The sequence below is a fragment of the Nicotiana tabacum genome, chromosome 23, assembly GCF_000715075.1.
Source record: "Nicotiana tabacum cultivar K326 chromosome 23, ASM71507v2, whole genome shotgun sequence".
In the NCBI taxonomy this organism is placed as follows: Eukaryota; Viridiplantae; Streptophyta; class Magnoliopsida; order Solanales; family Solanaceae; genus Nicotiana; species Nicotiana tabacum.
The window spans coordinates 757036-829124 of record NC_134102.1 but is presented as its reverse complement, the minus strand read 5'-3'; the positions used below and the strand labels follow the sequence as shown (position 1 = coordinate 829124).

General features: G+C 36.5%; 3 protein-coding genes across 10 annotated transcripts; all 3 read left to right on the top strand.

The window, feature by feature from the left end:
- Positions 1-21918: 21918 nt before the first annotated feature.
- LOC107831959 (uncharacterized) lies at positions 21919-30872 on the top strand. Of its 4 annotated transcripts, none has more exons than XM_016659753.2 (10): positions 21919-22157; positions 22269-22348; positions 24293-24685; positions 24783-24923; positions 25005-25108; positions 25199-25420; positions 25633-26127; positions 27490-27905; positions 29682-29775; positions 30412-30872. In XM_016659753.2, exons 1-10 carry the CDS (start codon positions 22148-22150, stop codon positions 30545-30547), a joined length of 2091 nt encoding a protein of 696 aa, XP_016515239.1. In that variant the 5' UTR covers positions 21919-22147; the 3' UTR covers positions 30548-30872. The 4 variants fall into 4 exon arrangements, with proteins under 4 accessions (XP_016515239.1, XP_075102416.1, XP_016515237.1 ...); XM_075246315.1 differs by having other exon boundaries at positions 24293-24689; positions 24787-24923; XM_016659751.2 differs by having other exon boundaries at positions 21927-22348.
- Positions 30873-34923: 4051 nt separating this feature from the next.
- Positions 34924-37941, top strand: LOC107831960 (protein EARLY RESPONSIVE TO DEHYDRATION 15). Its single transcript, XM_016659754.2, has 3 exons — positions 34924-35057; positions 36782-37153; positions 37505-37941. The coding sequence occupies exons 2-3, from the start codon at positions 36814-36816 to the stop codon at positions 37651-37653; spliced, it is 489 nt and encodes a 162-aa protein (XP_016515240.1). The 5' UTR covers positions 34924-35057; positions 36782-36813; the 3' UTR covers positions 37654-37941.
- A 4524-nt stretch (positions 37942-42465) lies between these two features.
- Positions 42466-48105, top strand: LOC107831961 (dihydroneopterin aldolase 1). 5 transcript variants are annotated; one of them, XM_016659755.2, is made up of 3 exons: positions 42466-42659; positions 45619-45825; positions 47731-48105. In XM_016659755.2, exons 1-3 carry the CDS (start codon positions 42580-42582, stop codon positions 47927-47929), a joined length of 486 nt encoding a protein of 161 aa, XP_016515241.1. In that variant the 5' UTR covers positions 42466-42579; the 3' UTR covers positions 47930-48105. The 5 variants fall into 5 exon arrangements, with proteins under 5 accessions (XP_016515241.1, XP_016515243.1, XP_016515244.1 ...); XM_016659757.2 differs by having other exon boundaries at positions 42501-42659; positions 45627-45825; XM_016659758.2 differs by having other exon boundaries at positions 42502-42659; positions 45633-45825.
- Positions 48106-72089: the final 23984 nt, after the last annotated feature.

Below are 72089 nucleotides of genomic sequence, written 5' to 3'. Positions count from 1 at the left end.
GCAGACTACGGAAAAAACCTATTCACTGCAATGTAGAGCTCTCGGCCTCATCATCATCGGTAGTATCAATATCAGCATCAACAACTTTCGACAAGAAGGAATACTCTTTACTATCATCTTTGTCCTCGACTGGTATCTTCCTGTTCGGCTGCTCCCATTTGAAGATGGCCTTGATGCCTCTCCACATCTTTATCATAAACTTGCTCTTCTTCTTATTTCTCTCTTTCTCCTTGTGGAAGTTTGCCTGAAGATCTATATGTGCCGTGGCCATGTTGCCATAGGCTGCCTCGAGCCTGCTAACAGAAGCCGCCAACTTCTCATGCGACTATGCTTGCTTCTTTTGGTTCTCCAGGTAGGTCTTCATTTCTTCCTTGGTAAAATACTCGGGTGTAGGCTGGAAGTGTGAGGGCCCACTAGGGAGCTGTGACACTAAGTCACGGACGGAGACAAGTTGTGAGTTCAACATCCCAAATGGTCCCTAAGGCAGGGCTGCCTGTGAGGAGGACTCTGGTCCGGCAACAGTGGTGACTTTCCTCTTCTTACTCTTCACTACTCTAACCTCACCCGTTACTCTCAACAGATGAAAGGGTTTGTCGGCCGGTAACCAATGATCGGTGCTACGTACCTCAAAATATGCCCGCGAGCACAACTCTGTAATCAGTGAAGAGAACATCAAGCCTGAACTGTCGTCTAGCAAATACTCTTTCAGCTCTTGCAGGATATAATGGCTGACATTCACATGAATGTCGTCAAGTATGCATGCGATCATCTGGGACCTGCCATATGAAATATCCAAAATATTTCCACACCGTGATACTATATTACATATGATATAGAGCCACATCTTGGCCTCAGCTGTGAAGTCGATGAACTTCAAACCCTTTTTCTTGTTTGCCCACTTTGCTCTCTTGTCTGCTGGATAAAGTTTAGAAACTAGCCAATCTCCGTTTGAGCAATGATATTTTTCTCGTTCCGGCTCAAGTGGATGGTCAGGAAGCCCTAGAATATCATTGATTTGTTCAGTTCCAATCCTCACTGTTTTGCCTCTTATCGTGAGTTATGGGTCGTTGAAGTTTGTACGCTTAAGGTTTGCATAAAACTCACGAACCCATTCCTCATTAGCCTTACACAGAGTAGGCATGAAACAAGACCAGCCGATGGTTTGTAGACGGCCATAAAAATTTGTAAGTAACTCGGCAAATTGATCCTTAGAGATTACCTTTTCAAGTATGACCTTCTTTGTAAGAAGGTTGTCATAATATCGGCGATGACAATCAGCAGATGAATCGTTCAGTGTTGAATTGTTCCTCCACGAATTCTTCCTCAATTTCATGATGAAGTGCCGCATTTTCATTTGTGTTTTGTTCCATTTTTGAAGCTTAAAATACCTAAAAAAAATAAAAACCAAGTTAGTCGGGAATTGTAATCATGTTAAGCAATTCAAAACAATGCAATTAGGTCAAAGAATTAAGCCAAACGGGCCTAGCAAGTCAAAATTGCATAGCCACTATTTTTTTGTAAAGCTGCCCAGTTCCGCACCCGTAGAAGCAATCAATGCAGGTGCGGTTTCGCTTCTGCAGAATTTCATTCACTTCTGCGAACATTCGTAGCTGGCCCGAAATAGCACCTGCAGAATCGGCATCGCAGGTACGAGGCCGCATCTGCGGTGTTCATCATGGGTTTCAAAAACCCAAAAACTACCGAATTTATTTTACTTCCAAACACGATTTTGGCACATAATTTATACTCAAAAAATTCTAAATTAGTGCACTACATGAACATATGACTTGATTAAATATGACTTTAAGGTACTTAGCAACAAAATTTCTTTCGGATAATTTGTCGAACACATGACAAGCACTGAGTGATTTTTGATTCTTTGAAGCAATTGGGTACTCAGACTTCCCTAATTCTTTTCAACAATAACAGCACACACAACCACACTCAACCAATTTCTCTCAACCCTAAAGCTTATAATAATCGAGAAAGAAAAACAAGGGTCGTGAAAAAATGGCCATGGAAGCCCAGAAAAGAAGAAGAAGAAGAAGAAGAAGAAGAAGAAGAAGAAAAAGAAAAAGAAAATAAAAGTAGAAGAGAGAACTAAAGATGGTACATGTGTATCTTGTGTGAGAGCTATAAAGTGTGAGACCAGCAGATTGTGTGAGAGATGAGAGGGAGTTTTGAGTTTGAGGGAAAAAAGGTTGTGAATTTTACATGATGAAAGACAGTGGGTCTTTAAAATTTACCCGACGGACCGCATCTGCGGAAATTAAACCGCTTCTACGACCACGCTTTTGCGGCTTACGAACCGCTTTTGTGAATTTACTGCATCTGCGGTGTAAAACACGCTTCTGCGGGGTTGCATCTGCGTTAAAAGTTTCGCAGATGAGGGTTCACCAGATTTCTCAATGCCAGAACTGGGCAGCTACTGTTTTTGTTCACTCCAACACTTCAAACTCCTCAATTCAGCTCTAAAAAATCTTAAACTTGGCATATTAGTCAAAAATAACATAATAAAATATTCTAAAAAAGAAAATAAAAAAATAACTAAAAGTTTGAAAACGATGGGTTGCCTCCCACCAAGCGTCGCATTTACCGTCGTGGCACGACACGAATTAACTTTACCACTTTTCTCGCCACTTGGATGACATGAATTGGGCACGTAACTTGGAATCAAGCTTGTGACCATGAGAAGCAAGGGGAGGGGGTAAGTAGATGATCAAGCCAAATATCAATTTCTTCATTTTACATTTATTGGCTTTCTTTTAAGGAATGTCATTTTGTGTTCTTGAATTTTCAAATTGCAAGATGTCTTTCTTCCTCGAAGTTGGACTCTTCTTGACCTCTTTCCACACTCTCAAATTGATAGGCATAATGAGCCTCAATCAATGACTTCATTTGATCTTTCAAAGTGCGGATAGTATCATCATTTCGATATAGTTCTTGTTTTAAGTCCTCGAGTGCCAAGTTTTGCTTCTCCTCATTTTTAATAATGGCCTCCAACATGAGCATCATCCTCTCATTTGAGCATGTGAGAGTTCTTCTTGATTTTGATCAAGTGCCGAAGAAGGATTTTTGGCTTCAACATCTAAGGAAGGTTCTTGGCTATCATTCACTTCCCAGGCTTTTTGGACCTCTAAAGCTTCAAGCATTTCTCCCATTTCTAAGTTCAACCTTTCAAGTGCCAAATCATTTTGGATACTAGTTTCCAAAAGTCCCTCCAAGGCATGTTGCTCTTTGTTTCGTCCTTCAAGTAGGCATTCCATCATGAGCTTGAACTCTCCATTTTGACCATGCTCAACTTCTTTCACTTCCTTATCCCTATAATTATCATCACAAAAAGTATAATCATCATAGCGAGGGTTCGAGGAAGGGAAGGACAAATAAGCACAATTATTCCAATGACTATTTTGACCACCACATTTATCATAAATACTCCACTTATGGGTTTGAGATTGTACGCACAATACGCCCCCGGGAGAATTTAAACAATTTTTCCATGAGTGTGGTCCTCCACAATAAGGGCAAGGGTCATCAAAGTATGACCAACTACCATCCGACCAATTTTCATTATGCGATGCCATTTTTCAAAACTAAGAAAATAAACAAGAAAACAACAAGAAAAATAGACAAAGATGAGAAAAATAATTACACAAATATTCACAAGTTTGGATCGAAATACGTACGCTTATTTCTCAAACAACCTAAATACACCAAATTCGTTACCCGGCAACGGCGTCAATTTTGTTGACGTCCAAATCCACTACTAAAAAGTAAATGGACACGGTCACATGCAATATAATTTACCCAACTATGAATCAGGGTCGAATCCCACAGAGAACAATATGTAGGCGATTAGGCGTATAAGAGAATTATCACTTATTATGCTAAGCCAAACACTTAGAAAGGTTTTGAGAAAATACTTAATAACTAATTACGAAAATATAAACTAACCTAGAAAGCAAGTAAAATGATCAATGACTACAAGCATGGATGCATTGGGAATTACACTCAAGTAATGTATTTCACAATTTTACAAATATGAGCAGTTTTATGTTAATTAGCCTTGGTTAATAATTTTATATTAGCTTTTTCCGAAGACTAACAAGACTTCCTAATTGCATTATCCCTAAAAGAATTAAGAGATTAAGCACATCCGAATATGGCTACAAGTAGTTCAATCCTATCCCTAGGTAAAATCTATAACATGAGGGTTAACGCCTCAAGTTCTTATTAATTAATCTTTCCCAACCCCAAATTAACTTTCCCAAAATTAATTCAAAGTGAATGGGCGAGTCCTAGGGTTAGCTAATCCCTTTGGAAACATTAAAGAGCAAGAATAAATAAAGAATCAATAACTCACCTCATAATAAATGAAAATCATTCAATACATAAGCACAACAAGATATTTAATCCACACTTTTAAATATGAATATTTCCATAAACAAGATTCAAATATTGGAAAAAATACTACACTTAAATATTCAATACAAAGCAAGGAAATAAAGAAATGAACATAAACGGGTAAGAAATTCTCAAACAAAAGCTTCAAATCTTCAAGACACAAGTGTGTGTGCAAGAAGCCTAGCTCCAAAACTTGTCTTCTCTAGTCAAGAGACTCAAACATAATCCAAAGATATGCCAAAGATATGTTTTCAGTAAGCTAGGTCGTGTATTTGTGGGTTTGAAATGGAAAAAATGTGAATTGTCAAGACTGCCCAGGTCTGAAACCTGTTGACCGCACCTGCGGAAGAATCCTCGCAGGTGCGGTTCCGCAGATGCAGATAACTATTCGCAGAAGCGATTTTTGGTGGAAAATACTACTCTGTATAAGCAGCCAAAAGAATGCAAAAGCGCACACGCAGAAGCGGCCTTCGAGCGTAGAAGCGCGACCACATAAGCCGTTCTTCAATCGCAGATGCGATGTTTGCCTTGCATGTCTTATTCCGCAGATGCGGACCATTTCTCGCAGATGCGGATGGTTTTGCGCAGATGCGATTCTACTGGAGATTTTCACACTTCTTTCACTATTTTTGTACGAATCCACTTCATTTAATTTCACTTCTCTTCGAGACTTCATTACCTGAAAATCTAGCAATGCACACCATAAATCACCTCATTTTATAATTAAAGGTCACAAAAACTAAAGAAAAGAGACTAAGATAAATGGTAAAATCACCACTCATCATCTGTTCCAGGGCTCAAGATCTCTATTGTCTTATCTCGATTTTAACGCTAAGTCTTACTTTTTGCCTACTTTATTTATCATTTTAGGATCAAATCGGTCCACTTGTCTATAAACCACGTACAAATTCAACGGTACCATTTTACGGGTATACAGTTTGGTGCCCACCGTGGGGCTTAGACAGTTGTGTAATTGAATTGATCCCTATATCGATTACTAACTTTTTTATTCTTTGTTCTTAGCAAAAATCATTAAAAACGGAAGATAACGATGTCAACATCGCACACAACGTTGAGGCCCAAGGAAATCATCCTCAGCACGAATATTCCATCAGCGATACCCGCAACGAGGGGGATGAGGCCATGCCGGTTTATGGTGGGCAGTATCCACGATATGTTTGAGAGGCAACTCCTGATGATGCTGAAGACGAGCACGTCATTGAAACAGTAAGGATCCTGAGGGCATAACAAAAGGCCATTATGGGCCATTTCACACGTCAGGATCAGGTCATGACAGAATTAAGGCAGGCATTGTCGGGTGCTTCCAACAACGTGACTGGACGGGGTCCAGTTCCTCCCAGTGCTTCGGTGAATCAAACAACGCAAAGGGTCGATAACAACACCCAGATGGGCAAAGTCGATTTTGACAGGGCCGGGGGAACGATAGCGATTCCGGCAACAATAATGAAAATGATCTCTTTAAAACCAAACTCATGCAGTTTATGAGAAAAATAAATGCCCGAATAGATCAAATTCCCAGTGCACAACTAGTATTGAAAGGACTAGACTCAAAGAAGTACACCCAACTATTGTTCAAACCGATCGTGGTACCAGAGTTGATCCCGAAGCGATTCAAAATGCTGGACGTGCCGAAGTATGATGGGACTTCAAATTATCGGGAACATATCACCACCTATACAATGACGGTGAAGGGAAACGATTTGGCTCCGTACGAGATTGAGTCGGTCTTGTTGAAGAAATTTGGGGAGACCCTCACGAATGGGGGCCTAACATGGTATTCGCCCTTGCCCGAGCATTCCATAGATTCCTTCAAGATGCTCGCGGATTCTTTTATTAAGGCCCATGCCGGGGCTAGAAAGGTACATGCTCAAAAGGTCGACATATTCAGGATTGCATAAGGAGGGTCCGAATTGTTGTAGGAGTTCGTGACCCGATTCCAGAAAGAAAGGATGTTGCTCCCAACCGTACCAGACGAACATGCAGTAGAAGTATTTACTAAAGGGTTGAATTTGAGAAGTTTCAATGCTTCCCAAAAATTGAAAGAAAGTCTGCTCGAGTTTCAGGAAATAAGAAGGGCAGACGTTCACAATCGGTACGAGTCAAATATAAGAATTAAAGATGATCAACTTGGCTTTCCGGGGTCAACCAAAGTACGGGACCGTGAAAAGAATAAAGAGAAATTGAAGGATGATTTTGACACATATCGATGGTCTTGAAGGGGTTGGTTTTTGCCCTATGATCAGGATGAAGGATGCGACAGAGGTTTCCAGTTGGCAGATAGATTCACTACCAATAGGAGAACTGATCGTGGCCGGAATAATATGTCATTGCAGGATAAGGAGACATCGGGTTCTTGAGATTCCTCCTATCCCATGATTTCCGAATACAACTTTAACATCAGCATATTGGAGATGGTGTCGGCTATGAGGAACATCACAGAGGCACGGTTCCCGAAGCTAAAGGGATCCTATGGTGTGAATATCATGGGACCAACGGTCACCGGACAGGGGATTGTCGGCATCTGCGCGAGGATATGCGACATTACTAAAAAACGGTCATCTCAGCGAATTTTCAAGTGACCGAGCTAAACACAACTACGGCTGCAATCGTGATAATGTAGAACCTTCAAAAGCAGGAGAAGACCCTCCACGCTTGACGATCAACATGATGTTCGAGGGGAAGAAGATTAATGGTGTGACATTTTTTGCGACAAAAAAGAATGAAGGTGTCGGTGACCCTGAACAAGAGACTCCAGGAATTTGCCGAGGACGACACTACTTTCACGGAGGAAGACGCATATGGACTGCTGCTACCGCACAATGATGTGTTGGTAATCTCTTTAAATGTCTTAGATTTTAAAATTAAACGTGTTCTGGTGGACTCAGTAAGTTCGGCCAACATGATCTAATGAAGAGTGTTGGAGCAAGCCAAGCTCACCAGAAGTATCATTCCGGCCACAAAACTCCTCAGCGGATTCAACATAGTGAGCGTGACAACTAGGGTTGTTCAAAATCGAACCGACACCGTTAACCGAACCGATGGCTTATTGGCTTATTGGTATCGAATTATCGGAGTAATGGATGGTGAACGGTTTGGGGACGGATTACTCAATTTTCTTATCGTATAAACCGTTAACCCGTTAAGAATTTTTATATTTATACTTTTACTCATATGTATATAAAGTACTATTGAAAGCAATTTGTTGAATTGCCCGCTAGTTTTATTCGTAATAGCTGGATTGTTTGGTTTTATGTCCTTTTTTGCATGCATCTAACAAATTAAAGTCTGATTTTCTGGATTTTTGATTTTACAATCTGGATTTCTTGTGAAGAACAAATATTACGGAAAGTTTGATTGATTCATACGTGTATGAGTAGTCTTGAATATAAACTAGATTGAAACTTGGAAGAAGACTCTTCAATTCAAAAATATTGTTAGATCTTATATGGTATTAAAAAATTGGTATTGATTTGAAATTGGATGGTATTGATTGAATGATTCTTCAAAAAATTTCAATTTGGTTTAGCCGATAAACCGCCCAATAACCGCCCGATAATCGTTAATCTGATACCAATCCACCTGTAGTCTTATTGGTTGGATAGTAGATTATTACATTTATAATCCTATAATCGATAAGTTGAATCGTTAAGCGTAATTATCCGCCCGATAAGCACCCCTAGTGACAACACGAAGAGAGATCATGCTGCCCACAAATGCCGGGAGGGTCATGAAGACAACCCTTTTTTGAGGTGGTGGACGGCGATATGGGCTACAATATTATCCTGGGGAGACCGTGGTTGCATGAGATGAAGGTCGTTTCATCAACATATCATTAGTTACTGAAATTCCCAACTCCCGAATGAATTAAACAAATAAGAGGCGACCAACCAACAACAAGGGAGATGAATGCAATCTCAGTTTCTGATAGTAAAGGTAAGGAGCATGCGGCATAGCAATTATAGGAGTTGGCGCATGCTCCCGAGCCGAGCGAAATCAACCAGAGGGAGGAGTCATCGGAATCCTATCAGGTACCAAGATATTTTCAGGTACATGAAGAAACGAACGTAACAAAATCCACAGCGGAAGAACTTGAACAAGTCGCATTGTTCGAAACATTCTTGGAGAGAAAGTTCCACTTGGGGACAGGACTACACGTCGAGCTCAAGTCTAGATTTATCGAATTTCTTAAATTTAATGTCGATTGTTTTGTGTGGTCACAGGCAGATATGACAGGTATCCCGCCAGAAGTGCTCGTGCACAAACTAAGCCTGGATCCCAACATCCCATCGGTAAGATAGAATAAGCATCCTATTGCGAGGTTAGAAACAAATTTGTCAAAGAAAAAGGTAACTCACTTGCAGTTCAATCCGAGAGGTAAAGTATCCTAACTGGCTAGCTAACATAGTAGTAGTTCCAAAGAAGAAAAATAAATTTCGCATGTGCGTAGACTATAAGGACTTAAATAAGACGTGTCCAAAAGACTCATTCACATTGCCAAACATTGATCAAATAATTGATGCGATGGCCGGGAACGAGTTAATGAATTTCCTCGATGCTTACTCCGGGTACAATCAAATCAAGATGAACCCGGAGGATCAGAAGAAAACTTCGTTCATAATGAATTTCAGCACATATTGTTATAATGTGATGCATTTTAGGCTAAAGAACGCCAGAGCCACTTATCAACGACTAGTAAACAAAATGTTTGAGAAACAAATAGGGAAAACTATGGAGGTTTACATAGATGATATGTTGGTTAAGTCATTGAACGCAAGTGACCACCTAAAACACCTGCAAGAGACCTTTGGCATCTTAAGGAAACACAACATGAAGCTTAACCCCGAGAAGTGTGCATTGGGGGTCAGCTCTGGTATGTTTCTGGGATTTCTTATGTCGCAAAGAGGGATCGAGGTTAACCCTGACAAAATTAAATCCATCAAAGACATCTCGGACCAGCTATCAAGCGTAAAAGAGGTTCAAAGGCTGACAGGGAGATTGGCCGCTTTGAGCAGATTCATTTCCTGTTCTTCGAAAAAATGCCATCATTTCTTTGCACTCTTCAAAAAGAAGAATAACTTTGAATGGACCACGGAATGTCAGCAGTGTTTGAATGATTTGAAAAGGTATTTGTCAAGTCTTCCATTACTGTCAAAAACTGGAAGAAGGCGAATAACTACTGATCTACTTAGCAGTCTCGGAGGTAGCGGTAAATATTGTTTTAGTCCACGAGGACGAAGGTACGCAATCTCCTATTTATTATGTAAGTAAAATTTTGACGGGAGTAGAAACTCGCTACCTACATCTGGAAAAATCTGCCTTAGCCCTCGTAGTCGCCGCTTGAAAACTAAGGCCTTATTTCCAATGTCACCCGATAACTATGGTGACCACTTTCCCCTTGCGGAATATTCTTCTTAAACCTGAACTCTCAGGTATGTTGGTCAGGTGGTCCATCGAAATGAGCGAATTTGACATAGAATATAAACCCAGTACATCGATTAAGTCACAAGTTTTGGCCGACTTTGTGGGTGATTTCAGTACAGGACTTTTACCTTTGGCTACCAAAGAAGCAGTAATGCTGTTGGAATCGACATCAGGACTTTGGACCTTGTTCACGGATGGAGCTTCCAATGTGAAGGGGTCCGGGCTCGGAATAGTGTAAACCACGCCCTCGGGAGAAACCCTAAGGCATGCCATAAGAACTGTTTCTCTGACTAACAATGAAGCAGAGTATGAAGCTTTGATTGCAGGGCTTGAATTGGCCCGGGGACTAGACTCTGAAGTCATAGAAATCAAATGCGACTCCTAATTAGTAGTGAATCAGGTCTACGGGATCTTCGAAGCCAAAGAGGAACTCATGCAACAATACGTAATGAAAGTCCAGGCTCTGCTCGCTCGGTTCCGGGAATGGTCAATTACGCACATCCCAAGGGAAGAGAATACGGAAGCAGATGCAATAGCCAATCTTGGATTGTCCACAGAAATAAAGGGATCAGACTCCGGTTCGATCGTATAGCTTATGCATTCGGTATTGGATGCGAATAGCTATTACGAGGTAAACACGACTAATTTGGTCTGGGACTGGAGGAACGAGATCATTGACTATCTCGAGCACGGAAAATTGCCTGAAGCTCCTAAGGCATCTCGGGCACTGCGCACTAAAGCAGCTCGATACAGCTTTAAGGGAGGTCAATTATATAGAAGATCTTTCCAAGGCCCGATGTTTGGGAGCCTCCGAAGCTAACTAGGTTATGCGAGAAGTTCACGAAGGGATATGCAAAAATCATTCAGGCACAGATTCCTTAGTGTTAAAATTAATTAGGGCAGAATACTACTGGCCCGGGATGGAACAAGACGCCAAGGCTTATGTTCAAAAATGTGATAAATTTCAATGCTACGCACCGTTAGTACATCAACCGGCAGAGCCACTTCACTCAGTTTTGTCACCATGGCCGTTCATGAAGTGAGGGATGAATATCGTCGAATCTCTGCCACCTTCTCCCGGTAAGGTAAGTTTTTTTTAAAAATATTTTAACTAACTATTTTTTAAGTGGGTTGAAGCAGGTCCTTACCAGAAGATCGACGAATGTGAAGTGGTAGATTTCTTGTGGGAGAATATAATCTGCAGATTTGGGATACCAAAAGAGATAGCCTGCGACAACGGGCTGCAGTTTATAGGCGCAAAGGTCACAAAGTTCCTCAAAGACTTGAAAATCTAGAGGATCACATCATCACCCTATCATCCGAGCGCAAACAGCCAAGCAGAATCAACTAACAAGGTGATTCTACAAAATCTCAAAAAGATATTGGAAGCAGCTAAAGGTAAATGTCCCAAAGAGTTGTCAGGAGAACTATGGTCATACCCAACAACGGTCAAATCGAGCACTGAGGAGACTCCTTTCTCTCTTGTGTACGGAGTAGAAGCCCTGATCCCGGTAGAAATAATTGATCCTACCATGAGATATTTCCGAGCAAATGAAGAAACAAACAATGAAGCAATGTTGGTCAATTTGAAGCTGCTCGATGAACGTAGGGACTTGGCGCATATAAGGATGGCAACCATAAAACAGATAATAGAAAGATATTACAATTGAATATCCAACCTCCGTTATTTCAAAGTAGGAGACTTGGTTTTAAGGAAAGTAACTCAGAACACTTGGGAGCTCAATGCGGGAAAGTTAGGTCCAACATAGGAAGGCCCCTACCGGGTTTCAGTTGTCACCGAGAAAGGGTCATATGAGTTACAAAATCAAGACGGAGAAAAGATTCCAAGCAACTGGAATGTGGCACACCTCAAGCGATACTATTGCTGATGAGACTCGCCTATACTAAAAGTGTGTGCTACACCCTTTTTCCCTTCATCCGATTTTTATCCTGATTGGTTTTTTCTGGCAAGGTTTCAACGAGGCAGCAACGGAAAGCATATTATGAAGGAAGCTTCAACAGCAGAAATAAGACCTTTAAATGATAAGGCACACAAGCAAAGAACCACTACGTAGCAGTTAGATAGTCTTTTGCTCGGTAGCAAAGTTCCTATCGGGAAGTAAAGTTTGCTATCGAATAAAGATTACCCGACCGTTCACAAGTGCAAGCCACTGGGGGATTGTTAGATAATATTTGGCTCCATAGAATAAATTCCTAAGGGAAAGTGAAGTTTGCTATCAAACTGAAGATTATCTAGCAATTCACTAGTGGAATCCTCAAAAGGTGCAAAACTTCCAGTGTTCAAATTCGCATTCTTCGCATTCAAACACTAGGGGGAATGATATGAGGATATGGCAACAATGACTGCCACATCGATCGGAATATGAAACTAGGAAACATAGTTATACCATTGGGACCGGGGATTGTGCAGCCAGCCCTGTAGAAACAAGTTGTACAAGTTAACCACAAGAAATGACAATTTCTTTTTAGAACAACGAATGCTTATGTTCTTTTAAAAATGGAAGGAATAAAGTAAAGTCCTTTTATTTCTATCTTGTTTATTGTCTGAACGATGAATTAATTTTATCATTTGAAAGTTAAACAAGTACTACAAATATTAGTGCTGTAATGAACAAAATACGTCCTCTTCAAGAGCACCGTAAACATAAGAGGGCCATATCTTATGAAACCCTCACGTTAAAGGTTTGATTTCTGAAGAACCTATGACCGGAATCCAAATACTACCGGGGGAAAATACACCCGAAGCCTCACATATTTCGGCGCGGGAAACTTCTAAGAATACTTAAATGAAAAGGACGCAAAGAGTAAAACTTGTGCAAATACTTAAACAGAAAATACGCAAAGAGAAAAACTTGCACGATACTTGAACGAAAAGATGCTTCTATTCACAATGAACATGCCAAACAACACAAGTACAAAAGTATGATAAAGAAAAGAGATTAAAAAAACTAAGCTACTGCATCTCCAGAACCCGGAGGAAGAGAAGTATTTGCGCCCCTAAGAGAAGTGAGTGGATCCGCCGTCGGCTTAGTATCTTGGCCTTCACTATTTTGGCATTCGACATCATCACCTTCCACTTATTCTTTAATTACCGAGAACTCAAAATTGGAACTAAAAGAGTCGGTAGGATCGGGACGGGCCGAAAGACCCTTTTTGGCAGTTGACTCCACCTCACGGGCCTTAGCGATTTCGGCATCAAAGTCAATGACACCCCCTTTGGCCTTTTTCTAAGGTTTTTCTCCTTATGCTATACATATGATATGTTTTTTTGACAACGAGGGAAGCCGCTCGGCGCTGGAGTTCTTCTTTACGTTGGTCAACCTCGGTAGAAAGGTTATCTCGCGCGGATCTGGTGGTCCGGAGGCTGACATCAAGGTCGCAGACATTGGAGCTAAAAGCTCTATTGTGCTCGATGGTACTCTTATGCTTCTCCTCCAACCGGGCATACTTCGTCTCGACAACAATAACTTCTTCAATTTTAGAGTTTAAGGTTGCCTCCAAATTTCTCAACCTTTCAGCGAAGGCAACCTCGCGATCGGATGCAGCAAGAACGACATTATGGACTTCAACCCATTTGGCCATAGTTTCTTCAAATTGTGCCCTTAACGACGCAACCTCCTGGCTAAGGGTCACTACTTCTTGCTTGATTTATGGCAACCGAACCTCCAACTCAACGACCTCATCAACTCGTTCTTCCAGTTCTAAGATGCGAGCATCAATCTGATCTCGCTCGGAGGTGAGTTCCTCCTTATTACGATCAGCCTTTGAAGGTCCTCAGAAGCAATGAAGTTGGCCTGCAAAACCAAAATGCTAACTCAAAACCCTGCCATAACAAAGATAGAAGAAACAATAGAGGAACAAAGGATATACCGTCGTTGCATTGTGCATGGCATTGTTCAGTAAACATTCTCCCGAGAGAGTTTGTATCTTATCGCTATCTTTTTCTGAAGCCAAAGGCTTCAGATAATTATCAAGCACTACCGGCCGAGATAACATATGGCATCTGGTAGAGACCGAAAGGGTGAGGTTTCTCCTCCTTTGGGGATCTTCGGAGGGGGAGCATAATTTTGCCCCAAACTCCTATGAATTGGGGACTGGGGAAGAGGGGCATCCTCCTCTCTGGCAACTGTGGCCGGTAGAGATGATGTAGCAGTTGCTGGTGGCGAAGATAGAGTTGGTGAAAAAGGAGATGAAGCTGGTGGCATTGTAGGCTGAGAAACATTTACAGCGAACATAGTGCTGGTTGTTGGTTGCTCATCAACCGAAGACGAAAGGGACCCGATACTCAGCCTCACAATACCGGGCATGGCGACAGGGACTCGAAAGTGGAGTTAGTATCTTCCACTACATTATACTACCCGAGAGTGCCGAGACATCGTCCTCGGTTGATGTAACTAGCTTAACAAATTGAGCATTATATTGAGCTGATGAAAGTCGTCGTCTTCTATGTAGAGAAGCCACCTCATCACTGGCTCCTCCATCATCGTCAATCACCATGATGTCTATGGCCCGCTCGAGCGCGACACTCATCACCACAACATCCAAAGATGGCTCAGGCACGACACTCTTTGCCTTTTTATTTTTTCCCTTAGCCGCGGAGGAACGCCTCCTTTTTTGTTGCTTGTTCTCCAGTTGGGGACTCCGAAAAGAAGCACTTGCACCAGAAGCAGGCCCGGAGACACCTGTTCGGGTAAAAGCCTCATGCAACAGCCTCACTGCATCAGCAAGATTAACCAAAACGTCCTCCTCGGGGACGACAACTGAGCCATGGGGTAGACCTGAATTCAACAAGAGAAAAAGATTAATCAGCTTTCTTATACGAAAGGAAAAATAAGATGAGTTCAACAACCTACCATAATATTTGGCCTTCCACCCATATTTAAGGGCTATTACTTTCCACGTACGGGTCTCGGGCGTAGTGACATCCAAAATCTTTTGGACCCACTGGTCCAAGCCTTCAACCCTCAATGGAGTCCGCCAAGTTGCTGAAATAAATGAAAGAAGAGGAATCAGTAATAGCTTGGGGTGATCTTTAACTAGAAGAAGAGACAAACAATGAACTTACGAGTACGGTTCCAAAATTCCAGAAAGAATGGAGCCGTGACTGGAATGATGTCTCTGGTGGCAACAACAACAGACCGCTCCATCCACTCACAGTCGTTGTCATCATCCATGTTGGTTAACAAAGCATGGTGGCCACGTTTACTAAAATTTATCATTCCCCCACAGAAAATCTTGGGGGAATAAAGGTTCATTAGTCGAGCCAGGGTTAGCTCCTCTCCCGTCTCCTGGCATAGACACCGAAGACAAGTAACAGTCCTCCACACATAAGGACTTACTTGTGCCAAGCATACATGGTAACAGATGCATAACTCCACGATAACGGAGTCAAGCTCCCCTCTCAAAGAAAATGGCCCCAAAGTGAAGGGATACATATAAAAATACGTAAAACCCTTCTTGGGTAAAGTTATCCGCTCCTCAGGTCAGGAGCGATGATGTCTAAATCATGGCAATGGCAGTCTTCCTTCACAACAGGAATGCTGGAAGGACGTACAGAAGAAGGATACATGCCAACAGCCCACGTGTGGGGATTAGCGGAAGGGTTCTTCTCTTCAAAGTGCTTAGTTGTGACAAGGCTCCTTGGAATGATGGTGCTCACCGTATGAGGAGCAGAATCATCAGCTTTACGTTTGTTCTTTGAGGAACTAGGGTTTTTGGAAGAAGAAGCCATTTTTATCATAAGGGAGGAAGGTTTTCTCTGAAGAAGAAGGCTGGAGAAAGTTGAAGACAAATACGAGTTGAGTAAATAAAGTTTGAGAAATTATGAAGTGTAAATGAAGAAGTTTGATGCGTATAAGTAAAGGAATAGGTGGCTAAAATCGTGGCCATAATTACCTCGATAACCGATAAAAGTGGTTCCAAATCATGGGATGACGCGTGTTTGGGGCATTAAATACAGAGAGACGTGCGTTCAATCAACCGTCAGGAACTTTTCAGAGGGGGTCAGAGAATTTCCAGTCGAAAAGGGTGTCTCTACCAACTTCCCAGTGACATAAAGTTATGCCACCAGAAAGCAGGGGGACTATATGTATAGGGTAAAATATGTTCATATTAAATGATCATGTGAGAATGCGACACGTGGAGCCGAAGACATAAGACAGTCAGGACCGAAGGCAACAATATCGTTTGTTATCAAAGAGAATGATATTCATAAAGGCAAAATAAATGTCTGACACCCGGTAGCATTCAATGAAGAATATTCTATAACATTAAGTGCACGGTCTGTTACAGAAAATATGGCATTCACTGTCTATCATTACACATTTTTCAACGGCCCTCATAATTGTCATTTAAGAGGGGCTTGATCCTAGGACCTTGTTCCCTAGGTGCTGCTATAAATGGTGAGCTCTACCATCATTGTAGAGGAATATGAATTTTTTGACAAGCATACACTATACTTTGTTCAAAGCTCAATAACATTCTGCTTCCTTGCTTATTTATATTGTTCTTACTGTCTCCAGAAGCTCTATTCCCGGGTTCAAGATCTCTATTGTCTTATCTTGATTTTAATGCTAAGTCTTACTTTTTGGTCTAATTTATTTATCGTTTAGGATCAAATCGATTCACTTGTCTATAAATCACGTATAAATTCAACTGTACCATTTTACATGTAAACATATTTCAGATATTTTCCTTCCATTAACCTATTTAGGAAGAGTTGAGTGATCCATAATCCACTTCTTTCAAAGAAGATGAAGAAAGAGAAGACAAGTAGGATTTATAGATATATGATCTCCTCTACATGTTATCTTGGACGTTGTACTCTCTTTCGATGAGATGACTATTCAAACCTTAGAATTTCAAAAAAGGTGAAGAAAGAGAAGACAAGCAGGAGTTGTAGATATATGATCTCCTCTACACGTTATCTTGGACGTTGTCCTCTTTTTAGATGAGATGACTATTCATACCTTAGAATATTCACATGCAAGTGTTTTGTTAGAAAACAAAAACTAATACTAATGATTTACTTGGTTCATTGAATTAAATAAAATATAGTGTGTATAATCTAAACATGTGGTTGGTTTAAAACTTGATAAATTGTTAACCTTGGATATTTTAGTAATGATAATAAAAGGGACTTACAAGGATGTAATATTATGCTTGGACAATATACTTGGACAAATAACCAAGTCCATAGCAGAATAGATAGAGCTTTGGTAAATGCAGAATGGATGGACTCTTATCCCCAACTGGAAGTTGTTACTATGGATCCATTTTTTTCTGATCACACACCTTTATGTGTTAAAATGCAAGATAGTTCTGGAAAAAGGAAAAGGCCATTTAAGTTCTTTAACTTCATTGCCGAGCATGAAGACTTTCTGGATGTGATAAAGGATGGGTGGATGAAACAAGTAAATGGTATGGGCATGGAAAACATATGGACAAAATTGAAGGTGATTAAGAAAGGGCTAAAGAAACTGAATACTATCCATTACCAAGGTATTGATTTCAAAGTTAAAGAGATTAGGAGTCAACTGCAAAGCATACATGAACAAATGAGAGATCATAGGCAATCAAATGACTTGTATGAACTGGATAGGGAGCTTAGGCCGGACCTGGAACAATGGGGGGCTTATAGAAGAAGGTATAGCTAAACAGAAATCCAGAAACCAGTGGCTAAGACCAAGGGGATTCAAATACCTCCTACTTTTATGCTTCAATGAAGACAAGAGTAGTATAGAATAGAATAAATAGTTTGGTAAAGGAAAATGGCCAACTAATTCAAAATGAAAAGGCAATCACTTAAGAAAATCTTGGTTTCTACAAGCAACTGCTAGGGATAAATGCTACAAGGATCCCTGTTATAAATCCAAAGGTGATAAAGGATGGAAAAATTTTAAACAGGGAGAAATAATTGCAGCTTATTGAAACTATAACTAGGCAGGAGATCTAGAAAGCTTTAGCAGACATTGACGATCAGAAGGCACCAGGGTGTGATGGCTATAATGCTTTGTTCTTTAAAAAATCATGGAGCATAATAAGAAGTGAGGTAACATAAGATGTTCTTCAGTTTTTTGATTCAACTAAACTGTATAAGGCCATCAACTGCACCTCAGTAACCTTGATCCCAAAGGTTAAGAATCCATTCACAATAAAACAGTTCAGGCTTATCTCTTGCTGCACAATGCTTTATAAAATCATCTCTAAAGTGCTGACTAGAAGATTACATAGAGTAATGGATATATTGGTAGATAATAGTCAATCTGCATTTGTACCTGGGAGAGTGATCACAGATAATATTATTCTAAGCCATGAGCTTGTAAAAGGATACAATAGGAAAGGAGTGTCTCCTAGGTGTATGATGAAGGTAGATATGCAAAAGGCTTATGATTCCCTAGAATGGCTTTTCTTGGAGCAAATTCTTTGTAGCCTGAACTTTCCTGATATTTTTGTTCAATGGGTAATATCTTGTTTTAGCAGTGTGTCATACTCTATCATAATCAATGGGAAGCCTAGTGTGCCATTTCCAGCTAGGAAGAGGCTACGACAAGGAGATCCCTTGTCTCCTTTTTTGTTTGTCTTGGCCATGGAGTACCTCAATAGGTTGCTGAAGACATTGAGGAGTAATCCAGACTTTAATTTCCATCCCAGATGTGATAAATCGCAGATTATACAGCTTGGGTTTGTTGATGACCTTCTCAGGTTCTATAGAGGGGATGTTATTTCAGCTCAACTTCTTTTCAACTGCTTCAACTGTTTCTCCGAGGCTTCAGGACTGAGAGCAAATCTTGATAAGAGCTTAGTGTATTTTGGGGTGTTGGAAGAGATACACAACTGCAAATTTTAAATATTCTTGGATTTACAAAAGAGGAGCTGCCTATTAGATACCTTGGTATCCCGTTGAGCACTAAACGATTATCTGTGATGCAATGTTACCCTTTGGTTAACAAGATGTTGGGTAGAATAACCTCATGGAATGCTAGACACTTATCCTATGCTGGGAGAGTTCAACTAATAAAGAATGTATTATTTTTCATACAAACCTTATGGTCCCAAATCTTTATTCTGCCGAAAAAAATTATTCACATGATTGAAGCAACTTGCAGAACATTCTTATGGACTGGGGGTGCTGCATTATAAAAAAAAAGCATTGCTAGCATGGGATAAAGTTTGTTTGCCAAAATCAGCAGGAGGCTACAATATTCTAAATGTTAAGATGTAGAATAGAGCAGTTATATGCAAGTTATTGTGGAACTTATGCCGGAAAAAAGATAAGTTGCGGGTTCAATGGGTCCACATTTATTATGCCAAGAAGAGAGAAATTTGGGAGATAGAACCTAAACAAGCCTCTTGGATGCTGTTGAAGATACTGAAAGCTAAACATTACCTCACAGATGCTGGTATTGATATTGATGAACTGAGGCGAATGCAAAACTTCTCTATAAAAAAAAATATACCAGCTGCTATGTGGTACCTTTGTAAAGGTTCCATGGAGGAAATTGACTTGTAACAACTATGTTTCTCCAAAGTGGATATTCATTCTAAACCTGGTTGCTTGGGGTAGATTGAATAAAAAGGACAAGCTGGCCAAATGGGGTATTATAATTGAACAGAAGTGTATCTTGTGTAAAGAGCAGCATGAGACCATTACACGTCTCTTTTTTAAGTGCAAATTTTCTACTGAATTATGGGAAAAGATGCTTCTATGGCAAGGGATGAGAAGACCTGTGATGACATGACAAAAAGAACTACATTGGGTTGTTACCAAGGTGAAAGGCAAGAGTGTCAATGCTGAGATCTATAGAATGGCCTTTGCAAGTTGTGTTTACTACATTTGGCAAGAGAGGAATCTAAGGATATTTCTGAGTAACCAAAGAAGTGTTGGGATGATTACAAGACAAGTGATTCAAGATATATTCTGTAGAGGGAGCATGAAGCATACGATGGCCACGAGGCTTGAAAGCTCAAACTTTTACCCATAGCGTAATTACACTGATAGGTTGTTACAGTAGATTGTAATAGGCAGATATTTTTGTAACTGCTTAGAAGTTCTGTAGTTGCTGAGAGTTTTGAGGCTTCATGCCTAACTCTAGAGCTTTTTTGTTGCTTAGATACCTGTACATAATTCCTTTGGTGAAATAAAAATTGTATTTACCAAAAAAAATATATTATCATTTTGATAATGTTATCCAGATATAGCTAATCCTGGTATTATTATCCCATGTACCATGTGTGACAAATAATATCAAGATTTTAGTAAAAAAAACTACACCCATATTAACTAATCCTGATAATCAATTACTAAATAAAAATAATACCAAATTTTATAGAGCGATTGGAATCCTGATCCTAATAACAAAACGGCTACTTAAGTCCAAACAATAGCTATATGTAGAAGCAGTCAAAAGAGAATAATCAGTCATAGTTTTAAGGATTTAGGTTACATGTAAAGATTCTTTCTAAGTTATCAGTGTATTTAACCTAATTTAATTTCTTGTTTTCTTAAATTACTAATTATACTACATATTGTAAAAAGTTTATATAAGTAACTTAATTGTATAAATATTTTGCTTACACCTTTGAACTTAAACTCTTCCGTTCCGAGATTAATCAAAGGGTATCTTTATTAATTAAATATGATCTTTCTAAATTGTTTAACTGTAGGTTACTTGAATTTTTTTTAAGCTAGCAATTAGTTAATATTACATGAACTTTAGCAGTCTCTTAGTTACTTTTCCAACATTTGCAAAAAATAATTGTTGAGCTCACTGCATAGCAACACCATCATCTATGAATTTTGGTGATAATGAGTTATTTTCATAAACTCAAGTTTGTTTTTCGTAGCAGATATTCCTTTTTGTCTTTTTAGATAATTACATAAATCATCATTGACAATCCGCATGAATCAATAGAAAATGCATATACCTTATAATACACTAATTAATCCAACTTTCTTTCAATGATAATTAAATTAAGATTTGAAGTTTATGTGAACTCGTCAAACATTTTTCGTGTAACATAATTATCTTACGTTTTGTTCTTTTAAACATCAAATTGTAAAAGATTTAAAGTTTACGTAACATTCGATAGTCCTAATTTTTAAATAGCAAAATTTCGGCTTCATTCAATAAGTATTACGAGGTCGAGCATGTAGTTTATAGGATAGGATAACTATGTATGCATATACACTTCATTTCTTTCCTTTACAAACACAAAACATTTGCATTAGTTGTTTTATATTTTATCTTTTATTGCTTGACTATCATTTAAAGCTAGTAGCATTTACTCTCTCAAAGTTTATTTATAACGATTTTTATTTCCATTTGAATAAATTTACTTGCCTCCATAAGTACTAGATTTTGATATGGAAATAAGAGTAGGAGATATTTAACACTAAAATCATAATCGTAAAAAGAATTCAAAATTGAAAACCTTCATAATTCCAAAACAAATCAGGAATTGTATGCCTTTAGCTCTCGTCACTCTTAATTATGAATATTCTATCTAACAAGCTAACTCAATCCTCATATTAAAGTCTCATTATCGGAGTGGGTCGGAGCCCAAATTATAAGTTTGTTTGGAGGTTTGTTACCTATTGTATTGTATCGTATTATTACTTAAATTTTATTATATCGTATATTATATTAAATTCATCGGTACATAATGACGAAAAATAATACTTTATATAATGACCGATTTGATATGATCGTTACCTTATTTTTTTTTCCTCTCATCTTGCCATTACTCATTATTAAATAATTATCTTTTATATTTTATCTATTTTTTTATATAATAATTTTACCAGTGTTCCTATTTTTTCTTTGTAATATTACAAATTTGATATTATTGACACGAAATATCATGAAACAACGACAAACAATACAATCTATCCAAATATCATATTCATCAATATAATATAATATAATATGATTTTAATACAATATAATATATTATAAAATCCAATCAAATTTGTAAAAGTCCCATTAACAAGGCAAACCATAACCCAAAAAATAATAATAAAAACAATAAAAGAATAAAGAAGAAAGAAACATTCTTCCACTGTAGTTCCCCACTACTCGCAACTTCCAAAGCGAATCTCTTGCCCAGTGAACCCCTCTCCAATGTTTCGCTCATTTTGTTCCCGATCTACTCCTTTGCCATCTCCTCCTTGAGCTCCAAAATCCCAAAAAGATCCACAAATGGAAGATTAAGATACCAATTTAGTCAAATTTTACCATTCGAACGTCGAAAAATGAATATACAACAAGTTGGGTGAAAAATGAGAAGAGGTAATAATAGAAAGTGCAGGCTTTGGTGGCCAACGCATCTATCTTCCTTAAATCAATTGAATTTGCATTCATATGCTTTCTTATTCGGTTGGTTCATCTCTTCCTCTGAAGCTTCTTTCGACATTGTTGTCGCTTTTGCTTGCGATGAGTCTGCCCTTCTTTCCATGACCACCACACATACGAATCTTGAGGTAAATTTCCCTAAATTACCCTTCTTAAATATTCAATTTTTACAATCTGGGTTTATATGAATGAGTATCTTAGTATTTTTTGGGTTTGTTGTGGAAAAGGTGAAAATGGTGAACTGGTTAATGTCTAAACGTGAAAAGGGTGAAATGGGTTAATCTCAAAATTTGGAAAAGGATGAAACATGGTGACCTGGGTTAATATTTAAATGTGGAAAGGTGAAGTGTGTAAAGCTTGAGCTTCATTCACTATCTTCTTTCAGTATTTAACACTGTTTTATGGAGATGGACTTGGTAATTTGTGATTGCTTTTTATGGTTATGAGTTGTGACAATTGCTAAAGTGAAAGGGATTGCTCTGTCAGTGACAATAGAAAAAATAGAATCTCTTCTCCATTCATATCTCTATTATTGGTTTATCCAATGTTGAGCCCTCATGCTATGTTGTCCTGCTCCAGATGTCCAGGCTTGGGTGTACCGGGAAGGGGACGGGTTGTTAAAGTATCTACATTGGTCTTATCAAAAAAATAAAAGTGTCCCACTGGCTGAGGCAACTTGTTGCTATCTCCTTGTATAGCCTTGGTCCATTATGAGTTTATGACCTCATGAGCTAACCTTTGAGGTTAAATTAGGCCCAAGTCCATTTTCTTTACATGGTATCATGAGTCTTATACCAACAAGTTGAGGCAAGTTGTTGCTATCTCCTCGTATAGCCTTGGTACATTATGAGTTTATGACCTCATGAGCTAACCTTTGAGGTTAAATTAGGCCCAAGTCAATTTTCTTTACATGGTATCAGAGTCTGACTCATCTGTATTCTTGGTTTATACAATGTTGGGTTTCTACATTATGTTATCTATGGTCCAGATGTCTAGCCCTAGGAGTCCAGGAAGGAGGGTGTTAGAGGATTCCGTATCGGTCGAGTGCATGGACTGTTGTTTCCTTATATAGTCTTGGACAATCTTCACCTCATGAGAGTTCCTTAGTTCAAGTCTCTCCACCACCCATTATCCGAAGGAACTTTTATGTGCTTAGCCATGAAAAAGAATTAGGTCTGCATGTCGGAAGCGTGTTGAAGATATAATTAAGTAAATAAAAGTGTACCCTCTCTAACAACTTAAGTTCTTAGATGAGATGGTCACACACTCTTAGATGAGATGATCACACATTCAACAGGTAGAAAAGCTATATTAGAAAAAAATTTCATATCAAATTTGAAATAATATGATATACATAGTATTATTTGATACTTGTTTGTATATAAATCAACAAACTGTATCTTGATTTTAAATCATTGAAATGGGAAATAAGTTTCCGATTTCACTAAGGAGATTATATATTTCCGGACAAACTAAAACAAAGAGGTCATAGGTCATTTATAGTGGGATGGAGATAGAGGCCGATCCATGATTTGAAATTTATGGGTTCTGGAGTTTAGGACAATAACCTCAAGTGCTAGTAACGGGGTCTGAATTTATTTTTTTGTACATATTTAGCGTATCTCTTAACACATATACATGTTTGGGCCAAAACTACTGGGTTCTGCCAAACTCATATATTAAAACCTACATTCACCCCTGGATGGAGAGAGTATTAAAGTAAGCAAATAAAAGAAGTGAGAAGAACTTGGTACAAAAAGAATTATCTATGGTAGTTGTAGTGTGGGGTGCGACTCTAAGTGGCTTTTGTTGACGGTGAAGATAAACCCTCTGTCAATTATAGTTCTGTTAGAATTATAGGATATTGTATTGATATCACTTATACTGTGTATCTATCCCATGCTACTGCACAGATTTGATTCATTTGTACAGATAACTATGTTCTATTTTTCATCACATGTGCTATATATTATGTGAAAGTTGATTTTATTCCTTTTACAAGTTTGTTGTGAGTACTTATCGGCTAATGCTTTTGTCTAAATTTTTTATATGATTTCTGTCTCGTTTGTTAGAGGGTTCTTCAAGGCATAAACAGAAAGATGCCTGTACTTCTACAAGGTAAAAGCAAGTTCTCTCTGCTTGGTTCTTATGCAGCAGATTGTAACAGCAAGGGGCAGTTGCTAATGGTCAGAGGCAAAGGGAAGAAGCATATCAACTCTACTGGCAAGAGGACATGCTTATGTGTGGACGAACTTGCACCTGAAGGGAAGTGGGGAAGACGGAGATGTGGATGTCACAAATTGGATGTGATACTAGAGCAGTGTAGGGCATTAGCTTTAGAGGATAACATTTGGGCACAGATTGTATGTGATGATTCTCAAGCTGTTGGCAGAAAAGTAGAGCTAATACCAAAAGTGCATCATATACATAGGAAGGGAGAAGCCATATTCCAATTAGATGTCCACGTATGTAAGTCATAATCACCCATACAACATCCTCAGATTTCCTTGACTTATCTGGTCGTTCCTTATTGTTCTATTTTTTTTTTCAAAATAAACTCAGGTAGTGTTTTATGGAATTCCTGTCTTTGGTGGCCACCATTACTCATTGGGCTTCAAGAGTTCATCTGAGGGGGTGACAAACCATTGCAAGAAGCCTGAATGGGTTAAGGATCTTAACAGGAAGCAACCATATCTTGACTTGGTACATCGATTATGAAGTTTAGTCTTACCTTCACTGTAAACTGATTCTAAACCGTATTTCTTTCAATTTTCCAATAAACAGGATGCTGTAATTCTATCTATCAACACTGCTAATGCTGCTAAAGTATTTACCGAAGCATATTGTTCTGCCAAAAGATCCAGGGTTTCCTTCCATTTCTTTTGCATGTAATATCTTTTAAACTTTGACATACCTCTATTTTCTGCTGCTCCATTTGTTTCTCCACTATTTCTAATAGCTATCAAATGGCTTGTCAGGTTTTCTATTTTGACATGGCAACTGCTTGCTGTATTGGTTGCATCATTGTCAACTATCTTCTACGTCATCCTTCAGTCTTTCCATGTCTGTTTGAGCCATGTGTCCCAATCATATATCTACGTCGCATTGGAGAAGGTATTCTGCAATACATGTAAAAATCTAGAAATCCGATGCTGCCAACTCCTGTATTGGCCAGTTTTTCTCAAAGATTATGGTCTCAGGTAAACTTTCCCTGATAACCTTGTTCTCTGAACTTATCCTGCCATGTGTCTTCTGTGTTTTCTGGATAGTGCGAATTGGATAAGGAGGATTCATATAGTGAACCCAAGTGATTTGGGATTGAGGCGCAATTTATTGAGACATGTGTATTCTGTGTTTTCCTGATCTGCTATCTTATTATATTATTCCTTCACTATGCTGACTTGTGTTTTAGGTCTCAATCTTGTGTGGAGTATGCTGAGAAAGCAGCATTTCACAAACATTCCATGTGGACAAGCCTTGTAGTTGATCTACTTCTGGGGAACTTTCTTGGCATCATATTGTGGTGTCGAGCAAGAGAAACTTGTGCATGGGTTTCGAGTTTTTCTGAAAATGCCACTAACTATCTTCTGCGTACTGGTTGTGTGTGGCTTATGGGAAACCCAGCGGGATTCAAGCTGAACACTGAGCTAGCTGGAGTTCTTGGGACAATATCCCTGATTGCTATTCAAATTTGGTCTACCATTTGGTGGTTATTGGGTTTATTCTTGATTCATCTCATAAAAGTAGTTGCTGTATTTGGTTCATTATTTGGGCTTACTGCAGCAGCTGCTCTTATCATTGACACAATTTCACTAGCAACAACACATGTTTCTACTCTTCAGTGGTTGCTTACACTGCTCTATTCATGGCAAATACAGGCTGTAGATGCTTTATGGCGTCTTTTCAGGTATATTACACTATAATGCTATATGCCCTCTAAAGTATCTTGTGCACTGGTATTGTTCAGTTGATCTAGGGATATCAAATTTTACCCTGTAGAGGCCTCCAAACTCTTTAGTCCTTTTCGTCCTTTTCTTTGTAACATACAACAGAAATTGACTCATTCTCAATAACATCGGAAATAGGAGGCAAGCATGGTTTGAAGCTTCACCACTCAACACTAGTGTTCCCTATCATCTTTCAGTCCAAGCACCTCTAGAAGCTAAAAAGATCTTTCATCATTTTTTAGTGAAGTAAAGTGGGCAAACCAATTAGCCCCTTTTTAACTTAGAAGCAATGGTCCTTTCTTTGATCTGAAATTTTTTATTCAACAATTATTGCAGTGACTGGGAAAAAAAGTAAGGGATATTAAACTATGGAGTAAGGACTATTTTCTGCCGGACAACCGATCAGATAAGTCCACCATTTGCTGAAGCAGGAAAGGAAGGAACAGGAAAAAGGGGGGGGGGGGGGGGAAGATCAGGATAGGGAAAATAAGGTTTGATCTATGCATTAGGGTCATTTTGTGAGGAGGAGAATGAGGAATGGGAGAGAATTTTTGCAAGGTTAATATTGTCTATCAACATAAAAGAGGAGTGTGGTTGTCAAAAGGGGAGTGTAATAGCTTCGCACCCTTCTTTTGTTAGTCATTTGGTCTGGTGGGTCTTTTAGTAGCTTAAAAGAAAGATCCTTAAACAAAACAAAAAAAACCTAACCTCGCTATCTATGTTCTGGTTAATAAACGTTCTTTAACTTCTGTGAACCAAAATGTTCATTTTGGACTACCTATTTATTCTATGCTTGGTTTTGCTTTACAAACTTTGGTCTTCATTCCTTCCCTGTTTCTACTTTGCTACATTCAGTCACCCTCTCGGCTGGATTGCATGGTTTTCTAGAGTAAATGGTGATGGTTGCTTCTGTTCAATTTCTTCCCGTGATTTCTTTCCCCAAACTTCTAGTTCACGAAACAACTGCTTTAAAGGAATATTGAGGTTTCCATCAAATAAATTGCCAGATTCAAGTATAGGTGAATAAATTGGTCATGGACAGCTACCATAATTTAGCTGGTTTTTTCCACTGGAGAGGATTTGACTGAATTATATTCACAAAATTACTACTATATCATTTGACCAGACCAGCATCAAGCATGTTACAGCTATGAGTACTGATAAAGAAAAGCATGTTGTTGCTAGGAAACTCACTGACTTTAAGATAGAAATAGGAAAGAACACTTTATATGGATCCCTTTTGTCTTTGTTTAGTTACCAGTATGCTTTGCTGTTGTGGTGGTTGCTTAAAATCAATAACAGTTTGCCTCCTATAATTACAGGGGTAGGAAGTGGAATCCTCTTCGTCAGAGACTAGACAGCTATGCATACAGTGTGGAGCAGCATGTAGTTGGGTCTCTCCTATTTACTCCACTTCTACTTCTGCTGCCGACGACTTCATTGTTCTATATTTTCTTCACCATTATGAAGACAACCATTAGCTTTGTCTGCATAGCCATTCAGTTTGGCATATCTATAATTCACGCCACACCGTACATTAAGATTTTCTTTTGGTTCATGAGGAGGAAACGGTTTCCTTGTGGATTATGGTTTGATATTGTTTTGTGTCGGAGAAATGCCACTAATTCATTAGAGGTCGAATCTGCTGATAAGACTGCATCTGAGAATTCTCGCCACAGAAGCTGCTCTAAATCGACAATTCTGGTTTCATTTCTTCACAGCAATTTTTTGAGCTTAAGTAAGTCCCCCAGCATTATTGCTTAATTCTTAAGATTTTGTGGCACCGTTGGGAAGCGATTCAGTAATTAAAGCTTCATGACTCCTTTTTGGTTCTTAAAGTCCCCTTGAGGTATCAACTAATAAGAAAGATATTAGACAACCCCCTTTTTTCTTTTTCACAAATAGGAAGTTTCGAATCCAATTTGGATATTAAAAGGATTACCAGATATAACACAAAATCTCTCCACCTATTCCTTCTAGTCGAGACTCTCGGTCTGTCATTATACCTCGAGAAGTAGAAAGAATTACAATCCCCATTCCACCAATTTCGAGTGAATGGATACTCCGAAATAGAATGAGAAAAATTGAATTTGATTAATTCAACTTATAAGACTTTGGAACAATTAGAAAATTACAAAAACAAAACGATTCAGTTTGAACAGCAAAGGGCGATTAATCAAGTTCGACAATGGGTTTTCCAACAAGCCTTACGAGGAGCTCTAGGAACTCTGAATAGTTGTTTGAACAACGAGTTACATTTACGTACCATTAGTGCCAATATTGGCATGTGAAGGATAATATTTTTCTTGCTTCTTGAGTTTTTTTTGTATTGGATAGGACTCACCTTTATGGCATTTTGTCCTTTTTACTGCAAATTCACCTTTCTAGAATTCAATGCCAGAACATCCTTATCTTCTTGTCGTAGCATGTCATTCATGTAGTGGTATCTGTGGTTGAGCAGGAGCTTTTTTAGCGGATCCTTTGAAGTGTAAGTTTGACAGGATGTTTATTCTTGCTAGACTTACTGCATTATTTATCTACTATATGAAAAGGATCTAGTTGAATTTCACATTACCCGCTCTCTTTCCAGATTATCCTAGAGATGGCTTTTCAATAAGCTATAATAGGATACTACTAGGAAGATTGAAAATTAATCTATTTCACTTGTTCGTTATGGACTTCCTTTTCATGATAACCTAAACTGTATGGACTATTGTAGTATTGTATGTAACCCTGTTTAAGATCTACTGAGGAGAATCAGAAGTTTTTGCTTTGATGGTGCTGTAATTTGTTATCTCAATTTGCTTGATCATTTTTTATCCTTATTGTATTGATCCTTTTTACTGAAGTACCTTAAAATGATCTTTTTTGTTGGAAACTAAATGGTGATTTTGCAATGCTGCATTTTTATGGTGTAATCCCTCCTAAACATGAGAAAAAACTTGCTCCTGGTAGTGTCAGCATCTCCCCTTTCCAAATAATAAAACCTTTCTACTACCACTGTAGTGACACTACTGATGAAACAGAATAATATACCTGACAAGCTTTCACATGATGGTTGTCGTTTTACCAAAACATGTTGAGCGTTTTGCCTCGCTTAGCGGACACTTCAGTGTCGTCATCAAGGCTTTAAGGCATACTTTTCCTAGGCAATGAGCATAATCCTGAAGAGACGACATGAAACAATTGATATTTCACTTTATCGTAATTGTTTTTCAATTTCTTTTCCACATGTTATTCATGCTTATAATTATTCGTCTTGGACTACACATACATATTTGTATTTTTTTCTCCCTTGCGCCTTTTTTCATTAAAGCCCACGCTTTATTTGCGCTTTGGGCTTAAAGCCCCAGTGGACCTTAGAGCTTTTTCGCGCTTTTCGCCTTTGATAACATTGGTTATCAGCATATCATGCTTTACCTTCCTTGCTCGTGGTTCTAAAACATGTTTGTATGTTATTTGTTCTTTTGAAGTGCGTTTATTGTGTTTGCTAACTCTGTAAAACATGATACAGGACAAGTAGTTTGGCCCCACTATCGAAATGTTTTTTCAGATGTATCTAGATCTTCTATTGCGTTCTCAGCTTATGGAGTTCTTACCGGGAAAAGGTATTTCAACTTGCCTTTAGTAGATCTTTGTTTACACCTTTTAAGGAATTCTTAGGATGTGTTTGGTATGGCAAAAGTCGTTTTTTCATAGAAATGTTTTCCACGAAGAATTCATTTTCTAGTGTTTAGCTACCAGAAAACCTTTTCCATCAAAAGGGGAAAATGACTTTCCTCACTTATGCGCGGAAGGCATTTGCTTTACGACTATCTCAATTTTTTACTTCATATTACATGCTCCAACTAACCGTTAGAAATTATTATTTATCTTTATGACTCTAAAAACGTAAACAACCTCTCTACCTCGCCAGGTAGGGGTAAGGTCTGCGTACACACTACCCTCCTCAGACCCCACTTGTGGGATTATACTGGGTATGTTGTTGTTTATGACTCTAAAAACAGTCCTTTAATCACTCTAATTTGCTAATATTATTATTAATGTTTAATGTATATGTTTTCAAGAAAATTATTTTTCACTCACTAATCAAACACCGGACCCTGGGGTGCGGCTCTTCATAGGACCCTGTGTGAATGCGAGAGGCTTTGTACACCGGGCTGCCCTTTTTTTTCAACCAATCAAACGCTCTTACTCTTGCTGGCTTTTTCACTTCTCTAGTTTACTTTCCCATTATATTGCAGAACTCCATCAGCTCCAAAGATTGGTCTTCCCCCGATGTTGCCATGGGTGTCTATTCCATACAAAGAATACTGGCGCCTTTGCCATGAAGCAGTCCTCGCTTGCAGGCAAGATTGCAACTGCCAATTGCACCAATAGTTGTCAAAAGAGAGAGGACGACAAAAGGAAAACTAAGAAAAAAAATCATTAGCTTGCAGTTTCCACACTGCTATTTCCATACGCGAATTCTTTTCATTATTCTCAGTGTTAGGAATTGTTTCATAAATTTTTGTATACGGGAGAGGTAGGGTGGAAAAGTAAGCTATTTGTGTATAGTTAGAAACATTTTTGGCCATCTATTATCCATGGTGCAGCAATTTTGTTTGGTTACAGGACTGAATATTGATGAATGGTGTAATGTTTTTTTCTTACTCAAGTTCATCCTTATATTTGGTATTGCAATGGAATCTTTTGGAAGTGTTAACAAGGTTGTGCTAACTAGGAGGACATAGACACATAGTTACCTGGTACCTGCTACTACTCAGCGTTGGTGAACATAGTTACCAGGTGTGCGCAAGCGCGGACATCATATAAAAAACACAAGGTTTATCTTTTTCTTTGGAAAATCTTTTGGAAGTTTACTATATTTGAAGTTGTAGATATATCCATATAGTATTCTCTTTGTCCCAAATGAAAGAAGATGGCGTGGTTCCGAGTACAAAAGTTAACATATATAATTTTGACTTCTTATCTTCTTCCATCTCCAACAAGAAAAAAAGTCATTGAACAAACTAGAATCAAGTATTAAAACAACAACAAACCTAGTGTAATATTTACAAGTGGGGTTAGAGAAGGGTAGATTGCACTTAGATCTTACTCCTACCTTGTGATGATAGATAAGTTGTTTTTGATAGACCATCGGCTCAAGAAAAGATAAAAAAGAAGCAATAGCAATAGCACCAACGACAATAAACCCAGACTGATTCCAAAAGTGGGGTTGGAGAGAATAGTGTATACGCAAACCTTACCCGTACCTTGAGGATAGAGGAGTTGTTTACGATAGAACCCTGACTCAAGGAAAGATGAAAAGAAAATGGTAGTAGCAATCAGTTAATGATATTCCAAACGAGATGACTTTTAGACAAATTCGTAACAAAGTAAATAGTCGAGGTGTACACGATAGTGGCTCTTGTTATAAGAATGAGATAATAATGAAAAAAAAGGATACATGGAATTAATAAAGTGATATTTGTCCATAAAAGACTCCAGTAAAATCAAATCAAAACATTTTAATGAGATGAAATGAAAACTAGCTTTAACAGCCACTGAGACAGAAGTTAGTTTATTTATTGTGTTTTCTCTTTAAGGTGCACAGAATTTATATTATCAGGTCTTTAAATAAAGTATTATAATTAATGCCTAGAGAAAGTAGCATTATAATCTTTAATTAATCATTGCATGCCTAAAGAAAATCAATAAATGTGGATTTGGACCGTTTACCCACCAACTCGACACGTGATCAAATGCTAATTATAAGGATCCAGTTGTTAACTGAGACCCACATTGGCACTATTTTTGAAACACATCATCATAACTACTCAAACAATTATAAACCGTAGGATGAAACGATCTTCTTTTTAATCCGTCAGATCATTTACATCTGGCCCACGATTACAACCCCCGCAACATGCGTAGTGGGGCCCAATGATTTTCTTTCTCTACTTGATGATGGACACGTGTACATGACTTTATCACTTTACCGGCTACTTTGTCTCCCCTATGACTCCACCGCTAGATATCTTAAAAACAGGGTCAAGTTATTTTTCTTTAGTTTTTCAAAATAGACTAATTCGAATTCATGCTGAAAAATATGAATAAAACGTTTTTTATTGCAAATATTCCATAATTTAAATTCAAGTCTTTTGATTAAGAATAAAAAAATATTTAATACTTCATCACAACTTTTTAACTGTTTTATTGCTTTTCAGGCTAGACTAGTTAGATTAAACGTGCTTTTACTCCTTTTATATTTCGTTTAGTTTATATGACAATATTAATAATACTTGTTTGAATAATATTTGAGCACATCACAAAAGTATTTGAAATTAAAATTGCGAATAAAAATTAACAAAAGTTAAAGTTTTGGACATGAATTTTATGTGACAATGTGAAAGTGTGAAGGTTTTACGAGTACAATATTAATATTTTATCTTATTTTTAATTATCTGATTAATCCAGATTCATCACTTTGTAGGGTCCATTTTAAGGAGGAAACAGTTTTTATCAAAATTAATTTTATTTTCAACTCTCGAATCTGAAATCTGTAATTAAGACTACGGAAATATTCCATCCATTTTACCATATTTCTTGACGGCGGTGTTTTATTTGAAATAAATATACATTAAAACAATATCTCAATATTTTACTTGAAATTTAAATAAGCAAACGCATGGCCAATACTCTACCTAATCCAAATCAATGACAGAGATCTAAACAATACCTCTTCTGTGAAAAATTAATGAATAAGGAAAAAAAAAAGTGATGGTTTTTATAGTACTATTTTTTTAATAGCTCGGGAAATGGACAGTGAACTTTCCTTTGGTTCTTCCTGGAAACTAGCCAAACATAATTTTTTACTGTGATTTCCTAAATATCTTTTACTATAATAATCAGACTTTGTAGTCCATTTTTTAGCTATGATTTCCTTAAGTCATGTTTTCAGGATAGTTTTTTTTGTTTTGTTTTGTTTTGCACTTATAATACATTATTTATACACTGTATTTTGCGTAATGATATATCAGTAGTCACTGATAAGGATAATCTTTAAATTAAATAAAGCATCATTTGGCTTGAAATATGATACACAAGCCTTACCTAGTATATTTAATTATTTATTACTCCCTCCGATCCATAATAAATGACCATTTTATATTTGCACACCCATTAAGTAAATACGAACTGCTACACAAAAACATATGTATTTATTAAATTAATCTTAATTAATTGTTACATTGACACATTGAAATATGTAAATAAGGGTAAATTTTGTAAAAATAAAATTAATTCTTTCTTGATTATGTAAATGGATACTTATTTTGAACCAAACTAAAAAAATAGATTGGTCACTTATCGTGGACCGGAGGAAGTACTGTTTCTTCACAGACAAGAACTATCACCTACCTATCTTGTTTGTCTTCATCCCTTAATATCAAATAATGTAATTATTAAATGAAGATACATCCTCTATCAATGATGCTTTGAATAAAAGAATACACATGTGTGATGATCAACTCATCTTTAATCAGAAGTCTTGAATTTAAATTAATCACGGAAATAAAGAATTTCTCAGTAAGGAGTGTCCCTTAGTAGGTCACTTGACGAAAATTCATATTATTATTCGAGTTACTGAATTTCGGATATCGAATATTAAATAAAAAAAGTTAACTCAAATAACACTATCGGTTTTTTTTCTCCGGAACTTTCTATAGTTTAGATGTGTGATTCCCAATTTTGTAATTTTGTGTTTGTAGTAATTCTTTTGCATGATTAATAATGTTAAAATCACAAGAAGCCTAATGCCCATTCTTTTTAGAACGTATTGTGTTTTTCATTTCATCTAAGCAAAACTATATAAAGAACATATAATAAAGTAAAATACTCCTTAAAGTAAAAAGAAAAGAATTAATAGTGAAGCATGTAAAACTAAATCTAGATTCTTTCTATGTCTACTCAAAAATAATTGCCTAATATTTACAGGTTTAAGTAGTCAAGCAGTACTATCCTATTTCGAATTTTTTTTCACTCATCTAAAAAAATTATTGACATACTGATATCCTCTTACATAGCAAAAAATTATTTTTCCCAATTGAATATTTGACAAATAGATTGCAAGACTTTTAGTGCATTCAACAACGTGAAGACCATTACACACGCACTATCAATCAACAAATGTTGTTATTGTAATATTGTCATTACTAGAAGAAAGAAGGATACGCTTTTTTAGTTAACCTTTTTTTTTTTAAAAAAAATGATAAAGATAATATGGACGACTCAATATAACAATACTAAAATTCTTTTTTTTTTTAGTTTGAAATTGAGATTACTTAAATTCTTTTTATCTACTCAAATTTTGATGGACAGAAATATACTATATATGTACTAGCGAGAAATATTCAGTGAAATAATTGAAATGAACGCAAATTAAACTCAACTATTAGTGCGCGGCCGGAAACCGATTATTTTGGGTTTTGGCAACTCGGATGGTGGCCGTTTTTTTCGTCTTTTTAACCGATGTCTATCAGAAACAACTTCTCTATTACTTCGGAGTAGGGTAAGGTTTGCATATACACTATCCTTCTCAGATTTCTCTTGTGGGATTTTACTGGGTAATGTTGTTGGTGGTGGGTGGCCGTTTGGTGATAAATAGAAGCTAGAATTTTTAAATTAGTTAATTAATTAGGAGTTTATATAATTTTATAATTTTATTTATTCTTGAAGGAGGTCAATCAGTAGGTTGCCTCGGTCTTCACCGAACCTAAGCTTCGTTTCCGAACCTTATAGGCTCGGCATTTCTGCCTATAAATAAGAGAACCTTCTTCCATTGGAGATAAGACTTCATACTTGTACGGGTCGTTCCTGTAGTTGAAAGATATTTTCTCTCACTTCGAAGGTACTGTAAACATCGCCATTTGTAGCTTCTGATTAAATTTCTGATTTTTATTATAGATTTCGTCCTTTAGTTCTCCGATCTTTTCAAATATTTGAAGTTAGGATATTTTGAAGAGTTTTTTGCTTAAAATTATTGATTCTTTGCCTGCGACGACCATGTTTTTAGCGATCATAAAGTGTATTTGATGAGTATGAAGTTTGACTTTGTACTGGAGTTGTTTTGAAACTTGAAATTTTTGATATACTTTTTGCTGAAAACGATTGGGTTTTGTTGCGATGAGTTGTTTTGTAATGATTGATGAACATATTTTTCTAGCGATTGCGAAGTAAGCGATCTGTAAAATTATTTTGAAATAAGAAAATATTTATGTATATTTTGCTGAAAATGAATGATTTCGTTGCGATGAGTTGTTTCGTGTTGATTGGTGAACCTCTTTCTAGCGATCGCGAAGTTCGACTTGGATGTGAGAAGTTCTTACTGAAAAATGATTGATCTTATTTTAAATTTTATTTTTTTTGCTGAAAATGATTGATTTTTGGTTGTGATGAATTTCGGACATTTTTTTATTTAATGAGTTGTTTTGTGTAGATAGATGAACATTTTTTTCTAGAGATTGCGAAGTATGTTTGATGAGTATGAAGTTTGACTTGGAAGCGATGCATAGAATTATTTTGAAATTTGAACTTTTTAAATAATTGAGTTTTGGTTGCGATGAGTTGTTTGTGTAGATTGATGAGTGTTTTTCTGCAATCATGAAGTATATTTGATGAGTTTGAAGTTTGACTTGGAAGCGCTTTGTGGAATTATTTTGATGTATTTTTTTGCTGAAAATGGTTGAACTTCGGGTGCGATGAGTTGTTTGTGTTTATTTAAGAACATTTTTGTCGTTAAATATTAATGAGTTTGAAGTTTGACTCGGAAGCCGTTAGTGGATTTTTATTGAATTTTGAATTTATTTGATGTATTTTTTTGCTGAAAATGAATGAATTTTGGGTGCAATGAGTTGTTTGTGTTGATTTATGATTTTTTTTCGTGAAGTATATATGTTGAGTATGAAGTTTGACTTGGAAGTGGGAAGTCTCACTGAAAATTGAATTGAGTCTTCTCTTCATGTTGCTTTTATTTTTTTAAAAAGGCTTTAAGGTAGGAAACTATGATTATAGATTGTAGTTCGGATTACTCTCCATTGATTGGTTGACCTTGACTTGGCCAGTGGTTAAGTCTGGTGATTTGTTGTGGTTTATTTTATTTTATTTCCCTTTTTGGGGTGTTTTTATGTATCTATGCTGCTATATATATTGTTTAATTACATTTCAAATTAGTTTCTGTAGAATATGTTGTAAGTTGATTTATCTAAAACTATGTTGTTCGGGCTCATCCTCCAAAGTAGTGCATTTCTGGAGGATTCGACACGGATGCGGCTACATATTTGGAGAGCCGAAGCAACATAGGCTAAAATGTTTTCAGTTGATACCAAATTTGAAACTAAGTTATAATTGTCATTAAGAATAGAGAATGCGAGTATTTATCTGGTTCTGTGAAATGCTTCTTTAATTAGTTTTGCTAAAGTACTTAGTTTTCAATATTCTAGTTATTGGTAATTGAATCAGATGCAGCACATCTTTGCAATCCTTGTACAATTGAATGTTTGAGTTGAAACTTGCTTGATTATGTGCTCATAGTTGGTGGTATGCACTAATTTATTGGGTTTATTCTTTGTTCAGACATCTTCAGGTAACAATTTGGTGAAAGGAGAATGGCATTAGTTTCAGGAGGAAGGTCGACACTGAATCCGAATGCACCCCTCTTCGTCCCATCTTATGTGCGCCAAGTGGAGGACTTTTCACCCGAATGGTGGAATTTGGTGACAACTTCGACATTGTTCCATGACTATTGGATGAGCCAGCATCAAGAAGAGGAATATGGCGATGAAACTTTTGGTTTCACTGGAAATGATGTTGCTGACTTGCTTCCCGAAAATATTGATCTTGATGTTGATGAAGATATTTTGAACATGGAAGCTCAGTTTGAAGAATTCCTCCAATCATCTGAAAGTGAACAACAAGGAATCAAGTCATCACTCTATGGTGTCAATGGTATGCTTCAATTATGTTATACAACATCTCTATTATCTTACAATATTGTATGTCTTAATTGTGGTGGAACCAGAAATTTATGAGGAGATTCAAAAGTATACTAATAGAATGTCACTTCAACCTGTGACTTTATTCAATTTTTGAACCTGCTTTATCACTACACCATAATGTTCAACAATTTATATCTGACCACAGAAAGTCATTTATCCCCTATTTGCGCGATATAATCTTTCCATGCGATTCAATTGAACCCCCTTACTATCTCCGCCCTCATGTAATGATACTCGTATCGTTGGTTCTCACTAGTATTCTTGTATGATGATACCTAAATCATATTTTCCCTCTTAACAGGTTTACCCAAGGGTTCTGAGGCACTCGTACGAACACTGAGCTTTCCAAAGGGGCCAAAATCTCCTATTGAGCCACCAAAGTACTATGAGAAGCCAGCAAAGATTGTTAGCCCAAAGAACAGCCTTCGCCGCATCCAGCAGCCTCGCTAAATTTAGTTTAGCTTAAGCAAAAGCTCTTGGATTGTAGTTTGGGCATGTCAGTTCTTAATTTGCAGCTTTTAGTCTTCTTCGCAAAGCAGCAGTTGAGAGAGTCTCAAGTCTTTAGTTTCTGGTACCTTTTGTATAGAGCAAGGTAGGTGGCACCTTTTGTATCTAGCCTTGTTCATAGTTTTAGTATCCTTTGTTCAGTTTTTAACTTGTAAACAGCAAAACTGTTAAAAAGGGAAAAAATGTAAAAATCAGTTGACAAAATTGCAAAAAGAGCGTCTTTGTGTTGTATTTCCTGAGGTGATGATCCACAAAATTGCAAAAAGAGCTTCTTCTTCTGCATTTCCTCTCATTTTTAGCCTTTGGGGCACAACGAGATCTGAACATATGAAAATACAAATGCTGGCCATAGAGAGTAAAAAATTTAAAATATCTATATTTTAGGTTGTTTTGATTTCAAATCATGAAACAATATTAGGTCTCTGTCAAGTTTGGTATTTGTGCAATACTGTCTTGGCCATGTGTCAATGTCAGTTTGGTCAATGTGTCAACAGATTAATTGATTGTTGAGCTAACTATACCAAATATGTGAAAGCAAATAAATAAAATTAAGTTTTTTTTTCTTTTCAAATTGATTCACATTATCCTAATGTCTATGTATTACTTAATTCTTGTTTGACAACACAAAAGTAACACGAAAACAGAGAAGAATTTTTTTGAATGTATCTTACTTTATTATAAATATGGAATGTGGTTAAATTTTTACTGTGTGAATATTTTTCCAAGATTATAGACATGATTGTTTCTTTGAAAAAGTCTAAAAGATCACCTTAGGGGAAAGCTACATTAGGTAAAGATATCCCATCATTGATTGAGCACTAGCTAGGAAGAATCCAAAAGCCACCTGTGTGTTTGGGCCAAGTGGGAAATTCAGGTTTTGGTCTGAATTAATTGTATTAAAGCAAGATATGAAAGTGATACCACATTTGTCTCTATTTCCATTGACAATAAACATTAGTACGTCGAGCCAACTTGGCAAATGGGCGGGTATGGTTGGAGATGGGACGGGTCGAAAACGGGTATCGAAAATGAGTAATAAATAAACGAATAAATTATTTGATCCGATCGATCCGACTCATATTTAATACGGATAAAAAATAAATTAACCGGCGGATAATGTGTAACCATATTATTATCCATGGCTTCATGAATATGAACATTTTTGGAAGAATTTTTAGTCTATCAAACTTGAGGACCCCCAATTTGAGGTCTTATAAATATAAAAATTAAACTCATTTGTTATCCATTGGTTATCCATTTTCTAAATGGATAATATGGTTCTTATCCACATTTGACCTATTTTTAAAAAATTTATTATCCAACCCATTTTTAGTGAATAATATAGGTGACTAACTATTTTTTTCTTTTAATCATTTTGCCACCCCTAGTCCTAGAAGTGGACAAAGTTATGATTTAATTTGCGTTAGTTTGCTATATCTACAATAATAAATGAGAGAGATGAAAGAAAATGTGTCTTTCACTATAATTTTTAAAAAAATTGAAGAATTAACATCAATAATCGCCCATCCATAGTTTAACTAAAAGTAGTGGTTGGATCATGAATGTATAATATATGTTTAAATAAAATAAAATAAATATATAATTATATATAATTAATGTATAATCTACATATACCCAAAAATTAAATAGTATGTAAAGGTAACTTTAAAAGTTGGAAGCCATGTTGGTACTTTACCTCTCTATATAGCTTTATTTGTCCAAAAATTTAAAAATTCCAATGCTGGGATGTGGTAAAAGTAGATTTGATTACTACTTTTCAAAACTTCCACTCACATCAATTGTTTGAGAAGAGTTTTAATGTTACTTATGTAGCATTAATTCCAAAGAAGGCCAGGGCGATGGAACTAAAAGAATATAGACCTATAAGTCTCATAACTAGTGTGTATAAGATCATTTCAAAGGTGTTGACAGAGAGATTGAAGACAGTCATTCACAAACTGGTTGACACTCAACAAATGGCTTTTATCAAAGGTAGGCAGATCATGGATGCAACCCTAATAGCAAACGAATGTGTTGATTCCAGGGTTAAAAGCAAGATCCCTGGGATCCTTGCCAAACTGGATATTGAGAAGGCATATGACCATATAAACTGAAACTATTTGCTGAAAACTCTAAAGAATATGGGCTTTGGAAGCAAGTAGATCAAATGGATAGGTTTTTTGCATCAACACTGTTAAGTTTTTTATTCTAGTTAATGGTTCTCCAGATGGTTTCTTTTCTTCACAGAGAGGGCTAAGGCAAGGAGACCATCTGTCTCCTTTCCTTTTTATAATTGTAATGGAAGGTCTGAATAGTATGATTAAGAAGGCAAATCGGGAGAGGTGGATAAGGGATTTCAAGGCAGTGAATAATGTTAGTAGCAATCTGGAGATTACTCATATGCTTTATGCGGATGATTCTTTGGTGTTCTGTGATGCTAAAGAAGAGCAAGTTAGACATCTGAGGTTGATCTTATCTGTCTTTGAAGTTGTCTCAGGGTTACATGTTAACTGGAGTAAGTCACAGGTGTACACAGTTAATGAGGTCACCAACATTCAAAGATTGGCAGGGGTGCTAGGCTGTCAAGTGAGAAATCTCTGGATGCCCTTGGGAGCAAAAATTAGATCCCAAGAATTATGGAATGAGGTGCTGGAGAGGTGTGAAAAGGAACTTGCTACATGGAAAGGAAATTATCTTTCTCTGGGAGGGAAGATTACTTTAGTCAATAATGTGATAGATGCTCTTCCTACTTGCATGATGTCTCTTTTCCCAATTCCTGTAAAAGTTGAGAAAAAAGTGGATGCTTTAAGGAGGAAATTCATATGGCAAGGGAAAAAAGGAGAAGAATGCCTACAATTTGATAAAATGGAGCACTTTGCTTAAATGCAAGAGGGATGGAGGTTTGGGAATCTGAAATTTGAGACAACATAACAAGAGTTTACATATGAAGTGGTTATGGAGATTTTCTCTGGAGGATCAAGCTTTATAGAAGAAGGTTATATGTGAAAAATATGGGGCAGATGGAAGGTGGTGTACAACATGAGCTTCTGGACCCTATGGTATAAGTGTATGGAAGTCAATTAAAAATTTATGGCCAGGATTTATCAGCAATGTTAGAATCAAAGTAGGGAATGACAATAAAACTTCTTTCTGGAATGATGATTTAATTGGTAATGGACCTCTTAAAGAGGCTTTTTCTAGATTTGTTCACTATAGTACAGCAACCGCAAGCTACTGTGGCTGAGGTATGTAGTATGCAGGGGTGGAACGTTACGTTCAGAAGGTTCCTCAATAACTGGGAGGTTACGAGAGTGATTGAATTCTACAAATTGTTGGATGGCTTTAAGGGCATCATAGAAGAAGAGGACAGACTTATTTGGGAAAGAAACAACGGAGGAGTATATACTGTAAAGTTAGCATATGGAATCTTGAATAGCTTTGGTCACATGAACAATGGGACATGGTACTGGAAGCACATCTGGAAGGTGAAAATCCCTTTTAAAGTGGCTTGTTTTTGTTGGCTTGTAGTCAAAGAGGTTGTTCTAACTCATGACTGTTTAATGAGGAGATGAATTCTTATGTGTTCCAAATGTTTCTTGTGTGGAAAAGAGATTGAAACAAACAACCACCTCTTTTTATATTGCAAAGTAACTAGTAGGTTGTGGTATCTTTTTATGAGTATGAAAGGTGTGAAATGGGCAATACCTAGGACAACTGCATAAATGTTAGCTTGCTGGAATGACCCAGGTATTATACTAAGGCAGAAGCATTGGTGGAGGTTGATCCCAGCGTGTATTTGGTGGACAATTTGGTTGGAGAGAAATTCAAGGTGCTTTGAAGATAGAGCTAACACTGAACAGAAGATCAAGACGAATTGTATATTTTTGTTTCACTTTTGGTGTAAAGAAACTCTCTAGTAGAGGATGTAGAGTCTATAGTGGATATGATTGGGTCTTTGTAACTACCACAAGTATGGGTCTGCGTTTTTGCTATTTTTCGAGGGTCTTGTTACTATCTTTAACTTTTAGCATAATCTTTATGCTAAAGGTTTTTCTACTTAATTTATAAAACTTGTTACCTTCTCAAAAAAAAAAATCTTATGTTTTTTTAATTATTTGGGGTCCTGTTAATCACTACTATGTCTTATTCAAATAAGCATCAATTACGATTTTTACATATCTATTAAAAATATTGTTAATTATTAGAAGATACTTGTAAATAAACAAAGACATATTTTATTTTTAAAAATTGTACGGATTATTTATTGGAAAATCTTATAGCTTTGAAGGAAAAAAAACCCTAATGTTTTCATCTTGATTTTTCTAAAATACCACGTATTTTAAATTAAATTTATTTGATTATAACCACATTTAAAATGAATGGGAGGAAGCGTCACATAAAATGCTACGAAGGAAATATCTTGCATTAGTACAATTCTCAACTTACCTGTATGTTTAACTTGTCAAATTCTCAAATCACCCATAGTCTAACTTGATATTTAATTTACCCATTGTTTAATTGATTTTTCTTTGATTCTTAGCCAAAAATTTCGATCTCAATCCCTAAAAATGAAATCTCCTTTCAATAGATAACTCCGAAGATAGATATCGGACACCAAATGAAAAATCAAAAAACAAATTTAGTGAAATAATATTCTTTTTATGCTATTCTCCCAAACCTCCGTTAGTGTAACTTTAGCTCGGCAGTTGTTGTTGTTTGAGTACCAGAAATGTCAAATAAAGGCAAAAGTGTCAATACAAAAAGCATTTATTGTGATTTATAAATAGCATATTGCGATTTAGAAATCGTATTTTCTATTACTATTGTGATTTATAAATCGCATTATTTATTGCGATTTACGCCTAACACATGTCGTGTAGAACTTATCTATATAGGCAATTTTCTTGCTTCTTTTCTGACTTAACCATACATGGCATTACCCAGCACCAGTAAGTACTTTGAAATCTTCTCTTCGTTTTCAACAGTTACTTCTTCCTTATTTTATGCAAAATCTGATACTCATTCATATAAACTATTTTTGTGGGTCTTTAAAAAATCTTTAATGTTCAAACAAATTAGATTAGTGAAGTGGGTTTCAATTGATTCTTGGTATATGACCATGTAAAGCTATTCCTTTTGTGATTGAATTAGAATTTGTTGTATTGATATTTCAACACTGAAATATCTGTGTTTATTTAGAGCATGTTTGGAAAGCCATATGAGGATTGAAATTAGGTGTAATTTAGACTTAGAGCATATTTGTTTGACCAAATAATTACTTGGTTGGTGAGGTATTGGGTGGAATTGGGATGGAGTAATTACAGTCTCAAATTAAAGAATTAGTTGTAATTAATGTAATTACTAGGGAATCTTTCCGCGTCCTTTTTTTCTTTCAATATTTATATTATTCATCTGGGAAACAAAAAAAGATAAAAGGCAGAGCATTTCAACTTCACTTCGTATCAACGATGTTTCTGCACTTTCACAGCAGGTAAGTTCCTTTTTTTTTACCTTTTTTATTTCATATTTTCTTGATATCTCCATATTGAACTTTTTTATTTCCTTAACTTCACGTTGCTTTGAGGCTTTGAGCTATGATTTTGTGCACTAGAATTTTTGACCTTTCAATTTTAGAAGGGTGAAATTTGGGTAGAAGAATAATTTAAAAAAAAAGAAAAAAAAAGAGTGATAACATTCACATGAGTTGGTAAAGAGTTTTAATTTGTTATTGAAAGTTATATTGCTCTCTTTTAAGTTATAATATTATTTATATGGAAGATACCAATTATTTTTATGATATTATGCAGTACTTTAATTATATAATATATTTTCTTATAAAAGAATATGCATTTTTAATATATGATACTCCCTCTGGTCCACGATAAGTGATTTTTTTGTATGTTTTCACACAGATTAAGAAATCCACTTTTTAACATTAATTAGCAATGAAATTGACCATATTAACCTTTACTATATCTTCACATAAACACCCCTAACACATACTCCAACATTATTTACTCCAAGGGCAATGTAGGGAAAAAATAATTAATTCATTCTTGAAATCTGAAAAAATAACTTATTTTAGACCACAAAAAAAGGCCAAAAAATCACTTATTGTGGACCGGAGGGAGTAATATATAATATTTAATACTCCCTCCATTTCAAATTAGATGAACTATTTTCCTTTTAGTCTCCAAAATCAATGACACATTTCTAAATTTAGAAATAATTCAATTTTAAACTCTTCATTTTACCCATTTTACCCTTAATGAGAAACTTTTATAACTAAACAAATGCCATGGCCCCACAAAGATTTTACCCCTTTAGCTTTTAAAACCACAAATTTCAAAAGTCTCTTCTTTTTTCTTAAACTCCGTGCCGAGTCAAACTACCTCATCTAAATTGAAATGGAAGGAGTATCTATTATACATAGAAATATTTATCACACAGTGAAATTATTTATATGTTAATTTAAAAAAATATTTATTTATCTATGTAATTACACTTGTACAACCAAACATGACACATGTAATTACACTATAATTACATCATGACAAACAAACAGGCCATTGTAATTACAATATTATGTAATTACCAGGCTGTATAATTACTACCCTAGTAATTACACAGGGCTTTCCAAACAGACTCTTAGTTAAAAAATGCTTCTTTGGTCCAAATTTAAAAGGGCTAAAAAAATTTGAGAAATTTAGATGCTGAACTGTCCCTCCCATTTACCCTCATTGAGCTGTCAATGAGGATTCATAGCCGACCCCAACTTGTTTGGGACTAAGGTTTAGTTGTTATTGTATAACCGAGAAATTCTCGAGGGCTAGTGACGCACGATGTGAAACTCGATGGACAATGGACTCGCTCCTCTACTTTTTTTTACTTAAATACGAGGCTTTTGTTTGCACATTCAAACCTGTTGCGCGCGCCTAACCCACCCCTTTTTTTCTGTTTCTGTTTGCTTAGAACTTGTCTGGATGTAAAGAATTGAGGGTAATGTTCCAAAGTTTTTATAATAATGGAAGGCATTCTGAGTCCTTTGTTAGAAATGCTATATGGAATTACTTCCTTTGTCCCAATTTACATGACTTGCTACTATTTGGAATGAAATTCTCTTTGACTGTATGTTATACAAAATTTTTATTTTATTGTGTAATCTTTATTTCTGAAAAGATAAAGGAATCAGTTTACAACCTGAAGAATATATATTTTGACCCTTCTATTCTGGATCCCATAATTATGGGACGAAGGCAGTGTTATTACTTATAGCTTTTTCACTCTTATTAATGAAACATGCTTGATTTTGTCATTTTTTTTAAAGTTTATTTCCTATTAAGACTAGTATCCCGGTCTGCATCACGCTTGTTGTCTTTGTGTTAACCTTATTAGAAAGTTGCAAATTGACGAACTTTTTAAGTAGTCTCTAGATTTGTGAGTGAATATCGTCTATGCATTTATCACGACATACAAGGTTTCTAAGAGTAAATTTTCTAAGTAGAGCCTGATATACGTTAGTTTATATATACAAGTAGAGCCTGATATACGTTAGTTTATATATACAAGTCGAGCCTGATAAGATATGCTTATATACACCAATGAGTATTTAATGCCAAACTAAGAATTGAATTTATCAGAAGCTGTTGTTTGAAGATCATTTGAACTTCCCAAGTCCTCAAAATACTGCAAGTCGCAAGACTGCAAAAATTCAAACTTTGTTGCATTATTTGTGCCCTGCAATTCTTTTCAGACCTATATGATTATTGATAGGAAGTTAAGATATGGATACAAACTGTTGAGTAGGCGCTTTATTTCAATTGTTTTAGAACTGCTTTAAGGCAGCTACACACGAAATTACATGTACATAATTGATTCAAATGGCCTGCTCTTTATTTCATTTTTAAGAGGATCAGTGACAGGTCACATGGATATACCAAAAGGAGACAAGCTTGTCCTGAGGGGTTTAAAGTTCCATGGATATCATGGGGTGAAGCCAGAAGAGACGAAGCTGGGGCAGAAGTTCCTGGTGGATGTTGATGCTTGGATGGATCTTCGGCCAGCTGGTAAATCTGACTGCTTGTCAGATACTCTAAGTTACACAGATATATACAAGTGAGTGATGATTGCAATTGTGCTTCATTTTTTACTAACCGGGGGTTTTACAATTAAGGCTCTATCGCTCACTTTATCGATTGAAAATTCATTGTTTTGTTCCTAAAATGGGAAGTGTTATCTATAGATAGAAAGATATGATGATTCAGCAGTCTCCCTGTGGGTAAATTGAATTAAACAAATAGAAACAAACATATGAAAATTTAATTTTTGACAATTTTTTATCATTAACAAACTCTCATAGTAAGAATGTATTTCATTTAAAGTAGCATCCGTTGTTGCCGTGACGCAATTCCTTGTTGCTAAGTAACTGTAGAAAATTCAGTCATACGTTGTCTTTGGGAAATTGTTCTTGTCATTATGCTAGAAGATTTTTGTTTTTTCCTTTGGAGCCATTTAGTGTATATCATGTCACTTGATAGCTTTATAAAAAGAATCATGTCACTTGATGGATATCCGCAACATAAAGGAAAAGAAAAGGTAGAACCCATAAATTCTCTGGGAAGGGGAGAGGAGAAGGGTCAGCGGGCAATAGATATATCCACACCTTTGTATTGGTATTTTGAAGTCACAGCAGGAACCCGTACCTAATCCTGTTTGTTTAGTCCAAACTGGGACTTCTCCCCTATTTGTTCTTTATCGTCAAAGCTCTCGTTTTCTAGGCTAGATGAAATATTATTGTGTAGAATAGTTCATCAAAATAGGAAGAAAAAAAAACAATTCTTCTTGAAGCAATCTTTTTCAGTTTGGGATTACGTTGATCTACTACCGGGAAGGAAATATGATGAGTGCGACATGGGGATTTACTGTATCTACAACAACAACAACAACAACATACTCAGTAATATCCCATACTGTGGGGTCTGGGGAGGGTAGTGTGTATGCAGACCTTACCCCCCCTACCTTGTGAGTTGTGAGGATAGAGAGATTGTTTCCAATAGAAGGGGATTTACTGTATCTATTTGTTGGAATTCTACTTGACGTATCCTCTAGTGTTTTAGATGAAGTAGTCGTGTTTTATTTCATTTTTGTTCCTTATAGATATGTAAGAAGCAAGTAACATTAATTACTTTTTTGACCGCTAGGAGAAAGGGTTGAATCTCTATCATACTATGCAAACCTGATAAAGTTCAGGTCTTACTTGGCATAAGCTGTAGAACTATTTTTGGTTTTGGGACTTTTCCGAGGTGTCATGTATTTTCTTGGGAGAAGATGGTGAAGATAAAAAGAAAGTGACATTTTCCCTTTGTTTCCTTCACACCTTGCTAGAATGCAACTTTCTTCTGGTAGACGGTAATTTGAGAGGGGCATTGTCCAGATTGAGGAGGAAAGAGGGTTAAGTATCCTGTGGTCGGCTTTGGTTAACATCACTGATGATTACATGTAGCTATCTGGTAGTCTTTTGTTGGTTCATAATGGTTTGTCATAGCGTCAGGGCATCGAGAGAAGTTGGACACTACTTCTTTACCCTTCTTAACAAGCTTGATGACCTTTTGGCACTCTTCTACGTTCTGCAGTGTATGACTTGCAATCGAGCTTCAAATAATATGTGGGAACCCCATTTGAAAAAATGAACTTATTTAGAAGGAACCAAAATGCTAAGAATTTCCCTGCTCTAGTTATCTAGCTTCGTTAGCCAAGGCGAAAACCACCTTCCCTTTGGCTATGTAATGTATGCTGCTGACGGAAGTGATGTTGACTTGATCTAGTACTCTAGGTTTGCTTAGCTAAGACAGGCTGCTTTAAGACTAAGATATGTAGACTTGAGAAATAACCACCAAACTTAACTGACACAAGAACTGAATCGAACATCAGATGATTTTCTCACTGAATTTTCTCTGTTGATCGTTATGGTTATTTTGGCATGATATTGCCTTGATATCATTTTCATCTGAGAATTGGCAGAATAGTGAAAGAGATTGTGGAGGGTCCACCTAGAAAACTTCTAGAGAAGGTGGCTGAGCTCATAGCATCTATAACGCTCGACAAGTATCCACAGGTATCTGCTGTTCGTGTTCAAGTTGGGAAGCCGCATGTGGCTGTTCAAGGATCTGTTGACTACTTAGGTGTCGAGATCATCAGACACAGAGGTCTTGATGGTTAAAACCCCGTCTTATTGCTTGTATTAATTTTTGTAATTCTAAATCCTGTTGTTCAATAACCGTTGTTGAAAGCTAGTTCCTTTTCATGTTTAGTGTTTAGAATCTTTTCCATCTGCATTTGCTCTTGTTATTAAAAACTATCTGGATTTCTGCTTCAGTAGAGGCCTGCAATTTCACCACAAAGCGTTGTTGGGTACTTGAATTTGGTTCTCTTATATATGGTTACTTCATCACATGAGCACCCAAGAGTGGCCGTTTCCTGTCTGTTAGGTGACTTCTTCTCATCTGCATCAGTCTTGGTAGGTAGAATTACCTTGTACCTGTGCTAGTGAGAGTATGAGCACTCTCGCGGTACAGTGCTATACTCCATGCATTTTTGGTCCCAGGGAAACGATCACAATGTCAAGGCATTTGTGCGTTTAGCAAAACTGCTTTTGACTCGTTAAAATGATAACATATCAGAGAGCAGAATTTTGTTCAACAGTGAGTTTATACATATCAAAGCCTTCATATTCAAATTAAGAGTGCATCACCATCTCTATAACTATAGTTTAACACAAAATAGCAGTTAAACATAAAACTATTCGATCACAATGGCAATAACTTTCAAGAATTAGAACAAGCAAAAGCAAGTGTTGTTACCAAATAAACTAAGAAGAGAATGAATTTGTATGTTTATTCGTGGTTCCTTCATATTTCTTTTCATTCAAAGCACCCATAGGAGGAAGTAAGTTGTAACATATTATTTTACACAATTATAAGAAAAGAGTTTGTATAACTGTAGTTTATTTGATTTTAAATTTCTGAATATTAGGAGTTTCTACGTAGTTCAAATAAGAAAAAAGTATAATGATAGAAAATTTTAATTGATTTCAAAGATCTATATATTAAGAAAATAATTAAATTATAATTTTGGTCAATAATATTTCGTTAAGATTTTTATGCTTTTAATATAACTAGTCTTAGTGTACGCGCGTTGCGCATGTTTTTTCATCTCAATGAGTAATTTTTTTGTAAGAAACTTACAGATTTAAAAAATAAATTGCGTTTGAGTGATAAAATAAAGTGTAAGCTTATGAAATTGTTGAATATTGATCATATATAGCTAACACAATAAAAGAAAAAAATGTGTTCATGAAAGTCCTCAATCATTTTATGTTTAATTTCACAAATTATCATACTTTCTTTTTTGGTTTCGGTAAAAACAAATAGCCCTTGAAGATTTAAAAAACAATTCTGATTTTTTTTCCAAAAGCTATTCTCAAGTTCATGCGAGAAGACACAAACATGGTATAGACTTTTATTATGATTCTTTAAAAATTTGTCAAATAACATATATTAAAAAAATTAAATCATACGTCTTCTCAATTTATCTCCATTCAAATGTTTGAACGTTACCCATTTAGTGAAGTTTTAGTTGTTGAAACAAAAAAAATATATAATAGGAGTACCTAACTTTGTCTAAACATATGTGGGCAAAGTAAGTATTGTTAAAACATGAAAATTTTATAGAAAGAATAAATTACTATTAACAAATTATTGAATTCACTTAATTTAGATATTTTTTTTATATAAATTATTTTTAATTCCTAAATATTTGAACTTCCTACATAGTTCAAATAAGAAAAGATTCAATAAATAAAATTCTAATAGATTTTAAGATCTTAAATATTAGTAAAATATGTTTATTAAAATTTTATTCAGTATAAGATTTATTTTTAACGGATAAAAGGTCAATTAACATTTCGTATAGAGGTTTCGTACTTTATAATATAAATTTAGGCTTGTACGGTTTAATATGATTGAATATGATATCAAATAATTATTTTGGGTACTTAATTGAACATGGATTAATTATTTTGTATGATTAATATAAGAATTTTTAAATATAAATTCAATTAGTTTACGTTGAAATAATTTTAATTTAAACATTATTGTACTATAATTTTAATGGAATATGTGACTTTATGTCTCCATATTTCAATTTTGCAATTAGAAATTGTGATGACCCAAAATGTCATCTTTAAATTTAATAATTAATTCTGTATTTTAAGACCTCGAAAAGTACTATTTATCATTCCTCGACTTGCATGCGCAATCCGTAAAATTTTTCGGAAAGTTTTTATGTGAAAAATGGATTAAAATGTGAAATAGAGCTTTAAAACTCAACTGAGTTGCCTTTGGTCAACATTTTGAGCAAACAGACTCGGATCAGTATTTTGACAGTTTTGGTAGGTCCGCATCGTGATTTGGGACTTGGGTATATGCCCGGAATCAAATTCCGAAGTCCCTAGCCCGAGATATGGAATTTTGATGAAAATTTAAAAGTTTGAAAGCTTAATAATTTTTAAGAAGTTACTAATGTTGGATTTATTGACACCGGATTCATATTTTAATTCCGAAGCCCGGTATAGGTTCACTATAATATTTATGACTTGTCTGTCAAATTTGGTGAGAAACGGAGTTGATTTGACGTGATTCGGACGTCCGGTTGTGAAAATCTAAGTTTTAAAGTTTTCTTAAACATTTCATTCGATTTGGGGTTCAATTCGTAGTTCTAGGTGTTATTTTGGTGATTTGATCATGCGAGTAAGTTCGTATAATATTTTAGGACTTGAGTGCATGTTTGGTTTGGAGCCCCGAGGGCTCGAGTGAGTTTTCGGATGCTCAACGGGCCATTTTGGACTAAAGGAAGATGCCAGATTTCTGGTGTTTTGTTGCAGAATTTTTACTCATCGCGATCACGTGAGGTCGTTCGCGATCGCGTAAGGCAATCTGAGAGGCCATCCATAGTTGTTCTTCGCGTTCGCGAATTTGAGGACGCGATCGCGTAGGAGTGTGAAGTTGTGCTTCACGAACGCATGGCCAAGGTCGCGTTCGCGTAGAGTTAAAGAGGCTAAAGCTGAGCCACGCGCTTTACTCATCGCGATCGCGTGAGGTCGTTCGCGATCGAGTAAGTCAGTGAGTCAAAGCATTCGCATGGTGTTTTACGTGTTCGCGTAGAGCAAAAAGTTGGGCAGCCAAAAATGTGCTTCGCGATCGCGAAGCATTGTACGCGATCGCATAAGGTAAAAATCTAAGAAACAGAACTTAAGTTCTGGAAAATGGGATTCGTCCCATTTTCAACCATTTTCCATTTTTGAGCTCGGGTAAGGCGATTCTTGGGCGATTTTTAAGGAAAAACATTGGGGTAAGTGTTTCTTATCCTATATTGATTATATTTCATGATTCCATACTCATTTACATCATGAATCCGTGAATTTATGGAAGAAAAATCAGATTTTTATAAAATCTTCCAAAAACGAAAATTTAAGATTTGAAGGTCCATTTGACACCGAAATTGGATAATTTTTGTATGGTTGAACTCGTAGCGGAAGGGGTGTTCGGATTTCGCTAGTTTTTCCGGGATTTGAGATGTGCGCCCCACTGTCGAATATTTAAATGAATTTCTAATTTTATCAGAAAAATTAGTAAATTCATATGGAATTAATTCCTATGATTCGTATTGAGTATATCGAATTGTTTGTGAATAGATTTGACGCTTTTGGAAACAAATTTAAAAGGAAAAGCTATGGTCGAATAATTTATTAGAATTTTCAAAGCGAGGTAAGTGTCGTGGTTAACTTTGACTTGAGGGAATAGAACCCTTAAATTATTTGTTATGTGAAATGCATGTGAACGACGTATAGGCGAGGTGACGAGTGTCTATACGTCGTCAAATTAATTGTTTGCATAATTATTTGAAAATCATAAATTGTTCTAAGACACGAATTAATTGTTATAATAATTGCTTCTCTCCTATTCTTTACCAAATATTAATTCTTGAATTCTTGCAATAATTTTTACATGCTATTTGATTTATGTGTCTTAATTGTTATTTGACATTTAGCATACCAAATATTAAACTGCCTATTTTCTTCACGATTTTTATAATTAATTGCTAATTGTCATTATTTGTTCATAAATAAATTATAATTATTGTGTGCCTTGATTCTTAATAGTTTCTCATTGGACGTGGTATTTATTGGAGTAATGTTTATTACATTTTTGAGTTGTAAAAGTTATATTGGGGGAATGGGTTGCACACCGCAACGGAAATGAAAGTAAAAGTCTATATTGGGGGATCGGATTGCACACCGCAACAAACTTATTTAAAAGTCTATATTGGGGGATCGGATTGCACGCCGCAACAGATTTATTTAAAAGTCTATATATATACTTGATTAAAATAAATATATTGGAGGATTGAAAATGAATATATTGTGGGAGCGGTTTGCACGCTGCAACGGAAATTGGTTGAAATAATAATTGGTTATGACTGCTGAGTTGGCTTCAACTATTATAAATGAGTTACATGATTTATTTTTATTATTTGTTGTTGTTGTTACTAATATTGCGTACAGGTTAATGTAAGTGACATGCCTTAGCCTCGTTACTAATTCGTCGATGTTAGGCTTAGCGCTTACCAATACATAAGGTCGGTTATACTGATACTACACTCTGCACTTCTTGTGCAGATTTTAGAGTTGGTCCCAGTGGCGTACCATAGACTTACTCGGATTTCAACTACCAGAGGAGACTTGAGGTAATACTGCACGGCGTCCGCAGTTCTGCAGTCCCCGTCTACTTTACTTTAGCTGTGTGTTTGTTTTCAGACAATTTTATTTTATTCAGACCTTTATTTGTATTATTCTAGAAGCTCGTGCACTTGTGACACCAAATTCTGGGATGGTATTTAGACTCCGTTATTTTTATGAATTATTCACTACATTTTAGACTTTACTTCCTCATTTGTTTTTTTGTTATTAATAAATTTAAAAATTATTTTAAAATAGATTATATTATTCTAGTGTTGGCTTGCCTAGCAAGTGAAATGTTAGGCGCCATCACGGTCCCGAAGATGGAAATTTCGGATCGTGACAGAAATCAATTGAATTTACCATATAAGTTCATTTTTATATTGGTTTTACGTATTGCACAAAGGTTTTATTTTCAAATAGTACGATATATAAGGTAATACTCATTGATTTTAAATTCCTAAATATTAGGACTTCTTATATTTAATATATAATTTTTTATTGATTTCAAAGTCCTAAATATTAGAAAAGTAACTTAAATTATAATTTTGTCTATTGTAAAAGTTATTTTTAAAGGGTAAAAAAGGCGAACCACATTTCGCTAAGTGCCTTCGTGCTTTTAATATAACTAATTTTAGAGTACGTGTGTTGCACGTGTGTCCCGTATTAATAATAAAACTTATATACACGTAAAGAAAATAATTCAGATTTTAATGATAATAACAATATTTTTGAGAAAATATTAATTACTTTTTTGTATTCATCAAGGAAAGAAGATCTACCCCCCCCCCCCCCAAAAAAAAAAAAAGTGTTTGCTAGCATGTGTACAATTGTTGTTTTAGAACTTGAAATAGGTTCCGTAATCAATTTATTTACGGAGATTGAAGTTTTCGTATATTAGATCCCGACTTGGACTTCGTGATTGAGTATGGTCATGATTCAATAAGCATAATATCAAATCAAAAGGAAAGCTTATTTATTATAAATTTGAAGTAATAATTCAAATTGGTAGAGAAAATTTGAAAATTAGCTTATTTACCAAAATAGTCTATACTTTGTAGTTAAATTTAAGCAAAACACTCTCAAACATGACCGGGTTGTTAGTCAATCAATAATTTGATACTATTTTTGTGATTGAAATTCTACTTTAAAAATTCATTCATTTATTACGGTGGTCTTTATAATAATTGGTAAGAGTTTTATATCTAACAGCTTGTTTGGATGGTTGTTACCCATTGTATCGTATTGTATTGTTATCCCAAAACAATATTTGTTTTGATTGTTTATTTAAAATTGATTGTATTGTATTGTTAAATTTATTGTTGCGGAACAATGAAAAGTCCAAATTTATGAAACAACCGATTTGGTGTGGTGGGATTGTTTCTTTTCCCCCCCCCCCAATTATGGCCTTACTTATTACTCCGAATTTATTTTATCCTTTATCTTTTTATTTATTTTACTCCATCCAAAATCCAATTACCATACTTTGTCTTCCTTCTTCCTTCATCCAACTTTTTGGTTCGTTTTCTCTCTTCTTTTTTGTATTTTTTTTAAATCTCAATCTATGTTCTTTGTACATTTTTTGTTGATTAACAACTTAATTTGCTCGGTTTTCTGCCCTTATTTTGAAACTACAGGAACTTTCTTTTGTTCATGTCCATGTTTCTTTTGGTTCTCTTTATTGTGCTACAACTATGTCTAGTTTTGAAGATTTTTATTTCTTATTAAGTTATATATTCCAACAATGTAATTTACCAAGTTAAAATCATGGTTTAAAGTTTAGCATAAACTTATCATGTTTGTTTGCAACTGCACCTGGTTCGAAGATCTATATTTAAATGTATTTGATTAAACAATATAGTTGAAATTTTATGCTATGGCGTTTGAGGATATTTTAGTAAATTTATCTGTTATAGTACAAGACGATACAGTCAAACCAAACATAAAAATATTATTTAACAACAATAACCGATACTATCTATCCAAACGTTGTATCCACAAAACGATACAATACAACACAATACCGTATAATATAATACATTATAAAACAATGGGTAACGATGATCCAAACAGAGTGTAAAAGCAATAATTACATCCATAAGGATATCGTGTACAATCAAACTTCTTTATAACAACCTCATTTGTTCTTATATATTTTTGCTGCTGTAATGAAGTGCTGCATAAATGACATATATCATAACAAAACATAAAAATCAGTTCCGAAAAAAAAATTAACTTTTATAGTGAATGGTTGTTATATAGAGATATTTTTATAGAGTGGTCTGACTGTTTAATAAACTTTAACAAAAATAAAGTATTATGTATAAACTTAACACATACAAGCTATTACCACCAAATAATGCAAGAACTAAGGACGCTAGTCCATACAAACTTAACTATCTCTCTTTTTTTTGGTAGATGATGATGTGCTAACTCATTTAAAGTATAAAAAGGGATCCCTATTTATAATATGTAGAATATTTTTTATGCTTATCCATTAATAACCACAGTAAACTTTTAAAAAAAAAAAAAAAAGAGAACGCCCACAAGGAATATGAATAACGTATTCTTCCTCTAGATTAAAACGTCGAATATACTTATATAGCATTTGTATTTTCAATATGTATTTATTTAATACATGGAAAGAATTGTCAATTTAATAAAAAAAGTGCCTTAGATGTTGAATAAGAAGACTGACAAAAGAACCAAGATAGCAACGACTTACCTAAAAAATTGCAACTTACTTTTACTAAATTACACACAAAATTGTTTTTTAAAAATTTATCAAAAGGAGTTATTTTGACAGATAAAGGTAGTGACAGAGCATGAGAAAATTTTACAGCTTACTACTTCCTAGGTTCATAGTTCTTGGACATGCCGAATTGAGACAAGCTTGGCCTACTACAAGAGTAGTTCCATTAGTTAAAATTACAAGCACTAAAATTTTGATTGATATACTATACGTCCCTTCATTCTTAGGATTAGTAAATTCTTAAATTGGATATATGTACGTTCGTGCCTTCGTATTGGGAGAAGTATTTCTTATAAAGTTTCAAAACACAGTAAAATTATTACATAAAGAGAATCCTATAAGATGGAAAATTGTACTTAGTTAATAGATGATAGTGCAAATTCAAGTAATAAGAGAATAATTTGTATACGGTAAAATATTGTTTGATTTTGAATTCCTAAATTTTAGGATTTATTAGGTACACAATTCGAATAAGGAAAGGTCTAATAACCAAAATTTTAGTTGATTTTAAAGTCATAACTATGAGAAAAATAATTAAATGACTATTTTGTCCAATGTGAACTCTTTTTTTAAAAGGTAAAAAAAGCGAACGACATTTCACTAAGAGTCTTCGTACTTTTATATAGTACTAATTTCTATGAACGTGCGTTGCACGATAGCAATGTCACGTTGATGTTTGATCGCTAAAATCTTTCACTTTTCGGTTGCAGGGTCTCTAAATACGTATGCACTTATGTTTTATCACTTAATATTCATGGATATCCTTTAAAAACATTGAGTAGCATGAATGTATTATTTGTTCGTAGAAGTGGTTACTAAAAAAAGTAAAAGAAGCTTTGTCATACAAAATAGAAGAAAAACAAAATTAACTCGTTAGGGACAAACTTGTCTATTTTTAGTCAATTAATAGTTTTGTTACACCAAATATGAAAGAAGGGAGGTAAACGTAATATTGTGAACCACAAGAGATGTTAGTATTATGAAGTCAAACCTGAAGGGAGGTATCTGAAATTATCTCTATTTAATATTGTTTATAATGCAAGTTGTGTATCGATTGGCAAGTACAATATAAATATGTATTAGAATAGGATTTATGAGATCTTTGGACAACCTGCTTTAGGCTTTTATATTTTAAAATAAATTATTGAGAAGAGTGAAATGCTTAATTCTAGATGATTTTATTATACAAATATTTTAAGAAAGACATAATGTATGATAATATAATTTTATAACAGAAAAGAGAACCGGATAACTGATACCCTCCTAAGTCCCAATTTGCAGAACTGTGCTAAAATTTTATACTGATATTCCCATTGGGTATGTTAAAGTGAAGCGTAAGATCAACCAAAACAAAGAAGATATCAGTTTTTTTTAAATTACCTTTAAAGAAAGAACAACAATAGCAATGTACTGCATGCTGATATACTTCATGAATTCTCCATTAGATATATTAAGTTAATCTTTAAGAGAAATTCATGAAATTAAGAAATTAAATTACCTCTAGAAAGACTTATGTCCTTTGGGTGTAACAACAGATGATGAAGCGCATTATTAAAGAATGTCATCATATTAGGACGGATAAATAATATACTGGAATAAGAAGCATAGCTGACATAGTTTATTCTCCATTGAGATCGTTACAACTTACAATTTCTTTTATTTTTAATCTCGAGAAAGAACTCATGTTATAAAATTATTAAAAAAAAATAAATTCTTAACCAGATTTAACATACAAAGTTGTTGAAGTAAATTACTCACTCTGCCAAAGCTCAAATGCTACTACATGCAGATGTGCGCTTGCTTCCTCTGCGAGTTTGATGCTTCGTTTATGTCTAAACTTGTCGAGTTAGATACATGAAACTAATCTTTAAGAGAAACTTATGTAACGAATACTACCTAATTTGTTTGAGGTAGACATATATAAATTATACAAAGTGTCCTTCTCCATGTCGATAAGTGTTAAAAAGTGCTTGTATCCATGTCGGATTGGTACGGAACTTCCACATTATTAGTAGAACACATGTGGTAAATAGATGAAAAGTTGGAACGTGATTGGTATTAGAAGCTTGTTCAAATTCATAATTATTTCCAACTTTACCACTTTTTAGTTGAATTAGAAGTTCTCAATATTGGTAGAGTAGGAATTTATACGTCGTGTATGTGGAGTTCAAATTGAAAAATAATTCCATAATTAGGTAATTTACAATTAGATCCTTAAATTACACAAATATTTAAGGGAATTAAAGTCTATCAAAGTTTCGGGGATATTTTAGTCACTTAATATTAAAATAAATTATTCGTGCTTTTAGTTTCTACGTTCGTGCATTGTACGAGATTCTTAAGTCAATAATTTATGAAAGAATTCCAAATTAAATTTTTGAAACATATTACAAAAAGAAAGAATTATTTTTCATGCAAACGATGTAGGAAAAATGTGATATGTAGCAATTAGACAGAATACAAATCTTTTTTCTATTTCATATTATCGATTAAGGATTCCAAACATAGTACTATGTGAATTCTTTGTAGGTATGTATGTACTTGTCGTCTATTGAGAACGTTCTGAAATAATCAATAAAACATGGTTTGATTGACATTGTCCAAATCAAAATTTTAATATTTAGTTATTTAATAAAAGAATAATCAAGTAGATTGTTGGTATAATTATTTTACCTGAATTTTTGTGTAGGAAATGTAGCTGAAGGCCGGAGTTAAGCATACCTTTGAATATTTACGTAAAGAAGAAATCTAAATTATATGACTCTCATCTAAGACAACAAAATTATTTAAAGTACGATAAAAATGGATTAGTTTGTTGTTTAAAAACATACCATTCAATATTCCTTCTAACTTCCCCATCCATTCTCATCGGTTGATGCCGTAAATTAAACCTTCTCTGTTAATTAATATATTCTCATCTTCCTCTTTAAGTGTCCTCCTATTACAATATAGTTCCTTTGGATAGGATGTAGAGACCGTATTCCCACTATTCCGAGTGTATCTTAATTTAATCTTTACATCAATATCCCTTCCAACAAACAAACAAAAATCTTTCTTAACAACCCATAAAGATGTAGATGAATTATCAGCCAACATGCACAAAATTAAACATTCAACTTCGTAATTGTCAGTAGCTTTCTTTTGGTTATGTTAGAGAGCCAAAATCTAATCTATAAAATATGATACTGAAAGAGACGAAAATGTGATGATCCAAAAGAGTCACCTTATATTTTAGAACTCGAATCTGCGCTCTTAAGCCTTAAAAATCTTATTTTTTACCCTTCTCGATTTACGTGCACAGTCCGGGCAGGTTTCCGAAAAGCTTTTATGTTGAAAACTAATAAAAATAAGAATTTTTGCCTTAAAAGTTAATTTTAGTTGACTTTGGTCAATATATTTAATAAACGGGTCCGAATCCGTACTTTGACGGTCCCGGTAGGTCCGTATCGAATTATGGAACCTCGACGTATGTCCGGAATCGAATTCGGAGGTCCCTAGCTTGAGTTATGAATTTTTGATGAAAATTAAAAGTTTAGAAATTATTTATGAATTGATTGATATTTGGCATTGTTAGTATCGGGTCCGTATTTTGATTCTGGAGCCCGATACAGGTTCATTATGATATTTAAGATGTGTCTGTGAAATTTGGTGAGAAACAGGGTTGATTTGACGTGATTCGGACGTCCAATTGAGAAAATAGAAATTTTGAAGTGTTCTTGAGAATTTCAATTGATTTGGTGCTAAATTCGTAGTTCTAAGTGTTATTTTGGCGATTTGATCGCGTGAGCAAGTTTGTATGATATTTTTAGACTTATGTGCATGTTTGGTTTGGAGCTCCGAGGGCTCAGGTGAGTTTCGGATAGGCCACGGGATGTTTTGGACTTTGAAAATCTGGTATTTTGATGCAGCACATATTCTGGCATGTCCTTCTTCGCGTTCGCGAAGGTACTCTTGCGAACGCGAAGAGTAAATTGGGCAGCTGAAGTTTTCTTCTTCGCGAACGAGAAGCGATGGGGGCGTTACCCTTCGCATACGCGACTAGCTCCTCGCGAACGCGTAGTGTTAGGCACACCTGGGGGAGGGTTGGTCGTTCCTTCATCACGAACGCGAGTAATGCCTCGCGAACGCGAAGGCCGGGGGGAGTAACCATCGCGAACGCGAAGGCTAGGGGGGAGTAACCATCGCGAACGCGAAGATTTGGCAGCCAGTACACTTCGCGAACGCGACAGTGCTCTCGCGAACGCGATGAACACTGTCGCCCAGCACTTAAAAGAATCCAAAACGGGATTTAGTCAGAAATTCATTTTTCTCAAAAATCAAACGGTGAGAGGCAATATTTCAAGAGCCATTTCTTCCCCAAATTGTTGGTAAGTGATTCTAAACCATTTTCTTTCAATTACCCATTACATTTCTTGAATTATCAACCAAAAATCTAGAGTTTTAATGGTAGAATTAGAGGTTAGGGTAGAAACTAGGAATTTCGGAAATTTGGGGATTTAGACCTCAATTTGAGGTCGGATTCCAAAACCAATTATATATTCGGGCTCGGGGGTGAATGGCTAAATGGATTTTGGTCCGAACCTCGGGGTTTTGACCAAGCGGGCCCGGAGTCGATTTTTCGACTTTTTGGAAGAAAATTTGGGAAATTTAATTTATGCAATATAATTGATTCCTTTAGCAATATTTGATATTATTGAGTCATTTTTGAATAGATACAAGTGGTTTGGAGGTGAATTCCAAATAAAAAGATGTGATTGAGAATTAAGTGGCCTTTGGAGCAAGGTAAGTGTTGTGTCTAACCCTGACTTGAGGAAATTAGGAACCTTAGATTACTTGCTACGTGAAATCCATGTGAGCGGTGTATATGTGAGGTGCCGAGTATTTATGCGCCGCCAATTTACCTGTTTTCCATGTTTCTCTATTTTTCTTATATTGTCTCTTTCCTTTGCCAAATTGCTAAGTGTTATACTAGTGTTGTTCAATTTATCGTTCTTATCATGTTTACGGATTTTCTAGTGATAATCGAGTTTATATTTCAAAATTGAGATTGATATTATGGAACCAAATGTTGAAGTAAGGTTTGTACTTGTTATTCTATCTCCCTGTTGTTATTTATGCATTGCATTATGGTAGGGGAGAGTATTAATGCATGAAGGGTGATGCCGTGCCATATTGTCACGACCCGAAATTTCCATCTCCGGACCGTGATGGCGCCTAACATTTCACTTGCTAGGCAAGCCAACATTAGAATAACATTATCCATTTTTAAAATAATTTTTAAATTTATTAATAACAAGGAAGCAATTGCAGAAGCAATTTTGAAATAATCCATAATAATAACAGTGTCTAAATACCATCCCAGAATTGGTGTCACAAGTACACGAGCTTCTAGAATAAATACAAATAAAGGTCTGAATAAAATAAAGCTGTCTGGAAATAAACACACAGCTAATGTACGATTGACGGGGACTTCAGAACTGCGAACGTCATGCAGTTATACCTCAAGTCTCCTATGATAGCTGAAATCCGAGAAAGTCTATGGTACGCCGCTGGGACCAACTCCAAAATCTGCACAAGAAGTGCAGAGTGTAGTATCAGTACAACCGACCCCATGTACTGGTAAGTGCTGAGCCTAACCTTGACGAAGTAGTGACGAGGCTAAGGTGGGTCACTTATATTACCTGTACGCAATATTAGTAACAATAACAATAAAAGGAATAAATCAGGTAATTCATTTATAATAATTGAAGGCAACTCAGCAGTCATAACCAATTATCATTTCCATTATTTCTGTTGCAACTTGCAACCCGCTCTCACAATATATCCACATTCAGTTCTGTTGCGGCGTGCAACCCGATCCTCCAATATTAACTTTTTAACAAGTCTGTTGCGGCGTGCAACCCGATCCTCCAATATTGACTTTTTAATAAGTCTGTTGCGGCGTGCAACCCGATCCTCCAATATTGACTTTTAATATGTCTGTTGCGGCGTGCAACCCGATCCTCCAATATATTCATTATAATCAATCAAGTTGCGGCGTGCAACCCGCTCCTCCAATATTTTTATTTACCAATTCTTATAAAAGAAATTTTCCTAATAAATGTAACAATTAATATAAAATTACAAGACAACAAGCATACAATAATTATGATTTAATTATGAAGCAAACAATGACAAATAGCATATTATTATGAAAATCAGGGAGCAAATAGGCAGTTCAATATTTATTATGTTAAATGTCAAATAACAATTAAGGCACATAATTCAAATAGCATGTAACAATTAATGCAGGAATTCAAGAATTTATATTTGCAAAGAATAAGAGAGAAACAATTATTATAATAATTAATTTATGATTAAAAATAATTTATAATTTTTCGAGTAAGCAGGCAAACAATTAATTTGACGACGTATAGACACTCGTCACCTCGCCTATACGTCGTTTACATGCAATTCACATAACAAACAATTTAAGGGTTTTATTCCCTCAAGTCAAGGTTAACCCCGACACTTACCTCGCTTTGTAAATTCTAATCAATTATTCAACCACAACTTTTCCTTTTAAATTTGCCTCCGAAAGCTTCAAATCTATTCACAAATAATTCAATATATTCAATACTAATCATAGGAATTAATTCCATATGAATTTATAAATTTTCCGGATAAAAATCTGAAATTCATTAAAATATTCGGCAGTGGCTTCTCAAATTCCGGAAAAACTCACGAAATCCGAACACCCATTCTGATACGAGTTCAACCATACCAAATTTGTCTAATTCCGATATCAAATGGACCATCAAATCTTAATTTTTCGTTTTTGGAAAGTTTTACAAAAAATCCAATTTCTTCCATCTAAATCCGAAATAAATGATGAATATAGACATGGATTTGTGAAATACAATCACTATATGATAAAGAACACTTACCCAGTCCGAAATCGTGAAAAACTCCTTTGAAATCGCCCCTAAGCCGAGTTATAATTGAGGGTTTGTGAAAAATGGAAAAAATCCCGTTTTTGGTTCTCTTTTAAGTCACAGGGGTCAGGCCTTCTTCGCGTTCGCGAAGGGTATGTCGTGTTTGCGATGAGTAGTAGCCCGTGGCTTTCGCGTTCGCGAGTCCTCCTTCGCGTTCGCGAAGGTCCCCCCCTGGCCTTCGCGTTCGCGAGGCATAGCTCGCGTCCGCGCTGAAGGAATGATAGACCCTCCCCCAGTTGTGCCTAAGAGTACGCGTTCACGAGGAGATGGTCACGTTCGCAAAGGTTAATGCCCCCATTGCTTCGCGTTCGCGACCAAGCCTTCGCGATCGCGACCAAGCCTTCGCGATCGCGAAGAAGAAAAATCCAGCTATCCAGTTTACTCTTCGCGAAAAATCCAGAAAAATTGGTAATTTCTTAGAAATCATTAAGTTTTCAAGCTTTTAATTTTTTATCAAAATTTCATAACTCGGGCTTCGGACCTCAGAATTCGATTCCGGGCATACGCCCAAGTCCCAAATCATGATATGGACCAACCGAAATTTTCAAAACACTGATCCGGGTCCGTTTTCTCAAAAAGTTGACCAAAGTCAACTTAGCTGAGTTTTAAAGCTCTATTTCCCATTTTAATCCATTTTTCACATAAAATATTTCCGGAAAAATGTATGGACTACACACATAAGTCGAGAAATGATAAATGGTACTTTTTGAGGTCTTAGAAAACAAAATTACTTATTAAATTTAAAGATGACATTTTGGGTTATCACACATATTGTGAGTGTTAATGCACGAAGGGTGATGCCGTGCCATATTGTGAGTGTTAATGCACGAAGGGTGATGCCGTTCCATATTGTGAGTGTTAATGTACGAAGGGTGATGCCGTGCCATATTGTGAGTGTTAATACACGAAGGGTGATGTTGTGCCATATTGTGAGTGTTAATGCACGAAGGGTGATATCGTGCCATGATATGAGAGTTAATGCACGAAGGGTGATGCCGTGCATTTTTCCTTACAATATTCACTATTCCTGTTGATTCATGGTATATTGACTGCTCCGGTGATTATTCTGTTGTAGTTCTTTATCTTGTATTTCCCTCAGTATGTTCCCCTCCCGACAATTCATGTTTAGTTCTTCATTTCTGTTATTTGTATATACACTGTTAAATTATACAGGTTGATTTGTAGGTGCCTTGCCTTTGCCTCGTCACTACTTCGTCGAGGTTAGGCTCGATACTTACCAGTACATGGGATCGGTTATACTGATGCTGCACTCTGCACTTTCTGTGCAGATGTTGATACCGGCTTAGGTTGATCGAGATTTTGTTATTGGTTTGCTGTCCGGAGACTCAAGGTAGATCTGTCGACGTTCACAGACCTTGAAGTACCCGTCTATTTTTTATGCCCTACTGTTTTCTTTCATTCAGATAGTTGTATTTCTTTAAGACTATTACTTGTAGTAAATTCTAGAATGCTTGTGAATTGTGACTCCAGATCCGAGTGGCAATAATTAATACAGTTTTATGATATTCCGCACTTATTATATTTTATCTTAGTTAATTATTGTTAATTACTGAATGGGAATAAGGAATTTGTTTAATGATTCTCTAACGTTGGCTTGCCTAGCAAGTGAAATGTTAGGCGCCATCTCGGTCCCGTCGGTGGGAAATTTTGGGTCGTGACAGTTGGTATCAGAGCAGCAGGTTGCCTAGGCCTCACGATTCACGAGAAAGCTTAGTAGAGTCTGGAGGATCGGTACAGAGACGTCTGTGCTTATCTTCCAGAGGCTATGAAGTTTAGGAACAAGTTTCACTTCTATTCTTCTCTGTCGTGCGATTTTGCTTTCTCAATACTGATTGAACTCTTCTACTCTTTTTCTCTCGCAGATGGAGAGAACACGTATCACTTCCTCAGCTGAGAAGCAGCCAGAGCCTCCAGTGACAACTCCTACGCGGGGCAGAGGTTGAGGCCGAGGCCGTGCCAGAGGCCGAGGCAGGGGCAAGGCTCAGCCTAAGGCCTGAGCAGCAGCCCCAACAGTGGAGCCTCAGATAGAGCTTGACGAGGAAGTTCTATCCCAGACTGTTCCTACCGGACCATCTCAGGTTCCGGAGGGGTTCATTGCTACCCCAGTACTTCAGGACGCTTTGGTCCGTTTGGTGGGCCTTATGGAGAGTGTGGCCCAGACTGGCGCATTTCCCATGGTACCAGTAGTCTTTCAAGCTAGAGGAGGAGCCCAGACTCCCACCACTCTTGCTCCGGAGCAGATAGATCCCCAGTATCAAGCTTTAGCAGCTCATCCAGTCGGATTAGTTCAGCCGGTTATTGCGGCACAGGTCGGAGATGGGCCAGCTATGTCTTTTAAGGCTTTATGGAGATTAGACAGGTTTACCAAGCTCTTTCTTATTCACTTCAGTGGTGCTCCTTCAGAGGATCCCCATGAGTATCTTGATAGTTGTTACGAGGTTCTACGAAAGATGGGTATAGTGGAGACCAATGGGGTCGATTTTGCTGCATTTTAGATGACTGGTTCCGCCAAGAAATGGTAGAGAGATAACTTGTTGACCAGACCAGGTGGGTCGCCTGCTCTTACTTGGGACCAGTTCTCTCAGCTCTTCATAGAGAAGTTTCTGCCTATCACATTGAGAGAGGAGCGTCGCCGTCAGTTTGAGTGTCTCCAGCATGGTAGTATGACTGTTACTCAGTATGAGACCCGTTTTATGGATTTGGCTTGTCATGCCATTCTTTTGCTTCCCACCGAGAGAGAGAGGGTGCAGAGGTTTATTTATGGACTTGCTCAGCCTATCAGATTGCAGATGGCTAAGGAGACTGGGAGTGAGATTTCTTTTCAGGCGGCTGCTAATGTCGCCAGACGAGTCGAAATGGTTCTTACTCAGGGAGGTCATAGGTCTGACAAGAGACCTCGTCATTTCGGTGAGTTCAGTGGTGCCTCATCTAGAGGCAAGAGTACTTTTGGTAGAGGCCATCCTCCCAGGCCGTTTCATTCAGTGCTCCAGGCATCTCACGGTGCCTCAGGTGGTCATGGCCCTCAGATGCATTATTCCGACCAGCTAGCCTACAGTGTACCGCCAGCTCCTATTAGTGCACCTCCACTCCAGAGTTATCAGGGTGGTTATTCAGGTCGACAAGATCAGTTTCAGGGTCAGCAGTCACAACAGCCAAGTTTATGTTATACTTGTGGTGATCCGAAGCACATTACTAGATTTTGCCCTCGAGTAACGGGCATCTCACAACATCAGAGTTCTTGTGCCATGGTTCCGGCACTAGTTGCTGCACCACCTGCTCAGCCAGCCAGAGGTAGGGGTCAGACAGCCAGAGGTAGAGGCCAGACTGTTAGAGGTGGAGGTCAGGCCGTTATAGGTGGATACCAGCCAGTTAGAGGCCGTCCCAGGGATGTAGTTCAGGGTGGTGGGGCCCATCCCTGGTGTTATGCTTTCCCAGCCAGGCCTGAGGCTGAGTCATCTGACGTTGTTATCACAGGTACTATTTCAGTTTACAGTAGAGATGCTTCAGTTCTATTTGATCCGGGATCTACTTACTCTTATGTGTCATCCTATTTTGCTTCCTATTTGGTTGTGCCCCGTGATTTTTTGAGTGCTCCTGTGTACGTGTCCACACCAATGGGAGATGCTATTGTTGTAGATCATTTTTATCGTTCGTGTGTGGTCACCATTGGGTGTCTTGAGACTCGTGTTGATCTTTTACTTCTCGACATGGTTTATTTTGATATCATACTGCGTATGGATTGGCTGTCACCTTATCATGCTATATTAGATTGTCATGCCAAGATGGTGACCTTAGCCTTGCAGGGGTTGCCTCGATCAGAGTGGAGAGGGAATCTTGGCCATTCTGCCATCATGGTTATCTCTTATATGAAAGCCCGGCATATGGTCGAGAAGGGGTGCCTAGCTTATTTGACTTATGTCCGCGATTCTAGTGCGGATATTCCTTCCATGGATTCAGTGCCGGTTGTTCGTGAGTTTCCAGAGGTGTTTCCTGCAGACCTGCCGGGGATGCCACCCGACAGGGATATTGATTTCTGCAGTGATTTGGCTCCGGGCACTCAGCCCATTTCCATTCCTCCATACCGCATGGCCCTGCCAGAGTTGAAAAAATTAAAGGAGCAGTTGCAAGATTTGCTTGATAAGGGCTTCATTATACCTAGTGTCTCGCCCTGGGGTGCACCTGTGTTATTTGTGAAGAAGAAGAAAGATGGATTGATGAGGATGTGTATATATTATCGGTAGTTGAACACAGTCACCATCAAGAACAAGTATCCATTGCCGAGGATTAATGATTTATTTGATCAGCTTCAGGGTGCCAAGGTGTTTTCAAAGATTGATTTGAGATCTGGCTACCATCAGTTGAGGATTAGGGCATCTGATGTTCCTAAGACAGTTTTTCGGACTCGTTATGGGCATTATGAATTTCTAGTGATGTCATTTGTGCTGACAAATGCCCCAGCAGCATTCATGGATTTGATGAACTGGGTGTTCAAACCCTACTTGGATTCCTTTGTGGTTGTGTTTATTGATGATATCTTGATCTACTCCCACAGTCGAGAGGAGCATGAACAGCACCTTCGGATCGTTCTTCAAACTTTGAAAGACAGCCAATTATATGCTAAGTTCTCAAAATGCGAGTTTTGGTTGAGTTCAGTTGCTTTCTTGGGTCACATTGTATCAGCAGGGGGTATTCAGGTGGATCCTAAGAAGATTGAGGCAGTTCAAAACTGGCCTAGACCCGCATCAGCTACAGAGATTCGTAGTTTCTTGGGTTTGGCGGGCTTTTACCGTCGATTTATGGAGGGGTTTTCATCCATAGCAGCCCCATTGACCATATTGACCCAAAAGGGTTCCCCATTCAGGTGGTCAGACGATTGTGAAGCGATCTTTCAGAAGTTCAAGACTGCTTTGACTACGACACCGGTATTGGTGTTACCCACTGGTTCAGGATCTTATACAGTATATTGTGACACATCTCGTATTGGTCTAGGTGTGGTGTTGATGTAGGGTGGCAAGGTTATTGCATATGCTTCACGGAAGCTGAAGGTTCACGAGAAGAATTACCATGTTCATGATCTAGAGTTGGCAGCCATTGTTCACGCGCTAAAGATTTGGAGGCACTATCTTTACGGTGTGCCATGTGAGGTATTCACTGATCATCGGAGCTTGCAGTATTTGTTCAAGCAGAAGGAACTCAATTTGGGGCAGAGAAGGTGGTTGGAGCTATTGAAGGGCTATTATATCACCATATTGTATCATCCCGGGAAGGCCAATGTGGTGGCCGACGCTTTGAGTAGAAAGTCAGCCAGTATGGGCAGCCTTTAAATTTGAGGTCATTCGCACTAGATTTGATATGGTTCGGTGTCATTTGTAGAATTTGGAAAATTTTAAATTCTTAGGCTTGAATTCGTGCTTAATTAATGATTTTTGGTGTTGTTCAACGATGTTTGAAGGCTTGACTAATTTCGTATGGTGTTTTAGGATTGGTTGGTATATTTGGTTGAGGTCCCGAGGGCCTCGGGTGTCTTTCGGATGCTTAACGGAATGAACTTGGACTTAGAGAAATTTTTGGAGTTGCTGGTTCTGTTGTTTTCGCACCTGCGGTGGGGAGTCCGCAGGTGTGGCCTCGCAGAAGCGAGGCTTGGATCGCAGGTGTGCTTTTAGGCCGGGAAGTCAGTGGTCGCAGATGCGATGAGTGAGTCGCATCTGCGGAAGGGCAGTCGCAGATGCAGAGGTGAGAAGGACCCAAGGTTCTGCAGAAACGAACGATTGAGCACAGAAGCGCATCCGCAGGTGCGGACTCAAGCGAGCAGGTGCAGAACCAGCCCGGATAAGTGACCTTCGCACCTGCGATGATGTTTCTGTAAGTGCGGGACCGCAAGATGTGGCCCCATGAGTGTAGGTGCGGAAATCGCTGGGTTGAAGAGGAAGCTTCGAGGGTTCAACCCTCATTCTTCACCAATTCAATTTAGAGCTCGGTTAGAGACGATTTCTTGAGGGATTTTGAAGGAGAACTATTAGGTATCTAATTCTAACTCTATTTTAATTATAATACATTAATCTATTGTTATTTTCCTCGTCTAATTAAGGAAATTGACGGTAGAAGTTTGGAAATGGGGGAAAAGGTTCCCCAATTGAAAATCTGAGATTTGAATGGGAATTTAACGTCGGATTTAGATGATTTTTGTTCGAGTGAACTCGTGAGTGAATGGGTGTTCATAATTTGTAATGTTTACCCGATTCTGAGATGTGGCACTTTAGCTTCAAATTAATTAGTTAAATTAGTTACTTGTAGTTATATTTATATTATGCAATTATTTTGAATAGATTCAGGCCATTTGGAGTCGGATACTCGTGGCAAGAACATGATATCAAGTTGATTTGAGCGGTCGAGGTAAGTGGCTTGCCTAACCTTGTGTTGAGGACTTTCCTTTAAGATGTTTGATATTAATTGATGTGTGGGAGCCGTGTACGTGAGGTGACGAGTACGTACACGGGCTATTATTGCAAAAATCCCGTTTTTCCTTCTAAATCATAAACTGTTTTTCTTTAATAAATTGCACCAATACGTTTAATTGTTAAACTTAGAATAGAGAAGCATGCTTACGTGTTTTAGCCTATTTGACATTCTGTGTGCCATGCTTAGTTAAGTCCCTACTTTTCTTATATGTGTTCAGTATAAACTGTATAACTCGATGCCATACCTGTCATTTCATCTTGCGTTGCATAGTTAAATTGGGACTACGGACGTATTCCGGGAGATCCCCCTGTACTGCATATCTACTTTGGGACTACAGACGTATTTCGGGAGATCTCCCAGCACTGCATATTTACTTTAGGACTACAGACGTATTTCGGGAGATCCCCCAGCATTGCATATTTACTTTGGGACTACGGACGTATTTCTGGAGATTCCCCAGTACTGCATATTTACTTTGGGACTACGGACGTATTTCGGGAGATCCCCCCTGTACTGCATATTCATTTGGAACTGCGGGACTGTATCTCGAGAGATTCCCCACTGTGTTTAATTTGTTCTGAGTCGAGGACTCCCTTAACTGTTAAATTTTTTAGAATTTCTTTAATTGTGTTACCGTAAATTTTACTTATACCTTTTACTGTTTAATTTATTATATTTACTCTAGTAGGGCCTTGACCTGACCTCGTCACTACTCGATCGAGGTTAGGCTTGGTACTTAGTGGGTACCATTGTGGTGTACTCATACCCTTTCCTGCACATGTTTTCGTGTGCAGATCCAGATACGAGCTATCAGCCTTGGGTTTAGTGCGTGCTGCTGATTCTAGGAGAATTCAAGGTACTTCTGCTTGCGTCCGCAGATCTTCGGAGTCCCCTTCTACTCCCTCGCCTAGAGACTTTCTTTATTATCTTCAGACTTTTATATAGAGCTACATAGATTATAGCAACTTGTGACTTAGTGACATTTTGGGTCTTGTAATTTTTGTTTTGTATATGGCGAGTGGTACTACTCTTGGTTATTCACAATATGTTATTTATCTTTAAAATGCTGTATTTTTTTAATATTTTTTGTAATATTAGGCTTACTTAGTCGTAAAGACTAGGTGCCATCACGACACCTTACAGAGGGCTAATTTGGGTCGTAACACGCTTCTAAGCTCAAAATCACTCAACGGAGCTAACGAGGTCGACAGAATTCCATTCCGGATCCGTCTTCACACAGTTCCGACTACGGTCCAAATTCTAAGACTTAAGCTCTTATTTAGGGACTAAGTATCCCAAATCATTTCAAATCACCCGATAATTGAATTCACCCACGTACGTAAGTCAAGGCACATAATACGAAGCTGCTCAGGGTCTTATGCCGCCGGACGGGACTTAAATTCTCAAAATGACCGGCAGGGTCCTTACACTTTCGCTCCTAGGAGAGGCAGTGGATGTCACATCCTCGCCTGTTGTTTCACAGTTCTCGTTGATAACATTCATAAGGTTCCAAGGGAAATCACAGGTTGCTTTAGTTCTCTCTCCTTGGTTACCTGCCATGTACGTTTCTGTTCGTGCAAAGAAAGAAGATAATACTGGGGTTTGAGAAGTTAGTGACTCACGTTAGCTGTAGATCTAAAGAAAACTAAAAAACTTAACTACGAAATCCCCACAAACGGCGCCAAACTATTTTACCAAAAAGTATTCACCTGGATGATCATTGGTTCCTTCATTTAGCATTTGGTGTTGCCTTTTGGGTAATGCACATTGGACTCAACAAAGTGAAGCCCTGCATTAATGATTTAGACAGTAGGAAAAGAGCTATAATTAACAGCAAGGGCAAGAGTAATTTTGAAGTCAGAAATGGACTGAAATGATGCAACACAACCTGGACAGGTTATAATGGGTGAGGAGTTAGACCAGATATTATCCGTTGCTGAAGTAATAACCCGATCCAATAAGGTTATTGATTCAGAGAAGGTGGTAGAACTTGAAAAGTATTAGTGGCAACTAGCTTTGACTACTTTTGTGTGCTTGGCAGTTTATAGATCACTGCTTTACTATCTTGCATATTACACGTATTGTGGTAAGTAAAGTTCTTTGTAGAATATAACAGTTGCTTGTAGTAGTAAAAATAAAGTGCTTGTAGTATCATCTCTTCCGAGTTTCGAATATCTCTTGGATTGGTTGACTTCTGTCAGGTAATTTCTGATTTGACATCCAATCTCGTATTCTCCAAAGTGTCAGACGCCATTTTTCATCTCTTGCAACACCATTCCTCCTTACTAATTTAGGTATTTTATGGAGTAAAACTTGTGTGCCTTTGATTTAATTGTTTCCTCATTCTATACTAGCTATATATTAATCTAAAATTTTATTATTTATTTTTGTTTTGATGCTACTATTGGAGTAAAGCTTCTTTGCTTTTTTATTAATTGTTGTCTTCTTTCTATGCTACCTATTATTTAAAAGTACTTTTTTTATTTCTTTATTTTAATACTACCACGGGAGTAAAACCTCTTTGCTTTTTTATTTTATTGTTGCCTTTATTCAAAAAATTATTGTCGACTTACTTTTTCGTTCGTACATAACTTCACACATTAATATTTTTTTATATATTGGCATGAGTCAATTCAAGTTAATAAGATGTTATCATGTGTTATGTAATACACCTTGAATCGTGTTACAAAATTTTTTATTTACTAGTATAAAAAGTTAAGTAGTTTAATTTAAAATTTTAAAATATTTCAGATGTTAAAAGTAGGCCGTGTTTCTAAAAATAATTTGCATTTTTGTTTCCTACAAACTTTAATATTATATAAGTGAAAATAAATTTATAAAATTATGTAATTACAACTTTTTGGAGTCTCAAACTTTTTGGGTCTAAAGCAAAAGATATATTATCTTCCATTGTGCCGCCTTTGGTTTTGGTCTACCTTTGAATGTTTGATAGTTCATGGATCCCTTACTATATTATCTTGCCTAGTACACATACATTTGTAAGTGAAATTCGTTTTATACTATGATGAATTTAGATGTGTTAATGGATGAAGGTTTTGTATTAAATTAAAGTTTTCTTTATAGTTGATTATTTTTTCTATTTGTGTACGAATGCTAAAAAAAGGTGTAAAGATATTATGATTTTACAATATGGTCTATCAACTATTTGAGAAACATTAATAAAAGGAGGCTATCCGAAATCACTTTTGAACATGAAAAAGTAGCACTTCACTTTATGCGACTGTGTCCCTTAGCTTTAAGGCGTAGTTACCATATATATTATAGTTGTAATGATCCAACCCGTCATTTTGACTTTTAGAACCTTGTTCCCTAAAATAAAACTTTTCGTATGTGCTTTTAATAATTTATGACTTGCGGG

Coding starts and splice junctions, on each gene's coding strand:
- LOC107831961 (XM_016659755.2), top strand. CDS start 42,580: ATGTCGTGTAGAACTTATCTATATAGGCAATTTTCTTGCTTCTTTTCT. Junction 42,660..45,618: donor CATGGCATTACCCAGCACCA/GTAAGTACTTTG, acceptor TTCATTTTTAAG/AGGATCAGTGACAGGTCACA. Junction 45,826..47,730: donor AGTTACACAGATATATACAA/GTGAGTGATGAT, acceptor GAGAATTGGCAG/AATAGTGAAAGAGATTGTGG.
- LOC107831960 (XM_016659754.2), top strand. CDS start 36,814: ATGGCATTAGTTTCAGGAGGAAGGTCGACACTGAATCCGAATGCACCC. Junction 37,154..37,504: donor ATCACTCTATGGTGTCAATG/GTATGCTTCAAT, acceptor CCCTCTTAACAG/GTTTACCCAAGGGTTCTGAG.
- LOC107831959 (XM_016659751.2), top strand. CDS start 22,148: ATGAGAAGAGGTAATAATAGAAAGTGCAGGCTTTGGTGGCCAACGCAT. Junction 25,109..25,198: donor TCCTTCCATTTCTTTTGCAT/GTAATATCTTTT, acceptor ATGGCTTGTCAG/GTTTTCTATTTTGACATGGC. Junction 25,421..25,632: donor CTCAAAGATTATGGTCTCAG/GTAAACTTTCCC, acceptor CTTGTGTTTTAG/GTCTCAATCTTGTGTGGAGT.